This window comes from Hemitrygon akajei, unplaced genomic scaffold (assembly GCF_048418815.1).
Source record: "Hemitrygon akajei unplaced genomic scaffold, sHemAka1.3 Scf000152, whole genome shotgun sequence".
NCBI classification, from domain to species: Eukaryota; Metazoa; Chordata; class Chondrichthyes; order Myliobatiformes; family Dasyatidae; genus Hemitrygon; species Hemitrygon akajei.
In genome coordinates, this window is record NW_027332038.1 from 205,157 (window position 1) to 276,281 (window position 71,125).

A 71,125-nucleotide genomic window follows, 5' to 3' on the forward strand; every position below is an offset into this window, starting at 1 on the left:
ATTGCGGCCAGTTGAGGCTCAGAGACGGTAAATACTTCCCATCTGACGAGACTTTCAATCCTGAAATTATTTTCGTGAAACTCCTTTCAACGTTGACCAGTGCCGTCCGATCATGTTTTAAACAAACTACTCTCAATTCTCCTCACCAGTGTTTTATAAAGCCTCAGTACTGCTTCGCCGTTTGCTTTCCTCACAGAGACTCAAACTGAAAATTGATATTCAAGAAGTCTTACAAGAAGGACTCCTAAGTCCCACTGCACCTGAAAATAGAGAATTTAAAACTTTTTCCATTTAGAAAATAGGTTCACCTTTTATTTTGTCTATTAAAGTGCATGAGCATATCGTCATGAAGCAGGATTTCATTTGAAACTTCGTTGCTCGTTCACTTTAGCCCTTCTCTAGCTTCCCTATTGTGTGGACAGTAAGCAGGGTTTTCCAGGGCTGAAATGGCTCGCATGAGAGGGCGAAGTTTTAAGGTGCTTAGAAGCAGTTATCGAGGATATATATTTTACACAGCGAGTGACGAGTGCGTGGAATGGGCTGCCGGCAAAGTGGTGGAGGCGATAGGGTCTTTTAAGGGGCTCTTGGACAGGTATATGGAGCACAGAAAAATAGAGGGCTATGGGTAATCCGAGGTAATTGATCATGTAAGGACATTGTCGGCACAGCTTTGTGGGCCGAAGTGCTTGTATTGAGTTGTAAGTTTTCTATGTTTCTAACGACTGCCCTTCCACCTATAATCGTAGCGTCCACAAAGTGTGCTATAACGCCATCAATGACATCATCCATCTCAGAGATAGACAGGAAGATATGACACACAGAATCTGTGCACCTGCTGATTACATGAATGGGCCAGGAAAGTTACCCAGTACATGAAACGAGCAGGTACACAAATTGCGTGTGACTGATGAATAGACAGGATATAGGAAATAGGAAGCATTTTGCCAGCTCCAGCACCTCAAAAAATAGCACTAAACCCCTGAATAACGTTCTGGTTAATGGTGGCGCTAACGAAGACGAGCGACAGCAGATTTGTGGTTCGAAAGCAAACATTATTAATAACATCTTTTCTTAAGTAACTTCTGGTAAACTATTATCAGCAAAAAAAAAATCAAGCAGCGATCGAGGGCAAAGCGAACTTGAGAGATGTGTACAGCTCGTGCGCTGCAGGAAGCACTTGCTGTTGGGGACGTGCTGGTTGGAGTGACCGATTTCGAGGGGAGAAGACGGGGCATAGAAGCTCCGAAGTCGTCCAAATTAACCCAGTGCGAGGGTGGATCGCTCTAAGCGCAGACTCGAAATGGTGAGGACGAGAACGAATTCGTCGGCAGAAATATCCAGGTCCTAGTGAATTACTAGTGCGTGTTCTTGGCCCGGAACGATTCACCGCGGCGAAACCCGGGACCTAATGAAAGGTAAAAGCGCTGTTCGCACAATCTAAACGCCGGTCCGGACTGAAAGACGGAGTATCGAGAGTCGGGCGGGATTCGATCGCTAAGTGCTGAGCGCTGTGGATGTGACATAGACAGGACAGCGCGGAGAGCTTGAAAAGGAAGGGGACTTCCAACGGTTGTTTTTTTTGGATTGGGACAAGAAGGGCAGCGTGAGAGCTAAATTCTGAAGGAAGGCAGTTTAAAAAAAAACTTCTTGGAGTGCGAGAAGGGCGAGACCTCGCAGGCGTGTGACGTAACGGGACAGCGCGGAGACTTTAAAAAGAAAACGACCCTCTGCAGCGTGCAGCGAAGTGAGTGGCGGCAGACTGTAGGGCTTTGGATCAACGGGCTTAGGCGCTAACGGGAAGAAGCGAGAGAGAGGCACCAACTCTTTTTTTCCCCTTGGTGAATTGGCCTGGACAGACGAGGAACAGCAGGACTCACACAGCTAAGGGTACGAGCTAACGGTTTACGTGTGTTTGGCGAGGTAAGTGGGTGAACAGACCTATTTCTCCTTGTTTAATTTCTGTAGAATTAGGTAGCATGTCTGCAGGGTTATTGCTTTGTTCAGGGTGTCAGATGTGGGAATCCTGGGAGATCTCCAGCCTCCCTGATAGCCACATCTGCACCAGGTGAACCGAGATGCAGCTTCTCGGAGACCGTGTTAGGGATCTGGAGCTGCAGCATGATGACCTACTGCTTATGAGAGAAAATCAAGAGGTGATAGACAGGAGCTACAGGGAGGTAGTCATCCCTAGGCTACAGGGGTCAGAAAACTGGGTGACTGTCAGGAGAGGGAAGGGAAATGCCCGGATAGTGGAGAGCACCCCTGTGGCTGCCCTCCTCAGCAACAAGTATATCGTTTCGGATGCTGTTGAGGGGGATGACCTGACAGGGGACGGCCACGGTGACCGGGTCTCTGGCACTGAGCCTGGCGCTGTTGTGCAGGAGGGAAGGAGGGAGAAGAGGAATGCGGTAGTCATAGGGGATTCCGTAGTCAGGGGAACAGTCAGGAGATTCTGTGAGCCTGGTAGAGATACCCGCATGGTGTGCTGCCTCCCAGGTGCCAGGGTACGGGATGTCTCGGATCGGGTCCAGAATATCCTGAAGGGAGAGGGCGAGCAGCCAGCTGTCTTGGTACATGTTGGTACCAATGACATAGAGAGGAAAAGGGAGGAGGTCCTGAAGAGAGATTTCCGGGAGTTAGGAATGAAGCGGAGAAGCAGGACCTCCAGGGTAGTAATCTCAGGATTGCTACCTATTCCACGTGCTTGCGAGGGCAAGAATAGTAGGATCAGGCTGATGAATGCGTGGCTGAGTGATTGGTGCAGGTAGCAGGGCTTCAGATTCTTGCATCATTGGGATATCTTCTGGGGGAAATGTGTCCTTTTCAGAAAGGAACGATTACCCCTGAAACCGAAGGGGATCAATATCCTGGCAAGAAGGTTTTATAGAGCTGTTAGGGAGGGTTTAAACTAATTTGGCAGGGGGGTGTGAACCGGAATGATAGAGCGGAGGAGGGGGAAAATAGAAATAAATCTAAGATAGTGAGCAGTAAAGATGTCAGGAAGGAAAGGCAGGTGATGGGGCAAATTTGCAGCCATTGGGATGAGTTGCAGTGCAATCAAAACAAAAAGAATCAAATACTGGACTTAAGGTGTTGTACTTAAATACACACAGCATAAGGAATAAGGTGGATGATCTTGTCGTACAGCTACAGATTGGCAGGTATAATTTTGTGACCGTCACTGAGACGTGGCTAAAGGATGCATGTCTCTGAGAGCTGAACGTCCAAGGGTACACGGTGTATCGGAAGGATCGGCAGGTAGGCAGAGGGGTTGGCGTGGCTTAATTGGTAAGAAATAATATTAACTCATTAGAAAGAGGTGACATAGGATCAGAAGGTGCAGAATCTTTATGGGTTGAGCTAAGAAATCGCAGGGGTAAAAGGACTCTGATGACAGTTACATACAGGTCTCCAAACAGCTGCAGTGAGGTGGACTACAAATTACAACAGGAAATAGAAAAGGCTTGCCAGAAGGGCAGTGTTATGATAATTGTGCGAGATTTTAACATGCGAGTGGATTGGGAATATTAGGTCGTCACTGGATCTCAAGAGAGAGAATTTGTTGAATATCTACGAGATGGCTTTTTAGAACAGCTTGTTGTTGAGCCCACTAGGGTTTCAGAGGTACTGAAGTGGGTATCGTGTAATGAACCAGAGGTGATTGGAGAGATTGAGGTGAAAGAACCCTTAGGAAGCAGTGATCATAACATGATTGAATTTAGAGAAATTAGAGAACGAGAAGCCTAAGTGGAGTAAAGGAACTTACAGTGGCACGAGAGACGAACTGGCTAAATTTGACTGGAAAGGGACACTAGCGGGAGGACGGCAGAGCAGCAGTGGCTGGAGTTTATGCGTGAAGTGAGGAAGGTGCAAGACAGATATATTCCAAAAAAGAAGAAATTTTCGAATGGAAAAAGGATGCACCGTGGCTGACAAGAGAAGTGAAAGCCAAAGTAAAAACAAAGGAGACGGCATACAAGGAAGCAAAAGTTAGCAAGAAGACAAAGGATTTGGAAGTTTTTAAAAGCTTACGAAAGGAAACTAAGAAGGTCATTAAGGGGGAAAAGATAAACAATGAAAGGAAGCTAGCAAATAATATCAGAGAAGATACTAAAAGCGTTTATAAAGATAAAAGACAGGTGAGAGTAGATATATGACCGATAGAAAATGATGCTGGAGAAATTGTAATGCGAGATAAGGAGATGGCGGAGGAACTGAACAAGTATTTTGAATTAGTCTTCACTGAGGAAGATATCAGCAGTATACCGGACACTCAAGGGTGTCAGGGAAGAGAAGTGTGCGCAGTCACAATTACGACAGAGAAAGTACTCAGGAAGCTGAGTCGTCTAAGGGTAGATAAATCTCCAGGACCAGATGGAATGCACCCACGTGTTCTGAAGGAAGTAGCTGTGGAGATCGCGGAGGCATTAGCAATGATCTTTCAAGAGCCAATAGGTTCTGGCATGGCTCCGGAGGACTAGAAGATTGCAAATGTCACTCCGCTATTGAAGAAGGGAGCAAGGAAGCAAAAAAGAAATTCTAGACCTGTCAGCTTGACATCGGTGGTTGTGAAGTTGTTGGAGTCAATTGTCAAGGATGAGGTTACCGAGTACCTGGAGGCATATGACAAGATAGGCCAAACTCAGCATGGTTTCCTTAAAGGAAAATCCTGCCTGACAAACCCATTGAAATTTTTCGAGGAGTTTACAAGTAGGCGAGACAGGGGAGATGCAGTGGATGTTGTGTATTTGGATTTTCAGAAGGCCTTTGACAAGGTGCCGCACATGAGGCCGCCAAACAAAATAAGAGCCCATGGAATTACGGGAAATTTACATATGTGGATAGAGCGTTGGTTGATTGGCACGAAACACAGAGAGGGAATAAAGGGATCCCATTCTGGATGGCTGTCAGTTACCAGTGGTGTTCCACAGGGGTCCATGTTGGGGCCACTTTTTTACGTTGTATATCAACGATTTGGATTATGGAATAGATGGCTTTGTGGCTAAGTTTGCTGATGATACAAAGATAAGTGGAGGGGACGGTAGTGCTGAGGAAACAGAGAGTCCGCAGAGAGACTTGGATAGATTGGGAGAATGGTCAAAGAAGTGGCAAATGAAATAAAATGTTGAAAAGTGTATGGTCATGCACGTTGTTAGAAGAAATAAATGGGCAGACTATTATTTAAATTGAGAGAGAATTCAAAGTTCTGAAATGCAACGGGACTTGGGAGTGCTCGTGCAGGATACCCTTAAGGTTAACCTCCAGGTTGAGTCGGTGGTGAAGAAGGCGAATGCAATGTTGGCATTCATTTCTAGAGGACTAGAGTACAGGAGCAGGGATGTGATGTTGAAGCTCTATAAGGCACTGGTAAGACCTCACTTGGAATACTGTGTGTAGTTTTGGGCTCCTTATTTTAAAAAGGATGATCTGACATTGGAGAGGGTTCAGAGAAGATTCACTAGAATGATTCCGGGAATGAGAGGGTTAAGATATGTGGAACATTTGACCGCTCTTGGACTGTACTCCTTGGAGTTTAGAAGCATGAGGGGGAACCTCACAGAAACATTTCGAATGTTAAAAGGCATGGACAGAGTGGATGTGGCAAAGTTCTTTCCCATGGTGGGGGAGTCTAGTACGAGAGAGCATGACTTAAGGATTGAAGGGCGCCCATTCAGAACGGAGATGCGAAGAAATTTTTTTTAGCCAGAGGGTGGTGAATCTGTGAATTTCTTGCGGCAGTGGAAGTCAAGTCATTGGGTGTATTTAAGACAGAGATTGATAGGTATGTGAGTAGCCAGGGCATCAAAGGTCATAGCGAGAGGGCATGACTTAAGGATTGAAGGGCGCCCATTCAGAACGGGGTTGCAAAGAACTTTTTTCAGTGGAGGTGACAGAGGCAGATACTATAACAAGATTTAGACCTGATTTGCTGGATGGGAACTGTCCAGATCGATATGAGGGGAATGGGACTTGCTCAGATAGATTAAATGATTGGACAGGATGCTAAAGGCCAAAGCATCTGTTTCCGTGCAGTATGGATTTGGGACTTGACGACTGTACCACGCTATATTCTGATCTGGGAATTAACCATCCCTGTGACATATCTAGAAATGGTGCTGTTATGTAAATCCTTCCAATCTCATGTGCTCCACGTCCAACAGTCATACTGTGTACCCCAACACACCATGAAAACTAGGAGACTGAACCTCAATACCGACTGTCTTCGTGCTGTTGCCAGTTTCTTGTCGGATAGGATACCTGCACCCTTCACACCGTGCAAATCACCAGGTCTAAACCTCAATACAACCTACAGTGTGTTGTGTTGTTGGGGAGTACAACTTCAACCTGAGAACAACTGTATCATCGCACTTCCAATCTACTGAACCAACGTATCAGAGTTTCCAGTCAAAATAATAGGAGATTATTACAGTGAAACTGCCGCAGCAACATATTGCATACAACTTGATTGTTGCAGTTCATGGTTCCAAAATTGACTTCATTGTTCAGCTGAAGCCTGATAAGCTAGAGGCAATTATAACACAATGTGACTAAAATGCCTGAATCAGTGTTTGCTGTGATTCCTCAAAATATAGCTATTTTTCAATAGCACTGTGAAGTATCTTGGTCGCCAGGGTAGAGTAGCGATTAGCATGTCTTCCACACAGAATGCATGGGTTTTCCCTTTGTCCAATGATTCCACCCACAGTCCAAATGCATACTAAAGAGGTGAATTGGTCATTGTAAATTGTCATGGATCAGATTAGAGTTAATCCTGTTTGTCTGGGGTTGCTGGGGTGGCATGGCTGGAGGGGCTTTGCATGTATCGTTAAGTAACTAACTAGCTGAAGGAATAACAATAATCCACCTCATTGTGTTCATCTTTAATGTTTCCAAACCGTTTATTTACATTTATTTGAATATACAACTAAAGCCTGAGAACTCAGAGTGAATTGTATTAAGAAATCGTTCAACTTGTCCAACTCAGTTGTATTTCAATAGCACTGCCGTGTAACCTGCTAGAACTGACTTCATTGTATACATTTCATGGCTCAGAATCACTTGTAACACTTACTTGATCGTACAATGTAAGCCTGAGAAGATATTTAATGTGTAACTTTTTAAAATTATGGATTTTTGGGCTCCGACCAATCCAAGATCGGGAGGCCTGAGAAGATGTAGGTCTGCCAGGTTCTCCGATTGAGTGGAAACCGTAGTGATTCCTGACAGTCTGGAGCTCTGAGCAGTGGCAAGCCGGAGATTTGAAGAGGAGCAGGCAGAGTTCTGTCAGGTTCACCGATTGAGTTGATAAATAAGTGATTGGCGGCCGTTTGGTGATTTGTGTAGCGGCCAAAAAGCGGTGCGGATTGACTGGCAAGAACAACATTAAGTAATGGAGGATCATTCAGAGCGGACATCATTGAATTGTCAGAGTTAGAGTGTAAATATTTGGGCGTCAGCTCTTCGACTGTTAAATGAGCAGCGGCTTGAGTGAGAGAAGACAGAAAAACTGTAGGTAGAGGCCTTCCCAATTGTTTCTTGCTCTTTCTGCTTTATACTTTCTCAGTTAAAAGAGTGTAGATGTTGTGTTATTTAGTGGAAAGCTTCACTTGTGGTATAGTTAGCAGGAAGAACTGCCAAGTCCCTGGCAACTACACCTGCGAACAGTGCACCAAGCTGAAGTAGCTGGAGCAGGAACCGGATGAAATCTATGTCATTTGCAACACAGGGTGTGACACATAGGACGTATAGAGCGGGAGTTACAACTAATGTGAAATTCACAGGTAAGTGGGTTACAGCCCAGAAGGGGAAAGGAGATAAACAGGCAATGCAGAAAACCCCTGTGGCCACATCCCCAACAAGAGTAATGGGGGATGGTCTGGCAGAGCTGTCTCTCTGGTACTGAGCCTGACTTTGCGATTCAGAATTGAAAGGGGAAGGAGGTGCTATTTATGGTAATATAAAATTTCTTAGCTAGGGAACAGAAGTGAGGTTCTGTGCGGGAGAAAAGGATTCCCGAATGGTACGATGCCAAGGCCCGCGATATCTTGGGTCGAGTCCTTGGCAAACTTAAGTTAAACAGACACATATCTTAGTCCATGCAGTTACCAGTAACACAGGTAGGGAGAGCGATAATGTTCCGAAAAGTGAGTTCAGGGAGTTCGGTGCTATATTAATGTGCTAGACCTCCAGGCTTGCGATGACAGGATTGCTCCTCATGCCACATGCAAGGCAGGCCAGAAATATCAAAGATATAGAATTTAAAATGTGGCTCAGGAGTTGGTTTAGAAGGAGGATATTTTAGATCATTGGGATCTCTCTGAGGGTAGTACTGCAAGTGGGGATTAAACAAAGCGCAGGATGTGCCCCAGAGTGCAGAAAAACTAGTGGAACGGTTGTGGGGGCAGTTGCAGACAAAACATGTTGTATCAATTGATCAGAATGCCATTAACTTCAATGTAAATATGCAAACATATCTGTCTGGTCCGAGGTTGAGAATATAGTTTGGAGAAAGCCCATTTTTGACGGCATCAGCAAAAAGCTTTCAGGTGTGAATTGGGACGGGCTGTTATCCGGTACAATTGCACTAAATAAGAGCAAGGCCTTCAGAAGTGGAAGTTTGCGAGTACAATGTGTGTATGTGCCTGTCGGAAGAAGAAGAAAAAAATAAAGATAACAAGGACAGACAACCGTGGCTTTCAACAGATATGGAGGCCAAAGTGAAGAAAAAGGGGACAGCACATATAGGCAGGAAGAGACAATGAGGAGCTTACGGATTTTACTGAATGCAATGAAATATTTAAGAGTGAAATCAGGATGGACAAAGGAAGGCATGATGTTTTCTCTGGCAGACATGGTAAATGAGAAGAGCAGGACATAATACAGAAATGCTAAGAGCAAAAGGATTGCAAAGGACAAAACTGGTCATCCAGAAGATCAGAATGGTAATCCATGCGTGGAGTCAAAAGAAATGGAGAATATGATAAATGATTTCCTTCTCTATCGTATTTCCTCAGCGGATGTATACAGAGCCTATATACGTGAGGCAAAGAGGCACCAACTTAATGGACCCGATCCAGATTACAGAGGAGAAGGTTTTTAATATCCTGTGGGAAACAGCTTTCTGGGCCGAAGGGTCTGTATTTTGCTGCAGGCTTTTTATCATTCTACATTAGGGTGTAGAAAACCCCCAGGGTCTGGCAAGGTGCTCCGGCGAACCGAGATGGGCAAGTGCAGAAATTGCCGGACCTTACCAGCGATAACTAAATCATCCTTGGTGACAGATGATTATTGCTGTAAACATAAAGTAAGGAATTGTAACTTGACACCAGTAGTGGTAAAGTTAGTCAATGGCATTCTAAGTATTTCTATCTATTTCAACTGACATGGACTGATTAAGTATAATCAGCATGTTTTCCTGCATAATAGATCATGATTAAACAACCTTACGGATTTTATCGATAACTGTATCCGTGAAACCGATGAAGGCAGGGTTCTGGGTGTTGTATTCTGTGACATTAACAAAGCATTTTCCAATGTCTCCCATAGAATTTTGGGAAAAGAAGGTTCAGGCACTCAGCATTCAATATTAGGTAGTAAATTGAATTTGACACAAGCTTTACGAGGGAAGTCAGAAAGTGGCTGAAAGTAGATGGCTGCATTTCAGACTGGAGTACTATGGCTGGTGAAATGGCGCACGGATTGATGCTGGATCCGTTGTTGTTCGTCATCTATATCAATGATCTGGATGATAATGTGTTTAAATGGTTCAGCACTTATGAGGATAACTCCAAGTTTGAGGGGTGTTGTAGACCGTGCGGAGGTATGGTTACAAGCTGACAGGGTCTGAAAGAAGGCTTTTGGCACATTGACCTTCGTAAATCAAGCTACTCCGTACAGGCGATGCGATGATGTTCATGTTGGGATGTTATATTGAAGTTGCATATGACATTGGTGGTGTGACTCTCTCACCACGTTCAGTACAGGAAAGACGTAAAAGTTTGAAAAAGGTCTGAGAAATGTTACAAGAATGTGTGCAGGTCTGGAGGAATTGAATAAGACGGGAATATTGAATAGGTTATGACTTTATTCATTGGAAAATAAAATATTGAGAGGAATTTTGATAAAATTTTGAGGGGTATAGATAGTTTAAAGCAAGCGTTTTTTCCCACTAAGGCAAGGTGGGACTACAGACAGAGCACACCGGTTAAGGGTCGTGGGATTCTGGCATGAGTTCGGTTTGAACTCTAAGAGAAGTATGAATAGATATATGTTTGGAACTGTTTAAATCATTCGCCACACATTAGATCGGCCGAAGGGCCTGTTTCTGTGCTGTTCTCTGCTATTACTGGATGACTCGATGAGTTGGATGAGGAAGTGGAAGGTAGGGTTGTAAACTTGGAGTTGACAGGCAGATTTACGGACTTGTCGATAGTGTGGAGGGTTGTTGTCAGTTGAAGCAGAAGACGGACACAATGCGGCGCTGGGTGACAAGTGGCAGATTGTGATCGGCGAAGAAGTTTTATCTTTTGGAAGGGATCTTCATATCCACGCCAATAGGTCCAACAAGACCTCTTGAGGAAGTCGTCAGTAGTTTAGAAGGCCTGTGCTGTGTACCCCGAGTGGTGGCAGAAGCAGACGCAATCGGAGTGAATTATAAAAAGAGCAAGTAGGTGATGCTGAGGTTTGATAAGGCATTGGTGAGGCCTCACCTTGAGTATTGTCAACAGTTTTGGCCCACTCATCTGAGAAAGGATGTGCTGGCATTGGAAATTATCGAGAGAATGTTCACAAGGATGACTCCAGGAATGAAAGGGTGATCATACGAGGAATGTTTGATGGCTCTGGGTCTGTATTTGCTGGAATTCAGAAGGATGAGGGGGGACATCATTGAAAACTTTCGAATGCTGAAAGGCCGAGACAGAGATGTATGAAAAGGATGTTTCCCATGGTGCGAGAGTCTAGGACAAGAGGGCACAGCCTCAGAATAGAGGGGCGCCCTTTCAAAACAGAGATGCAAAGAAATTTCTTTAGGCAAAGGGTGGTGAAGTTGTGGAATTTGTTGCCACATGAAGCTGTGGAGGCCAGGTCACTGGGTGTATTTAACACAGAAATTGACAGCTTCTTGTTTGGACATGACATCAAAGGTTACGGGGAGAAGGCCGGGATCTGGGGTTGAGGAGTAGATTTTAAAAAAGGGATCAGTCATAATGGATGGTGTAGTAGACTCGATGGGCCAGATGGCCTCATTCTACTCTTATGTCTGATGGTTCTTCTGGTTTTATGGACTATTTACAAAAAGGACAGAAAATTCTAAAGCTGAGATGCAGAGGGATTTGGGAGTCCTTGTGCAGGATTCCCTAAAGGTTAATTTGCAGGCGTCTGTGGTGAGGAAGGCATATGCGATGTCACCATTCATTTGAAGAGGACAAGACTATAAACGCAAAGATGTTGAGTCTTTATAAAGCACTGGCGAGGCCTCACTTGGAGTATTGAGAGCAGTTTTGTGCCCCTTATCTTGGAAAGGGTGTGCTGAAACTGGAAAGGATTCAAATGTTGTTCATGAAAATGATTTTCAGGATTAAACAGCTTGCCACGTGAAGATCATTTGATGGCTCTCGGCCTATGTTCACTGGAATTCAGAAGAATGTGGAGTGACCTTATTGAAACCTATAGAATGGTAGAAGTGCTGGATAGATTGAACGTGAAGAGGATGTTTCCTCTGCTGAGCATGTCAAAGACTAGAAGACATAGCCTCAAAATAGAGCAGTGTCCTTTTGGAATGGAGATGAGGAGGAATTTCTGTAGCAGAGAGAACTGAATCTGAAGAAATCTTTGCAGCTTATGTACAGTGGCAGGCAAAAGTTTGAGCACCCTGGTCAAAATTTCTGTTACTGTGAATAGTTAATTTAATAGAAGATGAACTAATCTCCAAAAGTCATGAAGTTAAAGATGAAACTTCTTTTCGACATTTTAAGCAAGATTAGTGTATTAGTTTTGAGTTATACAATTTTAGAGTGGAAAAAAACGGAAGGAGCACCATGCAAAAGTTTGGGCACCCCAAGAGATTTGAGCTCTCAGATAACTTTTACCAAGGTCTCAGACCTTAATTAACTTATTAGTGTGATGGCCTGTTCACAGTCAAAGTTAGGAAAGGCCAGGTGATGCAAATTTCAAAGTTTTATAAATACCCTGAATCCTCAAACCCAACGGCTGGGCTGTGGCGCCAGAGCTTGGTGTGGGTGTGGTAATCATATGGCAGTTAACTTGTGACTTTGTATCAGACCTGGGGTGTGGCTGGGGTGTTGTGGAGGACATTCTGTGGGAATATTGACCGATGGCCTATATAGGCCCGGAATGATATTCGTACACGGTTCCTTGCAAACTCCGATAGGATGGCAGGGAGGGAGACTGATGGTGACAGCAGCAGCACGGAGTTTGAGTGGGGAGAAGCGGGGAGAGGGACTAGGAATAGGAAGGTGATGGGTCGGAAGAGAAAGAAAGGAGGTGGGTCTAGTGTAGGTGGATTGGAAAATGAGGGAAAAGACATTGAGGAAAAGGGCCTGAGGGCAAAAAATACTAAATGTAGTGGCAAGATTTGAGGGGGAAGGGGAGTTTAGAAAATCAATCCGTTTAATCTAACAAAAATCATCAGAGGGCAAGTAGGGGAAGTGAGCCATGTGAGAATTATTTTAGGAAATGGAAACCTGCTGATAGGACATAAAACTGAAGAGCAGATGGAGAAGGCTATGAAGGTGACTAATGCTGGGAAAGTCAAAGCACCCAAGGTTGTAAGAGTTGGAACAATGGTCAATGGTTGCAAGGGGGTGATACCTCAGTGTTAATATGAAGGAGCTTGTGGAGAATGTAAGGGTGAGGAATAGTTCAGTGAAGAGTGTGAAAAGAATGACAAGGGGAGCAGAGAAAAGGGAGACTGAAACTGTTCTGGTAGAATTTGAGGATAAGGTGCCTCCAAAGGAGTTATATTTTGGATTTTTGAGATACAATGTAAGAGAATATATAGATACCAAAACGTATGAGGTGTTTCAATTGCCCGGAGCTTGGGTATGTGGCCAAAGTGTGCAAAGGAAAGAGAAGATGTCCAAGGTGTGGTGGGGAACATGAATACGGAAAAAGTAGAGAGGGAGTGGGACCAAAGTGCTGTAATTGTGGAGGTAACCATAGTGTAACGTAATGGGGATGTGAAGTGGCGAAAAAAGAGGTGGAGGTGCAGCAGATAAGGGTGAAGCAAAAAAGTCTCATATGCTGAGGCAGTCAAGTTAGCAGGACAGAAGAAGATGAATGAAGGAGGATGTAGCAAAGAACAAGTGGCAGCTAAAGAAAGGCAAGATAAGAAGAATGCATGGATAGAGAAGAAGAAATTGGTGATCTTTATAGCAGGAGTGGTAAATGCAACTTGTGAGATCAAATCTAAAACTGAAAGGATTCAGGTTATTGTGAAAGCTGCAGAACGCCATTTGGGTATGATAGGATTAAAATGGGAGGAGGTAAGTCAAGTCAAGAGACAGTATGTGTGGGTTGATATTACTAATAATGCTACTACTTCAATGGAATGCAAGAAGCCTGATTGGCAATGGACAAGATTTCAAGCAGTTTATAGCTAGTAGGAGAGAAAAGACAGAAGTTGTGTGTATCCAGGAGACCTGGTTAAAACCTAAGTTAGATTTTGTTTTATATGGTGAGACAGGAGAAGGGGGGAGGAGGAGGATGTGCAACTTATGTAAAGCAAGGTGTTCCTTGTAGAATACTAGGTTTAGGAAGTGAACAAGAGTATATGGTAATAAAAGTATGGGCTGAAAGGAAAGAGTTGGTGATTGTGAATTACTATAATCCAAGCAAAAGACTAGAGTTAAACAAGCTTGAGGAGATAAAAGGGCAGAATTGTAGTAAAGTTGTTTGGTGTGGTGATTTTAATGGACATACTGTATTATGGGAGAGTGACAGAACAGACATCAATGGTCAAGTAATACAGTTGCTAGAAGAGAAGTACCTAGTGTGCCTAAATAATGGCAGTAGTACTGGAATTGATGTTAATATAGGTAAAGAATCTGTGCTTGATCTTACATTAGTATCAAACTCTATTGCATCAGTATGTGAGTGGTTAGTGTACCAGGAAGGAACTGTAGGGAGTGATCACTACCCAATCTGGTGCAAAATAAATATTTCTGCTTCATTGGTCACAGAAAATATAGGTGGGACATGGATCCTTGAGAAAGCCAATTGGGAGAAGTTTCTGGAAAATAGTGATAGATATCTAAGTCAGGTCAGTGATGAGATGGACATAGAAGCACTTGATAGCATATTAAAACAAGGTCTCATATCAGCTGCATTAGAATCCATTCCTAAAAGTAAAGCAGGAACAAATTATCATACCTTGGTGGGATGATAATTGTAAGGAAGCAGTGAGAAATAGAAATAAGGCTTTTAAATTGGTTAAAACTTCCAACATATGATTCAGTGCAAACAAGCTCAGGCAGTAGTAAGGAGGACAATAAGACATGCTAAAAGGACGCACTGGAAAAACTGTTGTAATTCAATCGGAAACACAACTCAAGAAGGAGAGGTGCGGGGGATAATTAAAAGGATGAGAGGGGACAGGAGAGAGTGGAGGTACCCAGTTCTGGTGGATGGAAATGTGACTGCAGTAACAAATAAGGAAAAGGCAGAGTTGTTGGCAAGTACTTTTGTTATGGTACATAGTTCTGATAATTTGTCTGAGAAGGGAAGAAGAGTTAGAGAGAGAAGAAAAGCTGAAAGTATGGAGGCTTTATGTAGGGAAACTATCCTTGATGGTGTGCAAGAAGTCCCTTTCAGCATGGGAGAATTAAGAAAGGCACTAGATAGAACAGGAAAGACTGCACCAGGTAAAGATGAAATATGCTATAGTATGATAAAACACCTGAATGAAGGAAGTCTGGAGAAACTACTGCTTCTGTATAACAAAGGCTGGGATGAAGGGAGAATACCAGGGAGCTGGAAACAGGCAATAATTATTCCAATAAGGAAACCTGGAAAAGATGCCAGCAGGCCAGGAAATTACAGGCCAATTGCCTTGACGTCTCATATATGTAAACTTATGGAAAGTATGATAAATGAGAGGTTAGTGTACTTTCTGGAAAGTAGAGGTATGGTGGCTACGTATCAATGCGGGTTCAGGAAAGGAAGGAATACTATGGATCCACTGGTGTGTCTACTGGATGAAATAAGAAACGCACAAGTAAATAAAGAGACAGTGGTTGCAGATTTTTTTTGGTGTTGAGAAAGCTTATGATATGTTATGGAAGGAGGGGGCCTAATCAAACTGCATTTAATGGGAATCGGGGAGGGCAATTTTCAATTGGGATAAGGGCTTTTTAAACGGGAGAACTATTCAGATAAAGATAGGATCAGAGCTATCAAGCCAGTATGTTGTAGAAAATGGGACGCCTCATGGGAGTGTAGTGAGTCCAACTTTATTCTCCATTTTTATAAATGATATATTCGTAAATATACCAACAGAATTGGGGAGGTCATTGTTTGCAGATGACGGGGCTTTGTGGAAAAGAGAGAGAAATATTGAACATATAGTTATGAAAATGCAAGATGGAATTAATCAAGTTGAAGAGTGGGGTACAAAGTGGGGTGTTAAATTTTCAGTGGAGAAGACAAAAACCATGTTCTTTACAAGGAAAAAGCTCAGGGGTCTTAATCTGACTCTGTATGGAAGTAACCTGGAGAGTGTTGACAGTTTTCGGTTTTTGGAAGTGCACTTTGACTTGAGATTAACATGGAGAGAACATGTTAGATATGTAGTTGCTCAATATAAAAATGTGATAAATGTCATGAGGTGTCTTGCTGGTTTGGAATGGGGTGCTGATTTTACATCACTGAAGTATATTTATGTAGCATTAGTAAGATCAAGATTAGATTATGGAAGTGTTGTATACGGGTCAGCAGCAAAATCTGTGTTAGCAGAACTGGATATCATGCAAGCTCGGGCTCTAAGGGTGTGCTTGGGAGTGGTTAGAACTGCCCCAAAGTGTGCACTCCAAGTTGAAACAAATAAAATCCCATTGGGGCTGCGACGTAAACTGCTGGTGGCCAATTACTGGATTAACTTAAGGGGGCATGGTGATAGCCATCCTACAAAAAGGGTGTTGGAGACATGCTGGGAAAAGGAAAGGACACAAAAGGAAAGTTTTGGCTGGAAAGGAGAGCAAACAGCAAAAGATAGGGGTATATATGATAAAGAGTTTAGTCCAAGTGTAGTGTGGCCTGTCAGACCTTTCTGGGTATTAGAAAATCCCTCTGTAGATTTGGATTTGCTTAAGATTAAAGGCAGTAATAAAACGGCTGAAATACTCAATGAATATCATAGGTATAGGGAATGTAAATATAAAGACATACAGATTTTTACGGATGGATCAAAGGATCCAGAAACGGGTGCAACAGGGTCTGCAATTGTTGTGCCAAGTTATCAAGTGGAAATTAGCAAGAGAACACCAGATTGCTTGAGTGTTTATGCAGTTGAAATGTTTGCCATATTGTTAGCACTAGAATGGAGTGAGCAGATTGATTGTAATAATATTGTGATATGCAGCGATTCTGTATCAGCCCTTGCAAGCATCAAGGCGGGTACAGGTACAGAACACCAGGATCTGCTTTATAAAATCCTGTTTGCAAATTCAAGACTGGCTAGACAAGGCAAAAATATTGCATTTATGTGGATTCCAACACATTTGTGTATTATGGGAAATGGGACAGCAGATAAGCTGGCAAAAACAGCAGTCAAAAAAGGATCTGTAGAGGCCAGTATCGAACTATCAAAATTAGAGGGGAAGAGCATAGTGTGGAGAAGGATAAATCAACAGTGGCAGCAGCATTGGGATAGAGCAATAAAAGGAAGACATTTACATTCAATTCCGAACAGAGTAGATATGGGAAGGAGTAGGGGAGTAAAGTGGAAGGAGTATGTCATTATAAGTAGACTGAGAAGTGGGCATGGCAACCCTAATGGTACTCTGGCTGTCATAAATAAACATCTGACAGGTTTTAGCGATCTGTGTCAGGAGACTGAAACAGTAGAGCATATCCTTATTTCATGCAGGAAATTTGCACAGTAAGGACCACAAATGCTACAACAATTATGCAAAATAGGACTGGTAGAGAACAGTGTTAAAGGTTTATTGGAATGTGGGGAGAGTGATCGGGGAGGATCTGGTTGTTTAGATTTTAAGGGCAATGGGACTGGAAAGACAGCTTTAGGCAGTCAAGTGAATGGACAATGAGGAACAATAAATCCTGAAGATGGCAATAATGCAACAGTGTGGATGCCAACTGCCGTAAAAACTCAAGGAAGAAGAAGAAGAAACCTTGTCCAAACAATCAGCACCATGGGCTCCTCTAAGCAGCTGCCTCGCACACCGAAAATTAAAATCAATATTGCCCACAAAGCTGCAGAAGGCTAGGCGAAGATAGCAAAGCATTTTCAGATAGCTGTTTCGTCAGTTCGTAATGTAATTAAGAAATGGCATTTAACAGGAAACAGGAAGCATTCAACAGGAGGTCAAGTTGAGGTCTGGAAGACCAAGAACACTTTCTGAGAGAACTGCTCATAGAATTGCTAGAAAGGCAAGGCAAAAACCCCGTTTGACTGAAAAAGACCTTCAGGAAGATTTAGCAGACTCCGGAATGGTGTGCACTGTTCTACTGTGCGGTGACACCTGCACACATATGACCTTCATGGAAGAGTCATCAGAAGAAAAACTTTCCTGTATCCTCACCACAAAATTCAGCATCAGAAGTTTACAAAGCAACATCGAAACAAGCCTGTTGCATTTTGGAAACAAGTCCTGTGGGCTGATGAAGTTAATATTCAAATTTTTGGCCACAATGAGCAAAGGTATCTTTGGAGAAAAAAGGGTTCGGAATTTCATGAAAAGGACACTCTCCAACTGTTAAGCACCGGGGGATCAATCATGCTTTGGGCTTGTGTTGCAACCAGTGCCATGGGGAACATTTCACTGGTAGAGGGAATAATTACTTCAATTAAATACCAGCAAATTCTGGAATCAACATCACACCGTCTGTTAAAAGCCTGAAGACGAAAAGAGGATATCTTCTACAACAGGTTAATGATCCTAAACGCATCTCAAAATCCACAATGTACTACCTCAAGAGGTGCAAGCTGAAGGTTTTGCCATGGCCCTGACAATCCCCTGACAGAAACATCATCGAAAGTCTGTGGATAGACCTCAAAAGGGGTGGGGGGTTGCGGCAGGAGATGGCTGCAGAGAGGGAAAATGGATCAGCCATGAGAGGGAAAATGATCTTGTGGTCTAATACAAGAATAAAAATCGCCCCCGAAGTTATTTGTGTTCCTGGTGAGACATGCTATGGGATAAAGGGAACGAGGAATGTTCCCAGATTGATTTTGGGGTTGTGGTAGTGTCCTCAGAGAGATTACAATGACTGGGCCTGTCTCACAACTAGAAAAATCACATGTGGTCTGACTGAAAAAGACACAGTTTCACAAGGTATTGACAGGCTGGTGGCAGGAATGATGTTTCCCCTGGCTGGGGGTGGACCAGGGTTCACAGACTCGAAATCCAAGGTCACCTCAGCAGGGCTGAGATCCGGATAAATTCCCTCACCCAGATTGTGGTGAATATTTGGAATTTTCTCCACAAGTTTTCTAAATTCAGAAGTCAAATTTAGGGTCTCAGCGATGATGGGAACGTTGCAGGAATGTGGCGTTGATGTCAAAGATCGGGTATTCTGAGGAAAGAGTAGAACAGGCGCAAAGGGCCGAGTGGCCATGCCTGTTCCTGTTTCTTATTTTCTAAAGCACGAGTTTACCTTTGCTTCTCCATATAGATGCTGCCTGACCTGCTGTGTTTCACCAGCATTTTGTCTGTGTTCCCAGCAGTAAGGGACGGGTCTGGGAGACAGCTGCAGACAACAGGCCCCGATCCTCGGTGGGGAAAGGCCGGGCGCCCTCCGTGTAGCTGAAACATCTCACGGAATCTCCGCCAGTCTCTTCAGCTCTGCCTTCGAAAGGATTCACGACCCGCCGGTGGTGCAGCCGAAACCCGAGGCGCTGCTCCCGGTCTCCGGCCTCACTCGGTCCCGGTTCCAAACTCCAGCCCGGCCGTGCACTCAGCGTCCCGCCCACTGACACCCCTCAGCCAATGAGAGCATCCCTCTCCCAGCGGTGATCGCTGATTGGCTGTGAGTGCGTGAGGACGGGCTGCTGCTGGGAGCTGGAGATGTCAGTCACAGTTTGTTCTCAGAATGAAAGGAAGTTCCCTGAAACTCAAATTTAAAAGTAAATTTTATTATCCGAATAGATATAAACCACAACGTTTTTTCCATTGACACAAAAAATGAACTTTATTTTATTCCATACTGCATACTTGCTATTCCAATAAATACAAGCTGTTTATCATCCAGCTGATCACCGAAACAAAATGATGGCACGATCACTGAAATATATTTTTTCCCAAGAACTACTTGTAGTTATCAGTTGGTGCATGAAGTGCAATATTTGTACCCAAAACCACAAAAGTATCTCCCATCATGAGAACGTATTTAACAATCTGAACTTTGCTGGAAATAGTACCCCCAATTTGGTCTACTATTATCTACTGCAGAAAATAAGGAGGAGGCCAATTTTAGTCTATTTTGGCTGAAGTCAGGGCGTTGTACTTTGGCTCTTGGTGGGGTCAAGCACAAAAAACAGGTCAAAGGGTAGAGGCCAGGTTAAGAGTGGTCCAGTGGCACTACAAGTTTGGAGAGCTCAGCTCAGGGCTAGCAATATTAACTGGTAAAAAAAATTGTTACAGAAACAGCAATGAAAATTCCTTCTATGTGGCCAAGGTAAAGCAGATGGAGGATCTCCATTGCTGCCCTGAACAGCAGCAGCATAACAGGCAATTAATACAACTTCAGTCAAAAGCCACAGGATAACGTAATTCAGGTGTGAGCTCAGGAAATTGCTTTCTGCTTTAATAATATTTTGGGGGGGAAATTTTGAGGAAAACTAAAACAAACTTCCTCTATGATTCTTGCAGATTATGAAAAAAATTAATTTTACAGTGGGCATACTCCACATTCTCTAAACTGTTCTTGTAATTACACAAACATTTGGGAAATACTCAATAGAAAATACTGTCAATGAATTAGAGCAGAGATGAATAAAATTTAACATTTGAAAATTGCTTGTTTTTAATGTTTATGTATCAATATTTGTTCAAAAAGAGCAATGAAATAATTTTTCAGAAGCTTTTTGTTAAATCTGTGACTTCAGCATAGTTCACAGCTTGATTCTCAAAAGCACGCCCGCCAGTTATTTTTCCAGAATGCAGCCATTCGGGTGCATGGAGGAATTTGTGAAGAGGAATGCTGTTAGGCAATCAACAACAATTCTAAACCGGAAGAAATGGCATGAGAAGTCTTACAAAGTTAATTGATCATAAATCAGAAGCACTCAAGATTTTTTATCCCCACTCTCCAAAATGTTTTCCATGTAAAAATGATTAAGTTTATGTTACTTTGCCAGCTGCTTGTTTTTATAATCCACAATAGACCAAAATAAACACTTTTCTCCTTTATTTCCACTCTAATCCAGCAGAATTTCTACTTTAAATCAGGCTGCAAAATTGGTAAGCATTCTATTTGCATGATTTAGCATTAGGAGAGCTGCTACAAATAACAAAAAAAACCCAGGATAACCAAATCACCCCGTGACTGCAAACATATGCATAACAGCACAAATATGTAATTTTACAAAAGCAAAATAAAAACTAATACAAATAGCAGTCATCTAAAGTCGTTTAAACTTCACATCATCCTCAGGTGTTAACTTCAGTTTGATTCATCCTTTAAAGCCTCGACAAAGTTCTCAACAAGATCTGGAACTTCCTCATCATCATCATCCTCATCAGAAGCAAGTGGTGCTTTGCTGTCCACAGGTTGTTTAGGTAGAGACTCTGCCAGCCGCCTCAAGAGAGTCAGTTTGAAATACTGGGCAGCATCTCAGTCTCTGCATATCCTTTGATGGTTTGCAGCAAGTGAAGCCTGAACTTTAGGATTATTGCAATGGATGACGGTTCCCTGATTTGTGAACATATTCACCTCTTCAATACCACAAATATTATTCACACAAAGCTTCTTGCATGTGTGCGGAGCCTTTCACGCTTGCTACCGCCACGGCCCTGGGAACTGGACACCACGCAAGACCAAAGAAATAATAATGAAACAAGAAAAAAACTAGCTAAACTGCAACCCCAAGTACGCATTTGTGGAAAGAAGAAGGTGGTAAATCACAACGTACAACCCAGAGAAGCATTTTCCTGCGGACATACTTAGAAAAAGTATAGAATAATAACCATAACAGAAGCAGGCAGTGAAAAATCAGCCAGAGTGCTGAAGGTAACAAACTGTGCAAATGCAAATATGGAGAAACAGGATAAATAACAAGAGGATGAAATAACCGCAGCGGCAGCTGATGGATCTCCGGAGCACTCACCGCTCCCCTGTGAAATCCGACAGGCTGAAGGCCAAGGGAGAACAAGGCGCAAAAGTAAACTCGTGATTGAGAAAAGAAGAAACAGGAGTAGGCGTTGCCATTCGGCCCGTTGCGCTGTTCTGCCCCTCACTCAGAACATGGCTGATCTTTGACCTCAACGCCACTTTCCTTCAAAGTTCCCATCCATTATCGCCGAGCCCCTAAATATGTCCGTTTAATTTAGAAAACTTGTGGAGAAAACTCCAAATATTAACCACACTGTGTTGGGGAAATTTCTCCTCATCTCAGTCCAGCTGAGGTGATCTCGGATTTTGAGTCTGTGATCCCTGGTTCCACTGCCCAGCCAGGAAAAACATGATTCCTGCCCCTACCCTGTAAATACCCTGTGAGACTGTGTTTGTCTCAATCAGGAAGCTTCTCCATGTGAACCTTGTGTTAATGAAATTGGTGACAGTTCTTTCAGACTAGCAGCTTTGACCACAATAACACCAGACAGTGGTCAGCACGGAATGTCCTGCAGTTACTGCAGGAGAAGGACTGGATGGACACAGTGGAGTGGTTCCCTGATCAGACAGTCCAGGCCATCTGACAGAATGCCTCATCACCAGGTCTTACCACCTGCCGGCGAGAGGGTCCCTCCCAGTCTGGTCTTTGCTGCATGCCCGGAGATCACTCCCACAGCGCGCTGCCCCGAGATTACTGCAGTGGAGACGAGACGGTCCCTCCCAGTCTCATCCTTGCTGCATGCCGGAGATCACTCCCACAGCGCGCTGCCCCGAGATTACTGCAGTGGAGACGAGGGGGCCCCTCCCAGTCTGATCCTTGCTGCATGCCCGGAGATCACTCCCACAGCGCGCTTCCCCGAGATTACTGTCGTGGAGACGAGACGGTCACTCGCCTCTTTGCGGACTTTGGGCTGGCGAAGATCTGTGGAGAAAGATGCAAGAGCCTGTGCCACAGCAGCTGCGTGACAGAAGGCTCACTGATCCTCGGGCTGTTCCCAGGACGCGCAGGAAAACGGACAGCGAGTGCTGCTGGAATATCATCAACTCGGGGAAAGACGCTAGAAACTTGTTGGCCTGCCATCACATCGAGATGTCCGGAGAGCAGCGGTTGCCAACCTGGGGTCCACGGTTGCTGGTACTGGTCTTTGGCAAAGAAAATGTTTGGGAACCCCTGTCATACAGGAATGCTGCCGACTGGCACATTCCAGACTACAGGGACACCATTGGAACTACAGGGATCCTCTACACTAGACAGGGAGTGGCCGGGTTGGCTGAGGAAGCCTCACAGTTATTGTAGTAGTGAACCACCCCAGGGGGACAGATGGCTTCTCCTTTCAGAGGAGGATTTCAATCGTCTTCCAGGGGAAGGTCCTTCCGACCGCAGGGATGAGGCCTTTTGAGATTCAGCTGACGTTTTTGTCGCTCTAGGTTTTTACGGGATGGTTTGCCAGCCATATGGCCATCCTTCCTCCGCTCGTAGCCGGGCTGATTTATCCCTCTGTGTAGTAGCCTGCGCCGTGTGAGCATTTATACCTGTGCGCAGGTGTGTCTGCGTCGCTCTGCAATTCACAGCCAAAGCGCTAGTTGGCGCTGGGGCTTCTAATGGCGACTGAGCACATCATGTTGGATTTGGCGCTAATAAATGTTGAACAAGGGTTAATTTTAGTGACATTACTGCAACGCAGAAAAGAGAGAAGACGTAGGAGGAGATGGTATGTACGACCATTGAACGGATTGAGGCAGAAGGAGGGTGAATTTTCTGTGCTTGTTCGGCCACTGAGAGACATGGACGAGGACATGCATTTCAAGTATTTTCGGATGTCTGGAGCAAGATTTGACGATTTGGTTCATCGTCCCCAACCATTTATTTCACATCAGTATAAGGATAGTATGCCTATAGACAGGAGGAAATGCGATGTTACCAAGCGGACCAATCACAGTTGTTGCGGTCTGCGTTGCCGCGACGCGCAGTTACATGAAACAGCAGCAGAATGTTCATTCCCTGAGTCTGCAGCGCGCGTAGTGGACAATCGCGGTTCTGCAGGGGATCAGCAGCTCCCCGAAAGTGAAAGCATTCTGAATCAGGAAGTGCTGGGAGTTAACATGGCTTCGAACGGACAGGCCGAGAGTTTGAGCGAGGAGTCAATTTGTTCCATTTGCCTGGATTTCTTCATCGATCCGGTTATTCTGGAGTGTGGACACAACTTCTGTCGCTCTTGTATCACACGGTATTGGGAAAGGGAGCAGAGAAACTCCTGCCCGGAATGTAGAGAGGTGTTTGCTGACCGCACCCTCAGGGTGAATCGGGCCTTAGCAAATCTTGCAGAAAAAGCTCGAAATATAAACCTGAATCCCAAAGGGAAGGAAAGTAAACGTCACTGCGAGGAACATGAGGAAGAACTGAAGCTGTTTTGTGAAACGGACAAGACACTGATCTGTGTGATCTGTGCAGCTGCGCAGGAACACAGAGAGCACCGCTTCAAGCCGATTAAAGAAGCTGTTAAACTCTACAAGGTAAAAACGAACGTTAATTAAATACTTAACACATTTCCTTTGCCCTACATACCTTCACACGAGCCTCCATAACCAACACATTATTCTTTCCAACTTCCGCCATTTTCAACGGGATTCCAGCATCTTATCCGTCCCACAGCCCACCTCCGCACCCCGAACACTCCGCTCTCTATTCGGATCGCGGTCCACGTGCTGTATCGCCCTGATCCACTCGCTCCTCCCCACTGATCTCTCTCTTGGCACCGACACCTGCAAGCGGGACAAGTGCTACACCTGACTCCTAACCTCCTCCCTCGTCACCATTTAGGGCCGCAAACAGCACAGTTCCTCCCGTTTCTTCCATGGTCGATTGTCCTCTCGTATTACATTCCTTCTTTTCCAGCCAAATACCTCTTCCGCCTGTCCCCTCTCAGCTTCTCACTTCATCACCCGCCCCCACGTTCCCCCTCACGTTGTCTCACCCGTCACCTGTCAGCTGGTTCTCATCCCCAACCTTTTTATTCTGGATTCTGTCCCATTCCTTCCCAGTCCGAATGAAGGGTCTCATCCCGAAACACCGACTGTTTATTTCCCCTGAATAGATGCTGCCTGACTCACTGAGTTCCTCCGGCATTTTGTGTGATAATCGGGTTTGATCACCGGTTTCTTTTGATGCATCTTTGTTTCTATTTGCTTCACTCTCTGACTTCCAGGATCAACTAAAATCTTCCTTAGACTCTCTCACAAAAATGAAATCAGACTTCCAGGAAAAGGAGCAGCAACAGAAAGAGAAGATTTCCGGAGTTCGGGTGAGGCTTCCTGAGCGGAAGTTCTGATATTACTGTCGAGTTTTGCTCCATCTAATGCAGAATAGCAAAGTATCGCAGCTCCAGTGACCTGGGTTCGATCCTGATCTCTGGTGCTGTCTTTGTGGAGTTTGCATGCTCTCGCTGTGACCACGAGAGACTCGGACACATCCCAAGGACATGCTGGATGAACGGTTAATTACAATTAACCCTGTGAAGGTGGGGAGGGTGTGCGTGAATCAGATGGGATTTTATGGGTCAATAAGTGAGAATAGGTTTCAGGAAAACGTGAGGGAATGGTGTTGACGGGAATGCACTCAGAAGTAGCATGGACTCTAATAGACCGAACTTAACGACAAAAGGAAACAGAGCACAGCAATGCAGTATATTAATCTTCACCTTTCCTTCAACAGGAACAGTCACACAGCCTTCAGTCCCACGTCACATCCCAGTTTGCTGAACTGCGCCAGATTATCACTGAGAAAGAGCAGAGCTTACTCAGGGATCTCAGGGAAGAAGAGAAGAGGATTCTCAACCCAATGGAGAAAAATCTTCTAGCTCTTCAAGAGAATATAAGGATTATTCAGGAGGAAATCACTAGGTTAAAGGAACAGATGGATCAAAAAGACAGTGTGATGTTTCTCAAGGTGAGGAATTATATTTCAATTTGTTTCTGTCAAAGGGCACTGGGTTTCAGCACTTAAGTTACAGAGAAAGGTTGAACAAGTTAGGTCTCTATTCATTGGAGCGTAGAAGGTTGAGGAGGGATTTGATCGAGGTATTTAAAATGTTGAGAGGGATAGATAGAGTTGACGTGAATAGGCTGTTTCCATTGAGAGTAGGGGAGATTCAAACGAGAGGACATGATTTGAGAGTTAGGGGGCAAAAGTTTAAGGGAAACACGAGGGGGTATTTCTTTACTCAGAGAGTGATAGCTGTGTGGAATGAGCTTCCTGTAGAAGTAGTAGAGGCCAGTTCAGTTGTGTCATTTAAGGTAAAATTGGATAGGTATATGGATAGGAAAGGAGTGGAGGGTTATGGGCTGAGTGCGGGTAGGTGGGACTAGGTGAGATTAAGAGTTCGGCACGGACTAGGAGGGCCGGAATGGCCTGTTTCCGTGCTGTGATTGTTATATGGTTATATGGTTATATGGCACTAAATGAACAGTGGTATATTTGAGATAAACACAGCACAGCGGCCAATTCTAACAAATCAATTGCCTCTGCTGGCGACCTCGCACAAGTTGTTATACCTGCATGATGCGCCCTCCCATCACTCCAATAATGACATTTCAAAATGTCCAAGATACGCTTTCAGTCCTTCATTAGCAAAATACAATCTTGAAGCGATGAAACTTCAGGATAATTCATTGTAAGGTAAGCTGCAACACAGCGGTCAAGAGCAGAATGACATCCGCCCGTCCCCAGCTCAAAATTGCCCAGAACAAAGTACAGATACGTAACTTTTTCCCTTCGCTTTTACCACGTCCCCAATCACGTGACGAATTACCATAATAAACACGTAACACGGGATACAATGCAGACGGAAAACAGACGTGTTGCTCCTACACACAGCATTTACAAATGGCAGTAAACTGTTTCTCACCAGACAATTGATGCATCTATTCAGGGTTGTTGTTGTCCCATAATAATAAGATTATTAAGGGATTGGACACGCTGGAGGCAGGAAGCATGTTCCCACTGATGGGTGAGTCCTGAACTAGAGGCCACAGTTTAAGAATAAAGGGTAGGCCATTTAGAACAGTGATGCGGGAAAACTTTTTCACCCAGAGAGTGGTGGATATGTGGAATGCTCTGCCCCAGAAGGCAGTGGAGGCCAAGTCTCTGGATGCATTCAAGAGAGAGTTAGATAGAGCTCTTATAGATAGCGGGGTTAAGGGGTATGGGGAGAGGGCAGGAACGGGGTACTGATTGTGTATGATCAGCCATGATCACAGTGAATGGCGGTACTGGCTAGAAGGGCCGAATGGCCTACTCCTGTACCTATTGTCTATTATCCCAAAACTGGACTTCCACAACTTCTGTACATCCCAGTAGAGAATGCAAATCTCCCTGAAATTATTTACTCCGATCATAACACAGAGCTGCTGACTGTTTCCTTAATTATCGCATTAATTATCCTCTAAAACTCCCATGAACACCTACACATCAGACTTACCCTCCATATCCGGTTTCCATCAGATGGGAATCTTCCACTGTCTCTTTATTTTTTGGATATATTTCACATGGGATTATATCCCATTCTCTATCATAAACAGGCCATTCGGTCCATCTTCTATCAGTTTCCCTGCTTCACAATCCTCCTGCCCCCTACTCACCGCACCCAGCAACAGTGCCCCGAACTCCCTGGTCCCTCATGTGTTTATCCAGCCTCCCCATTACAGTCAGCCTCTGCTGATCCATTTCAGCCAATCCTGTGGCACTGAGTTCCACATTCTCCTCACTAAATTTCTAGTGGAATTTATTAAAATCCATCTGGAATTTCGTCTACCCACAAGTCTCCCCATAAATAGAGGTACTTTCGCCACCCGCACACAATCAAATACATCACTGATCTTAAATTCCTCCATCCTATCACACTGACGACATATCCAGATGATAATGCACAGCTTGTCCTGTCTTCTCTGTAAGTTTCATCCTCTCAGTAATGGTCTGACATTCAGAAACTTTCCCTGTAATTTACCCCGTAGTTTTATTCAATATTCAGGAGGTATAGGCAGGAAAGAAAAGGAGGTGGGGTCGCATTGCTGGTTAGAGAGGAGATTAACGCAATAGAAAGGAAGGACATTAGCCTGGAGGATGTGGAATCGATATTGGTAGAGCTGCATAACACTATGGGGCAGAAAACGCTGGTGGGAGTTGTGTACAGGCTACCTAACAGCAGTAGTGAGGTTGGGGATGGCATTAAACAGGAAATTAAAAATGCGTGCAATAAAGGAACAGTAGTTATAATGGGTGACTTCAATCTACAAACCCCATTTCCAGAAAAGTTGGGATATTTTCCAAAATGCAATGAAAACAAAAATCTGTGATATGTTAATTCACGTGAACCTTTATTTAACTGACAAAAGTACAAAGAAAACATTTTCAATAGTTTTACTGGCAAACTTAATTGTATTTTGTAAATATATACAAATTTAGAATTTGATGGCTGCAACACACTCAAAAAGAGTTGGGACAGAGGCATTTTTACCATTGTGTTACATCACCTTTCCTTTTAATAACACTTTTTAATCGTTTTGGAACTGAGGATACTAATTGTAGTAGATTTGCACCTGAAAATTTTGTCCATTCTTGCTTGATATAAGACTTCAGCTGCTCAACAGTCCGTGGTGTCCGTTGTCTGATTCTCCTCATCATGATGCGCCATACCTTTTCAGTAGGAGATAGATCTGTACTGGCAGCAGGCACTCTGTGTCTACAAAGCTACGCTGTTGTAGCCCATGCAGAATGTGGTCTGGCATTGTCCTGCTGAAATAAGCATGGACGTCCCGGGAACAGATGTCGCCTTGATGGCAACATATGCCTCTCTAAAATCCTAATATACGCCGCAGAGTCAATGGTACCTTCACATACATGCAACTCACTCAGCTGTGGGCACTGATGCACCCCCATACCATCACAGATGCTGGCTTTTGCTGATAACAATCAGGATGGTCATTTTCATTTTTGGCACGGAGAGCTCGACACCCGTTTTTTCCAAAAACTAGCTGAAATGTGGACTCATCTGACCACAGCACATGGTTCTACAGTCTTTCGATCCATCTGAGATGAGCTCGGGACCAGAGAACTCGCCGGCGTTTCTGCATAGAGTTGATGTATTGCTTCCTCCTTGCGTAATACAGTTTCAAGTTGCATTTCTGGATGCAGCGATGGACTATGTTAAATGACAATGGTTTTCCGAAGTACTCCCGAGCCCAGGTGGCTATAATTGTTACAGTAGCATGACAGTTTCTTAGGCAGTGCCGCCTGACGGCTCGAAGATCACGCACATTCAACAGTGGTTTCCGACCTTGCCCTTTACGCACTGAGATGTCTCTGAATTCTCCGATTCTTTTCACAATATTATGTACTGTAGATGTTGAAAGACCTAAATTCTCTGTAATCTTGCATTGGGAGATGCTCCTTTTGAACTGACTAACAATTCTCTCACGAATTTTGGCACAAAAGGGGTGAGCCACGACCCATTCTTGCTTGCAAAGACTGAGCCTTTGAATTACGCTACTTTTATACCCAGTCATGATACCTCACCTGCTACCAATTATCCTGCTTAATGTGAAGTCTTCCAAACCGGTGTTACTTGAATATTCTGTGCACGTTTCAATCTTATTTTAACTCTGTCCCAACTTTTGTTGAGTGTATTGCAGCCATCAAATTATAAATTTGTGCATAATTACAAAATACAAATAAGTTGGTCAGTAAAACTATTGAGAATCTTTTCTTTGTACTTTTGTCAGTTAAAGAAGGGTTCACGTGAATTAACATATCATAGATTTTTGTTTTTATTGCATTTTGGAAAATATCCCAACTTTTTTGGAAATGGGGTTTGTACATATAGATTGGGTGAACCAAATTGGTAAGGGTGCTGAGGAAGAGGATTTCTTGGAATGTATGCGGGATGGTTTTCTGAACCAACATGACGAGGAACCAACTAGAGAGCAGGCCATTCTAGATTGGGTGTTGAGCAATGAGGAAGAGTTAGTTAGCAATCTTGTCGTGCGAAGCCCCTTGGGTAAGAGTGACCATAATATGGTGGAATTCTTCATTAAGATGGAGAGTGGCATAGTTAATTCAGAAACAAAGGTTCTGAATTTAAAGAAGGGTAACTTTGAAGGTATGAGATGTGAATTAGCTAAGATAGACTGGTAAATGATACTTAAAGGGTTGACGGTCGATATGCAATGGCAAGCATTTAAAAATCGCATGGATGAACTACAACAATTGTTCATCCCAGTTTGGCAAAAGAAAAAACCACGGAAGGTAGTGCACCCGTGGCTGACAAGGGAAATTAGGGATAGTATCAAGTCCAAAGAAGAAACATATAAATTAGCAAAAAAAAAAGCAGCACACCTGAGGACTGGGAGAAATTCAGGGACCAGCAGAGGAGGACAAAGGGCTTAATTAGGAATTAGGAAAGGGAAAAAAGATTATGAGAGAAAGCTGGCAGGGAACATAAAAGCTGACTGTAAAAGCTTTTATAGATACGCGAAAAGAAAAAGATTGGACAAGACAAATGTAGGTCCTTTACAGTCAGAAACAGGTGAATTGATCATAGGGAACAAAGACATTGCAGACCAATTGATTAACTACTTTGGTTCTGTCTTCACTAAGGAGGACATAAATAATCTTCCGGAAATAGTAAGGGACCGTGGGTTTAGTGAGATGGAGGAACTGAGGGAAATACATGTTAGTAGGGAAGTGGTGTTAGGTAAATTGAAGGGATTAAAGGCAGATAAATCCCCAGGGCCAGACGGTCTGCATCCCAGAGTGCTTAAGGAAGTAGCCCAAGAAATAGTGGATGCATTGGTGATAATTTTTCAAAACTCCTTAGATTCTGGATTAGTTCCTGAGGATTGGAGGATGGCTAATGTAACCCTACTTTTTAAAAAAAGGAGGGAGAGAGAAACCGTAGAATTATGGGGAAAATGCTAGAGTCGTTTATCAAAGATGTGATAACAGCACATTTGGAAAGAGGTGAAATCATCGTACAAAGTCAGCATGGATTTGTGCAAGGAAAATCATGTCTGACGGATCTTATAGAATTTTTTGAAGATATAACTAGTGAGTGGATAGGGTAGAGCCAGTGGATGTGGTATATTTGGATTTTCAAAAGGCTTTTGACAGGAGATTAGTGTGCAAACTTAAAGCACACGATTTTGGGGGTATGTATTGATGCGGATAGAGAATTGGTTGGCAGACAGGAAGCAAAGAGTGGGAGTAAACAGGACCTTTAGTGACTAGCGGGGTACAGCAAGGTTCAGTGCTGGGACCCCAGTTGTTTACAATATATATTAATGATTTAGACGAGGGAATTAAATGCAACATCTCCAAGTTTGCAGATGACACGAAGCTGGGCGCCGGTGTTAGCTGTGAGGAGGATGCTAAGAGGATGCAGGGTGACTTGGATAGTTTAGGTGAGTGGGCAAATTTATGGCAGATGCAATTTAATGTGGATGAATGTGAGGTTATCCACTTTGGTTGCAAGAACAGGAAAACAGATCATTATCTGAACGGTGGCCGATTAGGAAAAGGGGAGATGCAACGGGACCTAGGTGTCAATGTACACCAGTCATTGAAGGTGGGCATGCAGGTACAGCAGGCGGTGAGAAAGGTAAATGGTATGTTGGTATTCATAGCAAAAGGATTTGAGTACAGGAGCAGGGAGATTCTACTGCAGTTGTACAAGGCCTTGATGAGACCGCACCCTAGAGTATTATGTGCAGTTGTGGTCCCCTAATCTGAGGAAATACATTCTTGCCACAGAGGGAGTACAGAGAAGGTTCACCAGATTGATTCCTGGGATGGCAGGACTTTCATATGAGGAAAGACTGGATCGACTAGGCTTATACTCACTGGAATTTAGAAGATTGAGGGAGGATCTTATTGAAACGTATAACATTCTAAAGGGATTGGACAAGCTTGGTGCAGGAAGATTGTTTCCGATGTTAAGGAAGTCCAGAACGACGGGTCACAGTTTAAGGATAAAGGGAAAGCCTTTTAGGACCAAGATGAGGAAAAACTTCTTCACACAGAGTGTTGAACCCGTGGAATTCTCTGCCACAGGAAACAGTTGAGGCCGGTTCATTGGCCATATTTAAGAGGAAGTTAGATATGGCCCTTGTGGCTAAAGGGATCTGGGGGTATGGAGAGAAAGCAGGTACAGGGTTCTGAGTTGGATGATCAGCCATGATCATACTGAATGGCGGTGCAGGCTCGAAGGGCCAAATGGCCTACTCCTGCACATATTTTCTATGTTTCTATGTTTCTGTGTTGTCCGTGTGTGTGAGTGACTGTGGGAGTGGGAATTTTCAGCAACTTGTAATAATTTGGATGAAATTCAGGAAGTCCAAGTCTAAACAGATTTGTGTTTTATTTATTTCAGGAGGAAGCTCGTCGGAACAGGAGGTAGGTCAGGCTCTTTACTGAAACCGTGAATGGATTTGTAAAATAGTTCAGAATAGCAATTTATAACCAGCAGTTTAATATTTACAGGATTAATGACGATTTCCAGGAATTGCCCGTGACAGATGGGACCCTACCGGTTGAAAAATTCGATCACCCCTATTTGTTGAACACAGTGCTGAGAGGAACGCGTGATGCTATTAATCGAGGTAAAACTTATAAAGATTCATTTCTCCTTGTTTATGAAGCTCAATTTAGTTCCAATTTGAGGCAAAGATTGTCTGTAATACTGGGCTGAAGGGGTACTGAAGTATATTTCACATCAACACCACCGACTGGGAGGCATCACTGTCACATGGTCAGCTGGAGATGTCAGACCCCTGAACACACCAGCACAGGGTCACAATACAACCAATACACGGGACTGGCAGATGAACCATTGTGTCCTGATCCCAGGAACACTACACTAACACACCAGGACATGAGTTTGGATCTACCAGAGGAGCTGGGAATTTAATACTGATGATAATATTGTAGGGAATAAAAGCAGGTATCGGTGTGGTGACAGGGATTGTCAGGAAAATACACAAGTCCTTCATGTGCGCTGTGAGTGCAGAGTCTGAATGACACAGGTCTTCACCCTCCCGGATCAGCATCTCTCACTGTTGTAGAGGCAGAAGAGGGGAGTGGTCGTGATCGGGGACTGAATTGTCAGGGGAACAGACAGGAAGATCTATTGATGTGAACGGGACACCCGAATGGTTTGTTGCCTCCTGGGTGCCAGGGTCAGGAATGCCTCGAATTGTGTCTGCAGCATTTTAGAAAGAAAGGGAAAAGAGCCAGATATTTTGGTAAATTTTGTGACAATGACATTGGAAGTAAAAGCAAAGAGGTCCTGAAAATAGAATTTGGAGAGCTTGGTAGAAAGTTCAGAAGCCGTATCTCCAGGGTTGTAATTTCTGGATTGCTGCCTGTGCCACGTGCTGGTGAGGGTAGAAACAGGATAATTTGGCAGATAAACATGGCTGAGAAGATGGTGCAGGGGACAGGGATTCAGGTTCTCGGATCAATGAGATCTCTTCCGGAGGAGGAATGACCTGCTCGAAAGCGATGGGTTGCACCTGGACCCGAGGGAGAACAATATTCTCACAGAGAGGTTTGATAGAGCTGTTGGGGAGGGTTTAAACTAATTTGGTGGGGTGAGGGGTTGGAAGTGGAGTGAAGCGATAGAACTGATGGTAAAATGCAAAGATAGCGTGCAGTCAGACTATCAGATATGGCGGACAGATGAGAGGAGAAAATTGCAGCCAGCAAGGTGAGTATCAGTGCATTAGAGACGCAGAATTAAAAAGGGTAGCAGATACAGTACACAAAGTCTTATATCTCAATGCATGGAGTATGAGAAGTAAGGTGGATGATTTTGTTGCACTATTACAGATTGTCAGGTATGATGTTGTGGCCATCACGGAATCGTGGCTGAAGTATGTTTGGTGTTGAGATCTGAATGTCCAAGGTTACACAATGTATCGGTGGTATAGAAAGGTCGGGTGAGGGGGTGGCGTGGCTCTGCTGGAAAATCAGCAGCAAGATGTGACATAGGATTGGAAGACGCTGAATCTTGTGGATTGAGGTAAGGAACTGCAAAAGTAAAAATGACACTGACAGCAGTCATATACAGGCCTCCCAACAGTCAGTGGGTTGAGGCTCACAGATTACAACTGGAAATAGAAAAGGCTGATGAAACGGACAATGTTATGATAATCATGTGAGATTTCAACATGCAGGTCAATTGGGAAAATCAGGTTGGTAAATGATCTCAAGAGAGTGAGTTTGTTGAATGCAATGCGATGGCTTTCTAGAGCAGTTTGTCGTTGAGCCGACTCGGGGAACAGCTCTACCTGATTGGGTGTTATGTATTGAACCATAGGTGAGTAGTTAAAAGAAACCTTAGGAAGCAGTGCTCACAACATGACTGAGTTCAACTTGAGATCTGATAAGGAGAAAGTGTTGTCTGACATTGTACTATTTCAGAGAAGTAAACGAAATTACAGTGGTCTGACAGAGGAGTTGGCGAAAGCAAATTGGAAGGAGATGCTGGCAGGGATGAGAGCAGAGCAGAAATGGTGTCAGTTTCTGGGAAAATGAGAAAGGTGAAGGATAGATGTACTCCAAAAATAAATAAATACTAAAATGGCAAAATAGTAAAACCGTGGCTGACAAGGGAAGACAAGTTATTGTAAAGGCAAAAGAGAGGGCATACAACTAAACAAAAATTAGTAGGAAGACAAAGGATTGGGAAGCTTTTAAATATCTACAGAGAGGAACTAAAAGGATGATTGGGTGGGAAAAATAAACAAGAAATTGATTTGAAATGAATTGACTTTATTACTTACATCCTTCATATACATGAGGATTAAAAATCTTTACGTTATGTCTCCGTCTGAATGTGCAATGTACAATTTATAGTAATTTATGATGAATTATATGTATAACATGCTAGTCAATACAACATAGAAATTCAGTTGGGTCCACATGAGTTAATCAGTCTGCTGGCCTGGTTGAAGAAGCTGTCCCGGAGCCTGTTGCTCCTGGCTTTTCTGCTGCGGTACCGTATCCCGGATGGTAGCAACTGGTACAGATTGTGGTTGGGGTGACTCTGGTCTCCAATGATCCTTCAGGCCCCTTTTACACACCTGTCTTTGTAAAGCAAGTTAGCAAACAACATCAAATTGTTTTTCAAATATTGTAAAAAAATAAAACAGAGATGAGAGTGGATATAGGGCCGCTAGAAAATGAGGCCGGATAAATAATAACGCAGGATAAAGAGATGGCAGATAAACCAAATATTTTGCATCAGTCGTCACCGTGGAAGACACTAGCACTGTGCCCGGTGTTGAAGAGTGCGAGGGGAGAGAAGTGAGTGCAGTTACTGTTACAAGGGAGAAGGTGCTCAAAAAGCTGAAAGACCTAAAGGTACATAAGTCACCAGGACCAGATGAACTGCACCTTAGTGTTCTGAAAGAGGTCGCAGTAGAAATTATGGAGGCATTTGAAATGATCTTTCAAAAATCACTGGACCCTGGCATGGTGCCAGAGGACTGGAAAATGGCAAATGTCACTTAGCTCTTTAAGTAAGGAGGAAGGCAGCAGAAAGGAAATTATAGACCAGTTAGCCTCACCTCTGTGGTTGGGAAGAAATTGGAGTCAATTATTAAGTATGAGGCCATGGAATACTTGGTGACACTGGACAAAATAGGACAAGTCAGCATGGCTTCGTTAAGGGAATATCCTGCCTGACAAACCTGTTGGGATTCCTTGATGAGATTACAAGCAGGATCGATAAAGGGGATGCAGTGGATGTTGTATATTTGGAATCTCGGAAGGCCTTTGACAAGGTGCCACACATGAAGGTGGTAACCAGGTTAAGAGGCCATGGTATTACAGAAAAGTTACAGGCATGGTTAGAACATTGGCTGATTGGTAGGAAACAGCGAATGAGAGTAAAGGGATCCTTTTCTGGTTGGCTGCCAGTGACTCGTGTTCCACAGGGTTCAGTGCTAGGACACCTTCATTTTATGCTGGAAATCAAGATTTAGCTGATGGAATAGACCATAAGATATAGGTGCAGCAGTAGGCCATTCGGCCCATCGAGTCTTCTCCACCATTCAGTCATGGGCAGATCCAATTCTTCAGTCATCGCCACTCCCCTGCTTTCACCCCAGACCCTTTGATGCCCTGGCTAATCAATAACCTGATCAAGGATGGGGGAACAGCAGGGCACATTAGCTAACGGTTTAAAAAGTTCGTGTGTTTGGCGAAATAAGGGGGTGAGTAGACCTAACTTTCTTTGTTTCATTCCTGTAGAATTAGGTAGCATATCTGCAGGGTTAGTGCTTTGTTCAGGGTGTCAGATGTGGGAATCCTGGGAGACCTCCAACCTCCCTGATAGCCACATCTGCACCAGGTGAACCGAGATTCAGCTCCTCGGAGACGTGTTAGGGATCTGGAGCTGCAGCTTGATGACCGACTGCTTATTAGAGAAAATGAAGAGGTGATAGACAGGAGCTACAGGGGTCTAGGCTACAGGGGTCATCCCTAGGCTACAGGGGTCAGAATGCTGTGTGACTGTCAGGAGAGGCAGGAAAATGCCCGGATAGGTGAGAGCACCCCTGTGGCTGCCCCCCTCAGCAACAAATATATCGTTTCGGATGCTGTTGAGGGGGTTGACCTGACATGGGACGGCCACGGTGACCGGGTCTCTGGCACTGAGCCTGGCGCTGTTGTGCAGGAGGGAAGGAGGGAGAAGAGGAATGCGGTAGTCAGAGAGGATTCCATAGTCAGGGGAACAGACAGGAGATTCTGTGAGCCTGATAGAGATTCCCGCATGGTGTGCTGCCTCCCAGCTGCCAGGGTACGGGTTACACCTGAACCCGAAGGGAATCAATATCATAGCGGGAATGTTTAATAGAGCTGTTAGGGAGGATTTAAACTAATTTGGCAGGGGGATGGGAAACCGGAATGATAGAGCGGAGGAGGGGGAAAACAGAAATAAATCTAAGATAGTGAGCAGTAAAGATGTCAGGAAGGACAGGCAGGTGATGGGGCAAATTTGTAGCCAATGGGATGAGTTGCAGTGCCATCAATGCAAAATGTACCAAATACTGGACTTAAGATGTTATGCCTAAATACACACAGCATAAGGAATAAGGCGGATGATCTTGTCGTACAGCTACAGATTGGCAGGTATAATTTTGTGGCCATCACTGAGACGTGGCTAAAGGATGCATGTCTCCGAGAACTGAACGTCCAAGGATACACGGTGTATCGGAAGGATAGGCAGGTAGGCAGACGGGGTGGCGTGGCTTTATTGGTAAGAAATGATATTAAATCATTAGAAAGAGGTGACATAGGATCGGAAGTGCAGAAACTTTTTGGGTTGAGCTAAGAAATCGCAGGGGTAAATGGACCCTGATGGCAGTTATCTACAGGTCTCCTAACAGCTGCAGTGAGGTGGACTACAAACTACAACAGGAAATAGAAAAGGCTTGGCAGAAGGGCAGTGTTATGATAATTGCGGGGGATTTTAACATGCGAGTAGATTGGGAAAATCAGGTCGACCCTCGATCTCAAGAGAGAGAATTTGTAGAATATCTACGAGATGGCTTTTCAGAACAGCTTGTTGTTGAGCCCACTAGGGGATCAGAGGTACTGGATTGGATATTGTGTAATGACCCAGAGGTGATTAGAGAGATTGAGGTGAAGGAACAGTTAGGAGGCAGTGATTGTAACATGATTGAGTTCACTGTGAAATTTGAGAAAGAGAAGCCGAAATCCGATGTGTCGGTATTTCAGTGGAGGAAAGGAAATTACAGTGGCACGAGAGAGGAACAGGCCACATTTGACTGCAAAGGGACACTAGCGGGAGGACGGCAGAGCAGCAGTGGCTGGAGTTTATGCGAGAAGTAAGGAAGGTGCAAGACAGATATATTCCAAAAAAGGAGAAGTTTTCGAATGGAAAAACGATGCGACCGTGGCTTAGAAGAGAAGTGAAAGCCAAAGTAAAAGCAAAGGAGAGGGCATTCAAGGAAACAAAAATTAGTGGGAAGACAGAGGATTGGGAAGTTTTTAAAAGCTTACAAAAGGAAACAAAGAAGGCCATTAAGAGGGAATAGATGAACTATGAAAGGAAGCTAGCAAATAATATCAAAGAAGATACTAAAGACTAAAGATTCAAGTATATAAAGATTAAAAAACAGGTGAAAGTGGATTTAGGACCGAAAGAAAATGATGCTGGAGAAATTGTAATGGGAGCTAAGGAGATGGCTGAGGAACTGAACGAGTATTTGCATCAGTCCTCACTGAGGAAGATATCAGCAGTATACAGGACACTCACGGGTGTCAGGGAAGAGAAGTGTGCGCAGTCACAATTACGACAGAGTAAGTACTCAGGAAGCTGAATAGTCTAAGGGTAGATAAATCTCCAGGACCAGATAGAATGCACCCTTGTGTTTTGAAGGAAGTAGCTGTGGAGATCGCGGAGGCATTAGCAATGATCTTTCAAAAGTCAATAGATTCCGGCATGGTTCCGGAGGAGTGGAAGATTGCAAATGCCACTCTGGTATTTAAGAAGGAGGCAAGGAAGCAAAAAGTGAATTATAGACCTGTTAGCTTGAAAAATGGTTGGGAAGTTTCCGGAGTCAATTGACAAGGATGAGGTTACGGAGTACCTGGAGACATATGACAAGATAGGCCAAACTCAGCATGGTTTCCTTAAAGGAAAATCCTGCCTGACAAACCCATTGAAATTTCTTGAGGAGATTACAAGTAGGCTAGACAGGGGAGATGCAGTGGATGTTGTGTATTTGGATTTTCAGAAGGCCTTTGACAAGGTGCCGCACATGAGGCCGCCAAACAAAATAAAAGCCCATGGAATTACGGGAAATTTACATATGTGGATAGAGCGTTGGTTGATTGGCACGAAACAGAGAGTGGGAATAAAGGGATCCCATTCTGGATGGCTGCCAGTTACCAGTGGTGTTCCACAGGGGTCCATGTTGGGGCCACTTTTTTACGTTGTATATCAACGATTTGGATTATGGAATAGATGGCTTTGTGGCTAAGTTTGCTGATGATACAAAGATAAGTGGAGGGGATGGTAGTGCTGAGGAAACAGAGAGTCCGCAGAGAGACTTGGATAGATTGGGAGAATGGTCAAAGAAGTGGCAAATGAAATACAATGTTGAAAATTGTATGGTCAATCACGTTGGTAGAAGAAATAAATGGGCTGACTATTATTTAAATGGTGAGAGATTTCAATGTTCTGAGATGCAATGGGACTTGGGAGTTCTCATGCAGGATACCCTTAAGGTTAACCTCCAGGTTGAGTCGGTGGTGAAGAAGGCGAATGCAATGTTGGCATTCATTACTAGAGGACTAGAGTACAGGAGCAGGGATGTGATGTTGAAGCTCTATAAGGCACTGGTAAGACCTCACTTGGAATACTGTGTGAACTTTTGGGCTCCTTATTTTAAAAAGGATGATCTGACATTGGAGAGGGTTCAGAGAAGATTCACTAGAATGATTCCGGGAATGAGAGGGTTAAGATATGTGGAACATTTGACCGCTCTTGGACTGTACTCCTTGGAGTTTAGAAGCATGAGGGGGAACCTCACAGAAACATTTCGAATGTTAAAAGGCATGGACAGAGTGGATGTGGCAAAGTTCTTTCCCATGGTGGGGGAGTCTAGTACGAGAGAGCATGACTTAAGGATTGAGGGGCGCCCATTCAGAACGGAGATGCGAAGAAATTTTTTTTAGCCAGAGGGTGGTGAATCTGTGAATTTCTTGCGGCAGTGGAAGTCAAGTCATTGGGTGTATTTAAGACAGAGATTGATATGTATGTGAGTAGCCAGGGCATCAAAGGTCATGGTGAGACGGTGGGGGAGTGGGACTAAATGGGAGAATGGATCAGCTCATGATAAAATGGTGGAGCAGATTCAAAGGAACGAATGGCCGGCTTCTGCTACTTTGTCTTATTGTCTTATTTGAAAGAACCAGTATACGGAATAAGGATCTTGTAGCACAGGTAGAGTTTGGCAGGTACAAACTTCGGCAGGTGTGACTTTGGTCGAAGGAATAAAGGCATAGACAATTTTGTAATCAGGGCGAAAATTCAAAAATCAGAGGTGCAAAGGGACTTGGGTGTCGTTGTGCAGGATTCCCTGAAAGTTAACTTTCAGTTTGTGTCAGTGGTAAGATTGGCAAACTCAATGTTTGCTTTCACTTCGAGAGGATTAGAGTACAAGAGCAAGGATGTAATTCCGAGGTTTTATAAGGCATTGGTCAGACCACACTTGGAGTATTGTGAGCAGTTTTGGGTCCCTTCTATTGGAAAACATGTACTGGCATTGGAGGGGGTCCAGAAGATTCACAAGAATGATTCCGGGAATGAAAGTGTTAACATATGAGTAGTGTTTGATGGTTCTGGGCCTGTACTCACCGGAGTTTAGAAGAATGGCTGATTTATTATCCCTCTCAACTCTATTCGCCTGCCTCCTCCCCATAACTTTTGAGACTCTGACTGATCAAGAAGTTTACTTATTAACTTCCGCTTTAAAAATCAAACAAGAGAAAATCTGTGGATGGTGGTAATCAAAGCTACACAGGTCCTGATGAAGGTTCTCGCCAGATATCTCTGACACCTGTCTGGAGAGAGTTGATGTTGGGAGGATGTGGGTGGGTCGAGAACGGTAAGCACAGCCTCCGACTATAGGGATGTCCATTTAGGACAGAGATGAGGAGGAATTCCTTTATCCACAGGATAGTGAATCTGCCACAGGCAGCTGTGGAGGCCAAATAATTGAGTATATTTAAAGCAGAGTAACACACACAAATTGTTGGGGGAACAGCAGGCCGGGAAGTTTCTATGGAAACGAGTCAACAGTCGACGGTTCAGACTTAAACACTTCATCAAGACCTGTGTTGCTTAAGGGTTCCTGCAAATTCATCCCCTGTCCTAATGAGGGGCTGCGAGGGATGGGGTTGTGGGAAAGGGGACAAAGTCATCCTCATCTGCCATCATTGCCACCTGTAGCTTCTCATTACGTCTTCACACACAGTTCACCCAGGGGCTTTCCACCCCTCCCCCTCCTGGTTCAATCTGCCATTCATCTCTCCCCTACTGGTTCCCATTATCACCTCCTTTACTGTCTCAAACCATCACACTGCCCCACTTCACACTCACAAATTAATGTGAACATTGTATGACGGGCCTGTTCCTGTGCTGTACTGCTCTATGTTCTCTGTTCCCAGTTTCGAAGACTGAGAGGAGATCTCATGGAATCACAAAATTCTTTCAGGGGTCAACAGGCAGGAGTGAGGGAGGATGTTTCCCCTGTCTGAGGAGTCAAGGGCCAGGGGTCTCTCTGCACTCTGTCCAGCGGAAAACCTTTGGGGAGACAGTTGTCCACCCGCTTTTGTCGGGTCAAATCAAAGGCCCCAGAGGCCTTTCCCCCGATCCCCGGGGCCGCGCTGCCCGAGTCTCCCCCCCCCCCCCCCGATCTCCAGGGCCGCGCTGCCCGAGTCTCCCCCCCCCCGATCCCCGGGGACTCTCTAATTCTCTGCTTCTCCCCCCAGTCTCTGTCACCTTGGATGTGGAAACGGCAGGTCCGGATCAAGAGGTGTCTGAGGATCGGAAGAGTCTGAGATGGAACCCGAACAGGAGGTATCTCCCTGACACCAGGAAGAGATTCACACACTGCCGTTGTGTGCTGGGATCGGAGGGATTCACATCGGGGAGACATTACTGGGAGGTGGAAGTGACGGGGATTCGGGGCTGGAGTCTGGGAGTCGCCGCAGAGTCTGTGGAGAGGAAGGAACCGGTCAGTCTGAGACCGGAGACTGGATTCTGGTTCATCAGGCGGGAGTCTTGTGACATGATACGTCGGGATGGTACCGTGTCCCGTGGTCTCATCTCCTCTGAGTCCCGTCTCGTTGCCGGTCCCATCCCCGGGAGGGTGGGAGTTTATCTCAGTTACGAGTCCGGGACAATTTCATTTTACAACGCGGAGACCAAGTCCCATCTCCACACCTTCACTGGGAATAAATTCACGGGGAAACTTTATCCTTTCTTCACGTCCGGGGATGTCAACCAGTGGCTGAGAATCTGCTCCGGTTCCGCTGCGGGTCTGTAAATGGGTCGGGTCCCGGGACCGGCGTCAGGAGTAAAGTCCCTGTAAATATAAATGTGCGGAGAGTGCAGCTAAATACGCGGCTAAGGAGATGGTGCAGGAGGGAGGGCTTCATGTTTCTGGACAATTGGGCTTTGTTCCCGGGAAGGTGGGTCCTGTTCCGACGGGACGGTTTGCCCCTGAACTGGAGGGGGACCAACATCCTTGCGGGTAGATTTGCCAGTGCTGCTCCGGGGGATTCAATCTAGATTTGCAGAGGGAGGGGTACCAGAGTGTTAGAGCAGATAGTGAGGTGGAGGAGGATAAGGAACATGAGAGGACTGCATGTATAGACGGAAATGAAAAAGAAGCTTTATGCATGATATAAATATTCTCAGGTGCATGATATTGGGGCATGGGTTGACACGTGGGATTACGACATTGCTGCTATCAGTGAGACTTGGTGGCAGGAGGGGCAGAACTGGCAGCTTAATGTTCCGGTAAAATTGGAGAAGGGCCCATTTTGTGGAAATGAAAAAGTAACAAGGAAGAGTGGATTGGGAAACGTTTTTTTTCTGGCAAAGATGTGTTCAGTAAGTTCAAAGGCGAAATTCTGAGGGTGCAGAGTTTGCACGTTCCTGCCAGGATTAAAGGCAAAATTAACAGGCATAGGGAACCCTTGGTTTTCAAGGGGTATTGGCGATCTGGTTAAGAAAAAGGGAGAAGTGTATAGCAGGTATAGGCAACAAAGAATAAATGAGGTACTTGAAGAGTATAGAAAATGTAAGAAAATACTATAAAGGATTTTTACAATTATATTGAGAGTAAGTGGATAGTTAGGGACAGAATTGTTCCCTAGAAGATCAGAGTGTGGAGCCTCACGAGATGGGGGAGATCTTAAACAGTTTTTTTGCATCGGCATTTACTCAGGAAACTGGCATAGTGTATATGGAATGAAGGGAAACAAGCAGTAGTGTCATGGAACATTTGTAGATTAAAGAGGAGGAGGTGCTTGTTGCCTTACAGCGAATAAAGGTAGATAAATCCCCCGGGCCTGACTTGTTATTTTTTCGGACCTTGAGAGAGACGAGTGTACAAAAAGGCAGGGGACCTGACACAAATATTTAAAATGTCCTCAGCCAAGGGTGCAGTGCCGGAGGATTGGAGGGTAATTCAAGTTATTCCATTGTTTAAAAAAAGCTCCAATAGTAAACCAGGTAACTACAGGCCAGTGAGCCTGACATCAGTAGTAGGTAAATTATTGGAAGGTGTTCTGAGAGATCGGATATACAAGTATTTGGACAGCCAAGGGCTGATTAAGGATAGTCAGTATGGCTTTCTGCTTGGTAGATCGTGTTTAATGAATGTTGCAGAGTTTATCGAGGAGGTGACCAAGAAAGTAGGTGAAGGAAAGGCTTTGGATTTTGTCTGCATGAACTTTAGTAAGGCCTTTGACAAGGTCCCACATGGGAGGTTAGTTCAGAAGGTTCAGACACTAGGTATCCATAGAGAGGTTGGAAACTGGATTCGAAATTGGCTGTGTGGGAGAAGACAGACAGTGGTAGTGGATGATTGCTTCTCAGACTGGAGGCCTGTGAATAGTGGTGTGTCTCAGGGATCTGTGCTGGGACTATTGTTGTTTGTTGTCGATATCAATGATATAGATGTGGTCAATTGGATCAGCAATTTTGCCGATGACAACAAGATTGGAGATTTAAGAATAAATTGGATAGATACATGGATGGGAGAGGTTTGGAGGGTTACGGACTGGGTGCAGGTCAATGGGACGAGCGGAATAAAGTTTCCGCACAGACTAGAAGCGCCAAATGGCCTGTTTTCTGTGCTGTAGTGTTCTATGGTTCTATGGAGTGAAATAAACACGAGATAAGAATTATCGATCGATTAATTTTAACTCGTTCACCGCATCCGTCAACCGAACAGATACACCGGGGATTTAGCAGCAGCTGCGGGCGGCGGGTCTTGAGCTCCCCCGGGTCCTAAAGTCCACTCGGAATGAGACAGGTTAAATGGGACAAGTGGGGTCGATGCTGACTGGAAAAGACAGTGAAGATTGTTCATTAAGTTCATCTGCCATTTCTTTGTCCCCCATTACCACTTCACCAGCATCATTTTCCTGTGGTCCAGTATCAACTCTCATCTCCCTTTCACTCTTCAGGTAACAGAAAACTAAACTTTTAGTATCCTGATTTATATTATTTGCCAGTTTGCCCTCATATTTTGTCTTGTCCATTCTTATGGCTTTTTTCGTTGCCTTTTGTTGGATTTTAAGGGCATCCCAATAATCCATCATCCCACTCAACTTTGCTGCCTTATATGCCATTTCCTTAGGTTTAACACAATTATTACATGCCTTTTCCAGCTCAAACTGTGAATTAAATTAAAGTCAGTCCCACAATTTAATAAAGTTTTTATCTGAAAACTATCTACCCTCGCAAAGATTGTATTGAAGACTGCATTTGTTTTTTCTTCAGCCTTGTACGCTTCACATTGAAATAGTATGTGTTCCGACAGTTTCATAATGACAAAATGTACACGACACAGAATGAAGTTTTCCAATTAGATACAAGGCATAAATTAAGCATTGTGTGGGCTTTTCAACGTCATTCCCTTTCCTTCCCTTGTTTTAAGCCCTTCTTCTATAAACCCAACAGGTTTATGTATTCTGTAAAGGTGTCTGTCCTTATGTCCATTATCATAAGTCTTGCCATAAGCCCCTATTTCTTAACACTACAACTCTTTAGCTTCTAATTTGCTAAGTGGAAGGTCTATATCCACAGCTTAACATTTAACAGCTTTTGGTGCAAAACAGTCAACCCCATCATTTCCCTCAACAGTGTGTTGTGCAGGGCCCATAATGTGCAGACATATAAATCAAACTTTATATATGAAATACCGTTTGACAAGTTTCCAACAGTCAATCTGACCTACTGCCAGAATGACCTGTTTAAGACACATCAAAACCGAAATGCATTCTGAGCAAATTATAGGGACCAATTTCCTCCACCCACTGTAAGCCTAAACTGTTGCCAAAGAATTCTGCTTTCTATGCTGATAAATGACTATAAGTCATTTCTTTATCATTACCTGCAATTCAGGCATACAAAAACAGCCACACCAACATCCCCAGTTAAATTATCTTTTGATTCATCAATAAAAAGGATTACTGTATGATAATAACTTTCATTAATATACTGATGAACCAACAGACTCTCAGGCAGAACCGAATCCGATTGTGTAACATAAAGTCAACTGAAGTCATTGGAAAAAACAAGGTGTGGTTACAGTGAAAGCTACAGTGGGACATATTGTATCATCAAATACACCCGTATTCCCAGCGTGGTAAGAAACCAGCCACCCAAAACAAAATGCACTCTTCTTGTGATGTCCCCAACCATCCTCTAGCACACCTTTAACAGGATGATCATTTCCTTGCCCCGCAAATTAATCCAGTATGTTGACAGCAACTTGAACCTCTGTTACATTGAGGGCAATTGTCCCATTGCAATCAGTAAAGCCAAAACAGGAGGCAACATTACTGCACCAGAACATAATCTGAAAGTCTGTAATTGTATCACATACAAACATTTTTAATTTGAAGATGAGGCTGATCCATAAGCCACACAGACATAATCAAGAACAGATCAAATTAAACAAATCTAATTGGTCAGCAAAGATTTTCATGTTGCACCCAAGAATACCCACATAGATGTCTAAGGAGATTTAAAGCTCCTTTACATTTATCAATTATTTTACTGATAGGTGCTTCCATGTCAGCTTATTATCCATCCACATACTGAGAAATCTTACCACTGACACTTCCTCAAGACATTAATCATGTAATTTATAATCAAGTGCATGTCTATTAATGCTGTCTGTAAACCACGTAATGTGTTTTAACGACTGAAAGCTTAAAATCCTCATCAATCTGCCCACTGTTTGACCAATTAATTGTAAATTGCAATTAATACCTCTAATCTATAAAGCTACGTCATCTGTATATTGTGATTTACCCAGGGTATCCCATTTTCCCATCTGCGAAAATATCAATAATCATAATATTAAATAATGAAGGGCTACAAATACTACCTTGTGGGATCCCATTCTCTATCTCATAGAAACACAAACATAACATGCCGACCGGTACTTGGACAGTCCATCCAAAAAAAACTCAAAAAAATTATACAATGTCCCCCTCACTCCTAATTTAATCAAAAGTCCTTCCTTCGATATCATTTCCCTTTTCAGGATCAAGAAATACTGCTAGTACAACATCTTTATTTAATTGTTCTAACCGAATATAATCTTCCAAACCTAAAACTGAATCTAATGTCATTTCACCCTTCCAAAATCCACTCTAATAAAATACTTTATCACCACTCTTTCCAAAATATAACTCAAGCGCTTGATTACCATACATTCCATATGTTTACATAAATAAGACATTCACGATATCGACGCTTAACTAGAAGGATCAAATGGGGATCTGCCAGGTTTTAGAATAGGCACTACTATTTCCATTTTCCATGAGGAAAGTAGATGCACAATTCAAACATTCAATATTTTCACAAAAGAGAATTCTACACAATTACAATTTCAAATATCACTCTTTCCTGGGGACACCTGACCAGCATTATTAATAGACTTCTTAAATTCATACAAAGAAATCTCTCCATATGTGATACTATCATTGCCACAGCTGACTTCCAGCACATCAGGGCATTCACTGAAAAACATATCCCTACATTGTTTAACTTCTTCACTTAAATTATCCTGATTATGAATCTCAGCAAATGACCCAGCCAGTAACACAACCTTCCCTGTTTCAGTAGCAATCATTTTGCCCTCATTAAACAACACTGGAAATATTATGATCCCCACAAATCCCCCCATTTTCTAAATCATAACTCAAACAATTCCAAGTTTGATATCCCTTCCAATATTATCTCCATATAACCTCCAGTAAATAACCTCACCACGGCCTTTGACCTTTCATTGTTAATAATGTAACTCGGAGACTGATGCACCATCACATAAAAACTCACATTTCTCCCAATTTTCTTCCTGTCCCGTTAGAAATCCAAATCCAAACTCATAAAGACAGGAAGACTGACTGACGTTCACATAAACTAATTACCCTTTGAGTTCCCATTTGAGCGACAGGCAGTATAGCCAATGACAGCAGAGGTCAGTGTTAAGCCTGAGCTACGATAGGCTGGATGAAATCAGTCCATGACCAGCCCCTCCTCTTCCGCTCCATCGCCATGGCGGAGTTCAGCTTATCGCTTCTGTCTGTGTCGCCGGCCTCGTCGCCCACAAGGACGAGTGTGATTCCCCTTCGCGCCTCGGTGGGTCTGTTTCGGTGACGTCTGTGGTGGCTGACGAAACATGCTTTGACCGGGAGAGAGCGAGGAATATGACTACAACTCCCAGAAGGCCCCACTGATGAAATTGTGGTGTTGTTTAGGGGTAAGGTATAAAAGCAAAATGGAGGAAAATGTAATGCATTGCGGTTTCTGTACTGTGTCGTGCCTTCAATAAAAAATTAAATTAAAAGAGAGATTCCAGCGAGAAATAGATAGAACATAGGCACAGTACAGGCCCTTCGGCCCACAATACTTAAATTCCTCCATAAACCTGTTAAATAGTCTCTTAAACTTCACTAGTGTATCTGCCTCCACCACTGACTCGAGCAGTGCATTCCACGCACCAACCACTCTCTGAGTACAAAATCTTCCTCTAATATCCCCGTTGAACTTCTCTCCCCTTACCTTAAAGCCATGTCTTCTTATATTGAGCAGTGGTGCCCGCGGCAAGAGGCGCTGGCTGTCCACTCTATCTATTCCCCTTAATATCAACTATACCTCTATCATTTCACCTCTCATCATCCTCCTTTCCAGAGAGTAAAGCCCTAGCTCCCTTAATCTCTGATCATAATCCATACACTCTAAACCAGGCAGCATTCTGTTGAATCTCCTCTGTACCCTTTCCAATGCTTCCACATCCTTCTTATAGTGAGATGACCAGAATTGGACATAGTACCAATTGTGGCCCAACCAGAGTTTTATAGAGCTGCATCATTACATCGCGACTCTTAAACTCTATCCCTCGACTTATGAAAGCTAACACCCCATAAGCTTTCTTAACTACTCTGTTTACCAGTGAGGTAACTTTCAGGGATCTGTGGACGTGTAGCACACGATCCCTCTGCTCCTCCACACTTCCAAGTATCCTGCCATTTACTTTGTACTCTGCCTTGGAGTTTGTCCTTCTAAAGTGTACCACCTCACACTTCTCCAGGTTGAACTCTATCTGCCACTTCTCAACCCACTCCTGCATCCTATCAATCTCTCTCTGCAATCTTTGACAATCCTCTGCACTATCCACAACACCACCAACCTTTGTGTCTTCTGCAAACTTGCCAACCCATCCTTCTACCCCCACATCCAGGTCGTTAATAAAATTCACGAAAAGTAGGGATCCCAGAATTGATCCTTGTGGGACAGCACTAATCACAACCCTCCAATCCGAATGTACTCCCTCCACCACAACTCTCTGCTTTCTGCAGGCAAGCCAATTCTGAATCCACCTGGTCAAACATCCCTGGATCCCATGCCTTCTGACTTTCTGAATTAGCCTACCGTGTGGAATCTTATCAAATGCATTTCTAAATTACATGTAGATCACATCCACTGCTCTACCCTCATGTATATCCCTGATCACCTCTTAAAAGAACTCCATCAGGCTTGTTAGATACGATCTGCCCTTCAGAAAGCCATGCTGACTGTCACTGATCAGACCATGATTCTCCAAATGCCAATAGATCCTATCTTTGTGAATCTTTTCCAACAGCTTTCCCACCACAGATGTAAGGTTCAATGGTCTATCATTATCCGGACTATCCCTACTACCCTTTTTGAACAAGGGGACAACATTCGCCTCCCTCCAATCCTCCGGTACCATTCCCGTGGACAATGAGGACATAATGATCCTAGCTAGAGGCTCAGTAATCTATTTCCTCGCCTCGGATGCAGAACTGGGAAGTCGCAGATGGAGTTCAACACAGATGAAGAGGTTCATTTCTGCAGTTCAAATGTGAACACAATATAATATTAATGGTAAGACTCTTGGTAGTGTGGAGGGTCGGAGAGATCTTGGGGTCCATGTCCATACGACACTCAAAGCTGCTGTGGAAGTTGGTAGTGTTGTTAGGAAGGCGTCTGGTGTGATGGCCTTCATCAACCGTGGGATTGAGTTCAAGAGCTGTGAGGTGATGTTGAAGCTATATTTCTCCTAACCTGTACATAAGTAGTTGTACCCCAACACGGCAGGGCTGTGGGGTTAGTTGGACCCCACTTGGGAGTCCTGTGTTCAGTTCTCGTGGCCTCACTGCACGAAGGATGTGGATACTATAGAGAGTGTAGAGTAGATTTACAAGGATGTTGCTCTTGGATTGGAGACCATGCCTTATGAGAATAGATTGAGTAAACGGCCTTTCCGTCTTGGAGCGTCGGAGGATGAGAGGTGACCTGACAGAGGTGTATAAGATGATGAGAGGCTTTGACCATGTGGATAGCCAGAGGCATTTTCCCAGGCTTGAAGTGACTAACCCGAGGGGACGTAGTTTTAAGCTGCTTGGAAGTCGGTACTGAGGGAATGTCAGGGTAAGTTTCTTACACAGAGAGTGGTGGGTGCATGGAATGGGCTGCTGGCAACGATGGTGGAGGTGGATACAGTAGGATATTTTAAGGAATTCTTAGATAGGTTCATGGAGCTTAGAAACATAGAGGGATATACGATCAGGAAATCCTAGGCAGTCTCTAGAGTAGGTTACATGGTCGGTACAACATTGTGGGCTGAAGAGCCTGTAATGTGCTGTAGATTTCTGTGTTCTGTGTCGAAGACAGGCAGAGGGATTAGTTTAAATGGACTGGAGGACAGCATGGAAAGGTTGGGACGAAGGGCCTGTGTTAGTGCCGGAAGGGAGGGGTTCTGTCCCAACCATCGATTCTATTCCCCTCAACAGATGCTGCCTGACTTGACAACGTTCTTGAAAAGTTGCATTCAGTTCCGCTTAGCATTCTGTACAAAGGATGTTTTGTGCTGGAAGAGTGCAGAGGAGATTCATCATGATTGAGGGGGCTTCTGTTCATAAGTCCTTAAGACATAGGAACAGAATTAGACCATTCAGTCCATTGAGTCAGCCACCTTTCCATCAAGGCTGATCCCAGATCGCACTCAATTCCAGATATCTGACCTCCGGCCATATCCTTTGATGCCCTGACCGATCAGGAAACGATCAACTTCCGCCTTGAATATACCCACACACTCGGCCTCCACCGCAGTCTGTGGCAGAGCATTCCACAGATCCAGTACACCTTGGCTAATAAAAAAATAAGCTGCTTACCTCTGTTTGAAAAGGTGGCCCCTCGACTTTGTGGCTGTGCCCCACCACAGGAAATACCTTCTCCACATCCACCTTATCCAGTCCTTTCAACATTCGGTAGGTTTCAATGAGATGCCCCCGCATTTTCCTGAGTTCCAGTGAGCACAGGGTCTAAGCTGCCAAGTGCTCCTCATATTTTAACCCCTTCCTTCCCAAAATCATCCCAGTGAACGTCCTCTGGACTCTCTCCAAAGACAACACATCCTGCCTGACTGAGATGTGGGACCCAACACTGTTGACAATACTCCAAGTGCGGCCTGACTAGTGTCTTATAAAGCCTCAGCATTATCTCGTTGCTGTTATATTCATGGGGTGAGATTGGACTGTGTTGACCTACAGGGAGATCTTGGAATCCGAGTTCATAACACCCAGATAGTGGTTCCATTGTCAGGCAGTTATGTTGCAGTTGTATAAATCTCTAGTTTAACCACATCTGGAGAATTGCATTCGAAGACAGGAATAATAAGGAGGTTTTGGGTGGTGAGTGGAAGAGGCTTAACAGGATGCTGCCTGGATAAAGTGAGACTGGACAATCTCGGGTAATTTTCTCCGGAGTGGCAGAGGCTGAGGGAGGTCTGACAGACGTTTACAGGAATGTGAGAGACACAGACAGAGTGGACAGCCGGGATTTTTTCTCTAAGGAGGAAATGTCCAATGCCAGTGGGCATGCACTATAGGAGAAAGGGGGAACACATCCTCATTGGTCCTTTCTGCACTATCGCAGTATTTTGTAATTTAGTGTAATTTTGTATTTTTTCCCTGCATAGCTGCTGTTGGAAAAAACAATTAGAAAAAACAATGTTGTTAAAAACTTGACTCAGAATGTTTAAAGAAGATTTGCGTTTCAGGTTTTGTTTTTCATTCCCATAGTGGTGCGTGTCTGGAGTGAATGTCAGGGGTGGTGGGGGAGGCAGATGTGATAGAGGCTATTAGATACCACGTAAATGTGAGGAGAATTGAGGGATGTAGGAAGAAGGGATTGATTTAGTAAGGCATGAGGTGACCAGTTCAATTGGTTCAAAACAACACAGTGAGCAGAAGTGCCTGTTCAAGGACAAGTACAGCAAGCAGAGCAGGTAAACTGGATAAAGTGATCCCACTCAGAGAACAGACTGTGACGTCAGTGGATATATGCCGGCATCACAGTTCTCTCACCAAAGATACTTCACTGCTGGATAAAACGAAGTTTGTGATGTTTATAACCGATGTGGTGAATTGTACTGCTCAGACATCTCATCCTACTGAGGAAATTAAAATTATTGTGAAAGCTGCAGAAAGGTATTTTGGTGTAACTGGTGTTTTGTGGGAAGCTTTAAATGAAGTTTTGTTGGGTGGGGTACCTGTATCCCAGTCTACTTGTGAATATACATAATAGTATTAAAATATATCAATGAAATGCAAGAAATCTGATTTATAATGGTCAAGATTTTAAGAAGTTTATTTCTGATTTGTCAGACTCTTCCGATGATATACCTGTTCAGGAAACCTGCACATTTTAAGTTTTTATTCCTGTGCAGGAATATATTGTCGTTTGGCTTGACAGATTAGTTGGTAGAGGGGAGATTTTGGCAGTTTTATAAGGAAAGCGGCAGGGTATAGGGTTGTGAATGGGAATAAAATGTATGACGCACTTGTAGTAGAAATTCTTGATTCAGCAGGTATGTATATAATTTTCTTGTGTGCGAATATTAACTTTTTGTATCGTATTTGGAGGTTTGGCCATCCACTTTCCTCATGGAAAATGGTTGTTGTAATAGTGTCCATTCTAAAACCTGCAGCTCCCCGTCTGATCCTCCTTGTTATAGGCCAATATCGTGAATGTCTCATTTATGAAAACTTGTGGAATGTGTGGTAATCGAGGGGTTGATTTTATATTTTTGATAGAAGAGTTGATTTCACGTTTTATCAGACGGGAATTCGGAAAACTTTCGAATCAGTTTTGGGTTTGGAAGAGTATATTAGGAAACACAGTTAAATAAAGATCAACAGGTACAGCGTCCGTGGAAACGAGCAGTCAACGTTTCGGGCCGAGGCCCTTCGTCAGGACAGAAGAAGGAGGGGGCAGGTGCACTACAAAGATGGTGGCAGAGGGTGGGGAGGAGAAGGCTGGTAGGCGCCAGGTGAAGAACCAATCAGAGGAAAGATCGAAGGGTGGGGGAGGCGAAGCACGGAGGGGATAGGCAGGAAAGGTGAAGAAGGAATGTAAGGGGAAAGCACTATGGGTAGTAGAAGAAGGCAGAATCATGAGAGAGGTGATAGGCAGCTGAAAGACCAGGCAGAGTGAAAGTGGGATGGGGGAAGGGAGGGGGAGGTAATTACTGGAAGTTGGAGAATTTGGTGTTTACGCCAAGGGGCTGGAGACTAACCAGACGGTAGATAAGGTGTTGCTCCTCCAACCTGGGTTTAGCCTCATCATGGCAGTAAAGGAGGCCATGTATGACATATCCGAATGGGAATGGGAAGCAGAGTTGAAGCGGGATGCAACCTGGAGATCCTGTCTGTTGTGGCGGACGGAGCAGAGGGGCTCGACGAAGCGGTCCCCCAATCTGCGTCGGGTATCGCCGATGTAGAGGAGGCCGCACCGGGAGCACCGGATGCAATAGATGCCCCGACAGACTCACAAGTGAAGTGTTACCTCACCTGGAAGGACTGTCTGGGGCCCTGAATGGTGGTAAGAGAGGAGGTGTAGGGACAGGTGTAGCACTTACACTTGCAGGGATAAGTACCAGGTGGGAGATCTGTGGGGAGGGACGTGTGGACCAGGCAGTCGCGGAGGGAACGATCCCTGCGAAAAGCAGAGAGGGGTAGACAGGGAAAGATATGCTTAGTGGTGGGGTCCTGTTGAAGGTGGCGGAGGATAACATGCTGGATCCGGAGGCTGGTGGGGTGGTAGGTGAGGACGAGGGGAACACGGTCCCTGTTGTGGTGACGGGAGGATGGGGTGAGGGCCGGAATGTATCCGGTGCTCCCGGTGTGGCCATCCACAGCGCAATGCCATTAGCCCAGGAGTCAGTGTAGATGTGGATTGGTCCGGTGGTGTTTTGGAGGGGGAGGGCTACTGCTGCCAGCTCGGCAAGTTGACTGGACCCCCCCTCCCTCTCTGTGGTTAAATTTTGCCCGTGGCGGGATGAAGTGTTGCCGCTGTCCACAATGGTTTCCCCCTTTCCAGCAGCTGGAGCCGTCTGTGAACCAGGCGTGCAGTTTGTCGTCGGGATGGAGGGAATCGAGGGGTTGACCCCAACACGCTGGAGGGTTGTACCTTGGGGATGTCCGGGGCAGGGTTCTGGGACTGGGGGAAAGCCATGACTTGTTCATGGAGGCGGCTGACCCCTTCAGGACCGGGTTCAGCCCGCTCCGCAATGTAGCTTCCACTGGACAATGGAGGACGGCCCTCTCTGTGGGAGGAATCAGGGGACTTGACCCATCGCATTATGGGGAGGTGGGGGCGGAGGACGACAGGGTCGGGGCCTGTTTGGTGTTCTGTGTCGATGAACGCCAGGTAACAGGCTAGTAGCTGCCGCTCGAAGGGGCTGTAGCGCGCTGTGCGGCGGGGTTGCCTGGGAGGATGGTGTGCTGGGCACCTGCATCGACAAGTGCCATCCACCTCTGCGTGTTTCCCTTTCCCCAGTGTACTACGACAGGTATATGTGGCCTCAGGTCCCCCGGGCGGGAGAGGGCGAGAGAGCAAATGCACCGGGGGCCCTGGCCTTCATCCTATGGGGGGGGGGGGAGAGGGGGGAGAAGGTCTGCCACCCCTGTGGGGAGGCGCCTTGGTGGCTGAGGTGGGACATTTCCTGTCTCAGGAAATCTCTGAGTTCTGTCCTCAGGCAGTTTCAGGTAAGGGAGGTGCAGAGGGTGGGTTGGTGTGGGCATGGCCTAGCTGGGCGGGGCGGGGCGGTCTGGGTGGTCTTGTTGTAGCTAGATTTGCCCCTGTAATGCAGAGAACGAAGTGAGATTTGGGAGAAAGACGGGGGAAAGGAATGAAGGGGGAGTGGGTGCTGGGAGAGAGATTAAGGAGAGAGGGCAATAGAAGAGAGAAGGAAGTGTGGGGTCCGGGAGAGAGACGGGGAGTGGGTATGAAGAGACGGGGTAGTAAAAGAGAAAAGGGAGTGTAGGGGGAAGGGGAGGGAGGGAGGGAGGGAGGGAGGGAGGGAGAGAGAGAGAGAGAGAGAGAGAGAGAGAGAGAGAGAGAGAGAGAGAGAGAGAGAGAGAGAGAGAGAGAGAGAGAGAGAGAGAGAGAGAGAGAGAGAGAGAGAGAGAGAGAGAGAGAGAGAGAGAGAGAGAGAGAGAAAAAAGAGTGGGGATTGAAAGAGGGAGAAGACCGAGTGGGGAGATGAAGAGAGATAAGGAAGAATAGGGAAAAGGTGAAGAGTAAGGACCGGTGTGGTGTGGAAGAGGAATTCCGGCGGAAGGGGAGTACAACAGTGTCACTTCACTCTTCAGGAAGCGAGAGAGGCAGAGGGAAGGAAACTGAAGGCCAGCTGGTCTGACCTCAGTGTTTGGGAAGATGTTAGATTCGATTATTAAGGATGATGTCTCAGGGAACTTTGGGCAAATGATAAAAAGGGACGGAGTCAGCATAGTTTCCTGACAAATGTGTTGAAATTCATTGAAGAAATAACAAGCGGGATAGACAAAGGACAATCGGTTGATGTTGTATACTTTGAATTTCAGGCCTTTGAAAAGGTGGCAGACATGAGGCTGTTTAACAAGCTACGAGCCCATGATATTACAGAAAGAGTCCAGCACAGATAAAGCAGTGGTTGATTGACAGGAGGCAGAACGTGTGAATAAATGGAGCGTTTTCTGTCTGGCTGCAGATGTCCAATGGCATTCCACAGGGGTCTGTGATGGGACCGATTATTCTCTGCTATATGGCGATGACTTGGATGATGTCTTTGATGGCTTTGTTGCAAAATCTGCAGAGGACATGAACAGAGATGGGGGGAAAGGTAGTTCTGAGGACGTAGAGAGGCCACAGAAGGAGCTGGACAGATTAGGATTGGAAACGGCGGATGGAATACAGAGCATTCATTTCATGAGGACTAAAAGGTAAAAGCAAGGACGAAATGCTGGAACATTAAAAAGCTCTGGTGAGGCCTCACTTGTAGTATTTTGAGCAGGTTTGAGCTCCTTGTCTTAGAAAGGATGTGCTGAATCTCCAGGGGGTTCAGAGGAGGTGCACGAAAATGGTTCCAGTATTGAATAGTTTGTCATATCACCATTGATGTCTCTGGGCCAGAATTCAGAAAAATAAGGGGTGAACTCGTTGAAGGAGGAGCCTTGATTGAGTGGATGTGGGCAGGATTTTTCCTGTGATTGGTGGGTCTAAGACCGGAGAAGCCATAACAGAGGGCATCCTGTTAGAACGGAAATGAGGAGGAATTTCTTTAGCCAGAGTGGAGAATCTATGGGATTCTTTGCCACAGGCAACGGTGGAGGCCGAGTCTCTCTGTACATGTACTACAGAAGGTCATATATTACTGATTGTTCAGGGTGTGAAAGGATACGGGGAGAAGACAGGAGATTGGGTCTGGGACGAAATTGGATCAACCAGGATGATATGGTGATATGTTAAAGCAGAGTCGATGGGCCGAATGTCCTAATCTGCTCCTGCACCTTATGGTCTTATGGACTATCTGCCTTTTGAACACTTCTGTCTCTTCGGAATGTGTATATCCTGCGCTTTCTGAATTGCTTCCCGAAATTCCACCCAGTCTTGCTTTGACGTTATCGGTGCCAAAGGTCTTTTCCAATCACTTTTGGCCAGCTCCTCTCTCACGCCTCTGCAGTTTCCTTCATTCCACTGCAACACTGCATCTACGTTGTGCTTCCCCTTCTCAAACTGCAAATTCAATCCCAGTTCATTGCATCACACCCTACCCGGAATAGCAGATCCCTTAGTGCAGTGGTCCCCAGCCACCGGGCCGCGAGGGAACGATATGATTTGGCGATAGTGGGTTTAACCACGAGCTGCTCTCTGAAGCCACCTCGCAGGCATTCTAGAAATTCTCCCTCGGGGCATCCAGCACCAACAGGGTTTTCCCAATCTATTTGTGAACTGAAATCCCACATGACTATTGTAACGTTGACCTGCTGACTTGCATTTTCTATCTCCTGTTGTAGTTTGTAGACTACATCCTTACTACTGTTTGGGGGTCTGCACATACCTTCCACCAGGGTTTTCTTTGCACTTGCAGTTCCTTAGCTCTACCCACAACGACTCAGCACCTTCCGACCCTATGCCAGCTCTTTCTGATGGTTTGATTTTATTATGTTTACCAACAGGGCCACGCTTTCAGTGATGCCCACAACCTCATGTATGCCAGTCTGTAGCTCTTCCTCCACGTCAGTCTGTACAATGCGCGCATTCAAATGTAATACCTTCAGTCCTGTGTTCAGCCTTTTAGATTCTGTGCGTCTTTTCCATTGCAACTCATCCTGTCGACTGCCAGGTTGCCCTATCAGCAGCCTCTCATTGCCGGCAGTCTCACAACATACTGTCTCTGTCTACAAACCAACTACCTCATCCTCGGTAGTGGCACATCGGTTCCCAAATCCCTTACCTAACTCACAAAATTTCTTTTCAGGGCCTGCTAACATTTTCTACCTGTCATTGGTACCAATATTTACCAACAAGTCTGGTTGCTCGCCCTCCCCCTTTAGAATGCCAGGGACCTGATCGGAGTCATCCCTGTCCCTGGCACCTGGACACATCTCACCATCCGGGTGACTCTATCGCCACCACGGAACCGCTGGTCGTTGGTTGACAACAGGAGGAACTCTAACCCTGTTACGGCGGAGGGAGGATCGGGTGAGAGTTAATGTTCTGGAAATGGAGGGTTTGCCTCATGGATCAGAAGGAATGAAAGGTTGGAGAGGCTTCAGTTGTTTCCTCTGTAGCGATGGGGGCTGAGGGGAGACCAGAGGCAGACTGAGGCTGATTAGAGATCTGAGAGAAGAGAACCGACATCGTTTGTTCACCAGGTGAATATCTCAATTACCAGAGGACGTGATTTCAAGGTGAGTGTGGGACAGTTCAAAGATGATGTTTACCTGTGCCCCGGTACTCCACTCTGCTCCACAGTCCTCTCTCTCTCTCTCTCTCTTTCTCCCTCTCTCTCTCCCCCTTAACTCTCTTATCTCTCCGTCTCTCTCTCTCACTCTCTCTCTATACATATACAATTCCTCAATTTCCCTATCTCATCTTTTCCTCATCCGTACTCTTTTGCACCCTCCCACTTTCCTCCAAACATTCTTCCCTACACAGTCACTCACCTGCATCTATCCCTTATTGTCTCTTCCTCCGTTTATGCCTAACCTTTCGCTTGCCTCTCGTTTTCCTCCCCAATTCCCCCTTTCCTGTAGCTTGCTGTCTCTGCCACCCACCCGTCCAGACCAGCACCCCTCCCCCACCCCACACTGTGATGACAGTTTTACACACTCAGTGGATTACAGATGCTGTATAATTTCTCGTCGGTTGGAAAGATTCAATGTTCTCACAGAAGATAAAGGCTTGTGGTTTCCGGGAGAGGCCTGTTAGTTTCCGTTTAGTGTGCTACAGAATGAGAGAGAGAGAGAGAGTGACAGGCAGAGAGAATGAGAGAGGGGGGAGAGAGAGAGAGAAGAGGGAAAGGAGATGGTGAGCGTAAATTGGGACATTCGCTTATCAATGTGGGGGACCGAGAAGAGGAGAGGAGAGGTGAGCGTAAATTGGGACAGTGATAACTTTTGATTCGCATCCCCGTCCATAAAGATCAATTCATCCACCTCGAGACTGGGAGTGCGGGGTTGCGAAATGTGAGGGACAATTAAATTAAATTGAACGAATCATACAGACCAATTATCACAACACTGCATTAGGGAGATTGTGAAGTTAGTGGTCCACTCTCTCCAGGAAGTCAGAATGTTCGACGTGTGTGGGGTCTTTCGATAATGCGGACTGTTTTATTGAAGACAGAGAGATGTGTAAACAGTGTCCACAGTTTCCATGATGTGCTGAACTTGTTCACAGCTCTCTGCAGTGTTTCCGGTGGTGGCCAGTGCTGTTGCCGTGACAACCACGACTAGTTTCGGCACAGGATGTGTTCTGTAAAAATAGAACAGGCTGACTTATCCTAGTTGTCAGTAACCAGCTCTATTGTGTCTGGTGAAATGGAGGCGGGTGGGGACGGAGGTCGGCTAAGGGATGATTAGATGTGGGGAGAGTAAGTGTGTAGCAAGGAGGAGAGCATAGAACAGAGAAGAACTCGGGAGGAAGTGCAGAAGCAGGAGATACCGGGAAGATGGAGAAACAAGACTACAATGGAAACAGACAGGAGAGGAATTTCACTCTCACCCTCTCCATCTCCCTCTCCCTATCCGTCCCCCTCTCTCACTCCCCCTCCTCTCTCCCTCTCTCTCTCCCTCTCCTCCCTCTCACGCTCTCTCCATCACTCTCTCTGCCTCTCTCTCACTCTCTCTCTCTCTCTCTCTCTCTCTCTGTCTGTCTCTCACTCTCTTCACATCCCTCTCTCTCTTCCCCTCTCTGTCTGTCGTCCCTCTCTCACTCTCTCACTCCCTCCCTCTCCCTCTCCCTCTCTCTGTCTCCCTCTCTCTCTCACACTCTCTTGTCTGTCTTCTCCCTGTCTCTCTCTGTCCCTCTGTCGCTCACTCTCTCTCCCCCACCCTCTGTGCATCTCTCTCTTTCTTCTTTGTCTCTGTCTCTTTCCCTCTCTCTATCCTCTCCCTCTGTCTGTCTCTCTCTCACTCTGCTTGTCTCTCTTTCTCTGTCCTCTGTCTCTCTCCCTCTGTCTGCCCTCTCTCTCTCTCTGTCTCCCTCTCTCTCTTGTAACCCCCCTCACTCTTCCCCACCCTCTGTCTCTCTCCCTCTCTCTCTCCCTCTCTGTTCTCTCTCTCTGCCTGTCTCCCTCTCCATCACTCCCTCTATGTCTGTCCCTCTCTCTCTCTGTCTCTCTCCCTCTCCCTCTCTCTGCCTCCCTCTCCTCTCTCTGCCTCCCTCTCTCTCTCCCTCTCTGTTCCTCTCTCACTCTCTGCTCCTCTCTCTCCGTCTCTCTGTCTGTCTCTCTCTCCCTCTCCCTGTCTCACTCTCTCCCACCCTCTCTGTCTCTCTCTCTGCCTGTCTCTCTGTCTCTTTTCCTCTCTCCCTTTGCCTGTCTCTCTGTCTCTCTCTCTTTCGCTCTCCCTCCCTCTCTTTCTGTCTCTCTGTCCTCTCTCCCTCTATCTCTCTCACTCTCCCCTCGTCTATCACTTTACTCTCACTCTCCCTCTGTCTCACTCTTTCTGTCTCTCTCCCCTTTCCTCTCACCACTCTCCCTTCTCACTCTCTCCCCACCCTCTCTCTCTGCCTGTCTCTGTCTCTCTCCTTCTCTCTCTCTGTATCTCGTTCTCCCCTCTCTCTGTTCCTCTCTCTCTCTGCCTGTCTCGCTGTCTCTCACTCTCTCCCAACCCTCTCTCTCTCTCTCTGTCTCTCTCCCTCTCAGTCTCCCTCTCTTATCTCTATGCCTTTCTCTCCTCTTTCTGTCTCTCTGACTCTCTCCCTCTCTCTCTCTCTCCCCACCCTCTCCACTCTCTCTCTTCTCGTCTCCTCTCTCTCTGTTCCTCTCTGCCTGTCTCTCTGTCTCTCACTCTCCTCTCTTGCCCTCCCTCTCTCTCTCTGTCTCTCTCACCTCCATGTTCCTCTCTTTCTCTCACTCTCTCTCCTTCTCTCTGTCCCCCTCTCTCAATGTCTCCTGTCTCCCTCTCCCTCTCTGTCAATCTCTCACTATCCCACTCCCTCTGTCTTCATCGGTCTCTCCCTCTCTCTCCTCTCTCCTTCTCACCTCTCTTCCTCTCTCACTCTCTCTCTCTGTCTCTCTCTGTTCCTCTCTCTGTCTCCCTCTCTCTCTGTCTCTCCCTCTCTCTCTCATCCTCTCTCCTTCTCTCTCTTCCTCTCTCATCTGTCTCTCTCCCACTGTTCTCTCTCGCTGCCTCTCCCCCCTCTCTCTGTGGTCTCTCTTTCTATCAATCACTCTCTTCCCCACGCGCTCTCTCTGTCTCCTCACCCTCTCTGTCTCTCTCCCTCTCATCTGTCTCCTCCTCTCTTTCTCTGTCTCTGTCTCGCTCTCTCCTACTCTCCCCACACCTCTCTCTCTCTGCGTGTCTCTACTTCCCTCTATGTATCTTGCTCTCCTTCTCTCCCTGTCTCTCACCCTCTCTCTCATTGTTCCTCTCTCTCCCTCTCTGTCTCTCTCACTCTCTCTGTGTTCCTCTCTCTGTCTCCCTCTCTCTCTGTCTCTCCCTCTCTCTCTCCCTCTCTCCTTCTCTCTCTTCCTCTCTCTGTCTCTCTCCCACTGTTCCTCTCTCGCTGCCTCTCCCCCCCTCTCTCTGTCTCTCTTTCTATCAATCACTCTCTCCCCACGCGCTCTCTCTGTCTCGCTCTCTCCTACTCTCCCCACCCTCTCTCTCTCTGCGTGTCTCTCCTTCTCTCTCTGTATCTTGCTCTCCTTCTCTCCCTGATCTCTCACCCTCTCTCCTCACTGTTCCTCTCTCTCACTCTCTTCCTCTCTCACTCTCTCTCTGTCTCTCTCTGTTCCTCTCTCTGTCTCCCTCTCACGCTCATCTCCATCACTCTCTCTGCCTCTCTCTCACTCTCTCTCTCTCTCTGTCTGTCTCTCACTCTCTCCACACCCTCTCTCTCTTCCCTCTCTGTCTGTCTCCCTCTCTCACTCTCTCACTCCCTCCCTCTCCCTCTCTCTCACTCTCTCTTTCTCTCTGTCTGTCTCTCCCTGTCTCTCTCTGTCCCTCTGTCGCTCACTCTCTCTCCCCACCCCTCTCTGTGCATCTCTCTCTCTCTTTCTCTTTGTCTCTGTCTCTTTCCCTCTCTCTATCTCTCCCTCTGTCTGTCTCTCTCTCACTCTGCTTGTCTCTCTCTTTCTCTGTCTCTGTCTCTCTCCCTCTGTCTGCTCTCTCTCTCTGTCTCCCTCTCTCTCTGTAACCCCCCTCACTCTTCCCCACCCTCTGTCTCTCTCCCTCTCTCTCTCCCTCTCTGTTCCTCTCTCTCTGCCTGTCTCTCTCCATCTCTCCCTCTGTCTGTCCCACTCTCTCTCTGTCTCTCTCCCTCTCCCTCTCTCTCTGCCTCCCCCTCTCTCTCCCTCTCTGTTCCTCTCTCACTCTCTGCTCCTCTCTCTCCGTCTCTCTGTCTGTCTCTCTCTCCCTCTCCCTGTCTCACTCTCTCCCACCCTCTCTGTCTCTCTCTCTGCCTGTCTCTCTGTCTCTTTCCCTCTCTCCCTCTGCCTGTCTCTCTGTCTCTCTCTCTTGTTCGCTCTCCCTCCCACTCTTTCTGTCTCTCTGTCTCTCTCCCTCTATCTCTCTCACTCTCCCTCTCTCTACCACATTTCCTCTCTCTCTCCCTCTCTCTGTCTCACGCTTTCTGTCTCTCTCCCTTTCTCTCTTTCCCCCTCTCTGTCTCTCTCTCCCTCTCCCTCTCACTCTCTCCCCACCCTCTCTCTCTTCCTGTCTCTGTCTCTCTTCTTCTCTTTCTCTGTATCTCGCTCTCCCTCTCTCTCTGTTCCTCTCTCTCTCTGCCTGTCTCGCTGTCTCTCACTCCTCTCCCAACCCTCTCTCTCTCTCTGTCTCTCTCCCTCTCAGGCTCCCTCTCTTTCTCTATGCCTTTCTCTCTCTCTTTCTGTCTCTCTGACTCTCGCCCTCTCTCTCTCTCCTCTCTCTCTCACTCTCTCCCACCCTCTCTCTCTGTCTCTACTCCTCACTCTCTCTGTTCCTCTCTGCCTGTCTCTCTGTCTCTCACTGTCTCTCTTGCCCTCCCTCTCTCTCTGTCTCTCTCACTCTCCTGTTTCCTCTCTTTCTCTCACTCTCTCTCCTTCTCTCTGTCCCCCTCTCTCAATTCTCTCTGTCTCCCTCTCCCTCTCTGTCAATCTCTCACTCCCACTCCCTCTGTCTTCATCGGTCTCTCCCTCTCTCTCCCTCTCCTTCTCACTCTCTTCCTCTCTCCCTCTCTCTCTGTCTCTCCCTCTCTCTCTCTCTCCCTCTTTCCTTCTCTGCCTCCTCTCTCTCTCTGTCTCTCCCTCTCTCTCTCTCCCTCTCTCCCTTCTCTCTCTTCCTCTCTCTCTGTCTCTCTCCCACTGTTCCTCTCTCGCTGCCTCTCCCCCCTCTCTCTCTGTCTCTCTTTCTATCAATCACTCTCTCCCCACGCGCTCTCTCTGTCTCTCACCCTCTCTCTCTCCCTCTCTCTGTCTCCCTCTCTTTCTCTGTCTCTCTCTCTCGCTCTCTCCTACTCTCCCCACCCTCTCTCTCTCTGCGTGTCTCTCCTTCCCTCTCTGTATCTTGCTCTCTTTCTCTCCCTGTCTCTCACCCTCTCTCTCACTGTTCCTCTCTCTCACTCTCTTCCTCTCTCACTCTCTCTCTGTCTCTCTCTGTCCTCTCTCTGTCTCCCTCTCTCTCTCCCTCTCTCCTTCTCTCTTCTCTCTTCCTCTCATCTGTCTCTCTCCCACTGTTCCTCTCTCGCTGCCTCTCCCCCCTCTCTCTCTGTCTCTCTTTCTATCAATCACTCTCTCCCCACGCGCTCTCTCTGTCTCTCACCCTCTCTGTCTCTCTCCCTCTCTCTGTCTCCCTCTCTTTCTCTGTCTCTCTCTCGCTCTCTCCTACTCCTCCCCACCCTCTCTCTCTCTGCGTGTCTCTCCTTCTCTCTGTATCTTGCTCTCCTTCTCTCCCTGTCTCTTACCCTCTCTCTCACTGTTCCTCCTCTCCTTCTCTGTCTCTCTCCCTCCCTCTCCCTCTCTCCCGCATCCTCTCTCTCTCTTTGTCTCTTCCTCTCTCTGCCCCTCTCTCTCCGTCTCACTCTCTCTCCAACCTCTCTCTCTCTTTGTCTCTTCCTCTCTCTGCCCCTCTCTCTCTGTCTCACTCTCTCTCCAACACCCTCTCTGTCTCTCTCCCTCTCTCAACGCCCCACTCTCTCTCTCTCTCACACACTCCCTGTTCCTCTCTCTCTGTCAATCTCTGTCCTTCTCTCTCTCTGTCTCTCTCTCTCACTTTTCCTCCCTCTCTGCCTCTCTCCCCTCTCTCTCTCTTCTGTCTCATCCCTTCCTCTCTCTCCACCCCCTCTCTGTCTCCTCTCTCCCTCTCACTCAATCTCTCACTCCCTCTCCCTCTGTCTTCACCTGTCTCTCCCTCTCTCTCTGACTCCCTCTCTCTCACTCTCTCCCCACCCTGTCTCTCTCCCTCTGTCTCCCTCTCTTTCTCTCTGCCTCTGTCTCTCTCTCTCACTGTTTCTCTCTCCCTCTCACTGTCTCTCTCTTTCTGTCTCTCTGTCTTCCCTCTCTCTCTCTATGTCTCCCTCCCTCTCTCTCCCTCTGTCTCTGTCTCTCTCATTCTGTTCCTCTCTCACCCTCTCTCTAACTCTCTCCCTCTGTTTCTCTCTATCTCTCTCTGTCTCTCTCCCACTCACTCTCCCTCTCTCTCTCCCTCTCTCTCACTCTCACCCCAACCCTCTCTCTGTCTCTCTCCCTCTCTCTCTGTTCCTCTCTCTTGCCTGCCTCTTCCTCTCTCTCTGTCTCTCTCTTCCACTTTTCCTCTCTCTCTGCCTCTCCCCCCCCTCTCTCTTTCTGTCTCTCCTCCCTTTCACTCTCTCCCCACCCTCTCTCTCTACGTGTCTGTCTCTCCTCTCTCTGTGCATCTCGCTCTCGCGCCTCTCCTCCTCTCTCTCTCTCTCTGTTCCGCTCTTTCTCTCTGCCTGTTTCTCTGTCTCTCTCACTCTCTCCTTGCTCTCCTCACTCTCTCTGTCTCTCCCACTCCCTGTTCATCTCTCTCTCACTCGGTTCCTCTCTCTCTGTCTCTCTCCCTCTCTCTGCCTCTCCCACTCCCCCTCTCTCTCCTTCTCTCTCTCTGCCTCTCTCCCCTCTCTATCTCACTCTTTCTCTCTCCCTTTCTCTCTCTCCCCCTCTCTGTCTCTCTCTCCCCTCCCTCCTCACTCTCTCCCCACCCTCTCTCTCTACCTGTCTCTGACTCTCTCCTTCTCTCTCTCTCTGTATCTCGCTCCTTCTCTCTCTCCCTCTCTCTCTGTTCCTCTCTCTGCTGCCTCTGTCTCTCTCTCACTCTCTCCCCCTCCCTCTCTGTCTGTCTGTCTCACTCCCTGTTCCTCTCTCTCTCACTCTCTGTCCCTCTCTCTCTGTCTCTCTCACTCTCTGTTCATCTTTCTCACTCTCTCCCCCTCTGTCTCTCCCTCTCCTCTCCCTTTCACTATCTCCCCACCCCTCTCTCTCTCTACGTGTCTCTCTGTCTCTCTCTCCCTCTCTCTCTGTTCCTCGCACTCTGCCTGTTTCTCTGTCTCTCTCCTTCTCTCTCTCTTGCTCTCCCACTCTATCTGTCTCTCTCACTCCCTGTTCCTTTCTCTCTCTCTCATTCTGATTCCTCTCTCTCTGTCTCTCTCCCTCTCTCTGTCTCTCCCACTCTCCCTCTCTCTCTCCCTCTGTCCTTCTCTCTCTCTGCCTCTCTCTCTGTCTCACTCTCTCTCCAAAACCCTCTGTCCCTCTCTCCTCTCTCGCCCCTCTCTCTCTCCACTCCCCTGTTCCTCTCTCTCTCAATCTCTGTCCCTCTCTCTCTCTCTCTCTTTCCTCTCGTCTCTGTCTCTCCCTCTCTCTCTCCCTCTTTTCCTCTCTCTCTGCCTCTCTCCCCCTCTGTCTCACTCTCACTCTCTTTCTGTCTCACTCCCTTTCTCTCTCTCCCCTCTCTCTCTCTCTCTGTCTCTCTCCCTCTCCCTCTCACTCTCTCCCCACCCTCTCTGTCTCTGCTGTCTCTCTGTCGCCCCCTCTCTCTCTTTCTCTCTGTGATCTCGCTCTCCCTCTCTCCTTCTCTCTCTCTTCCTCTCTCCCTCTGCCTCTCTCTCTCCCACGTTTCCTCTCTTCCCCCTCTCTATCTGTCTGTCTCTTACTCTCTTTCTGTCTCACTCCCTTTCTCTCTCCCCCCACCTCTCTGTCTCTCCCTCTCTCTCTGTCTCTCTTTCCCTCTCCCTCTCACTCTCTCCCCACCCTCTCTCTCTCTGCCTGTCTCTCTCCTTCTCTCTCTCTATGTATCTCGCTCTCCCTGTGTCCCTCTCTCTCTGTTCCTCGCTCTCTGCCTGTTTCTCTGTCTCTCTCACTCTCTCTCTCTTACTCTCCCACTATCCTCTGTCTCTCTCACTCCCTGTTCCTCTCTCTCTCATTCTGTTCCTCTCTCTCTGTCTCTCCCACTCTCCCCTCTCTCTCTCTCTCTGCCTCTGTCTCACTCTCTCTCCAACACCCTCTCTGACTCTCTCCCTCTCTCCGCCCCTCTCTCTCTCACTCCCTGTTCCTCTCTCTCTCAATCTCTCTCTCTCTCTCTGTCTCCCTCACTCTCTGTTCCTCTCCTCCTTCTCTCTCTTCCTCTCTATCTGTCTCTCTCTCCCTCTTTTCTCCTCTCTCTCTCTGCCTCTCTCCCCCTCTCTCTGTCTCTCTCTCACTCTCTTTCTGTCTCAATCCCTTCTCTCTCTCCCCCTCTCTCTCTCCCTCTCTGTCTCTCTCCCTCTCCCTCTCACTCTCTCCCACCCTCTCTGTCTCTGCCTGTCTCTCTGTCTCTCCCTCTCTCTCTTTCTCTCTGTATCTCGCTCTCCCTCTCTCTCCCTCTCTCCTTCTCTCTCTCTTCCTCTCTCCCTCTGCCTCTCTCTCCCACGTTTCCTCTCTGCCTCTCTTCCCCCTCTCTGTCTCTCTCTCTCCCTCTCCCTCTCACTCTCTCCCCACCCTCTCTCTCTCTGCCTGTACCTCTCCTTCTCTCTCTCTATGTATCTCGCTCTCCCTGTGTCTCTCCCTCTCTCTGTGTCTCTCTCACTCTCTCTCTTGCTTTCCCTCTCTGTCTGTCTCTCTCACTCCCTGCTCCTCTCTCACTCTCTGTTCCGCTCTCTCTGTCTCTCTCCCTCGCTTTCTGTCTCTCCCTCTCTCTCACGCTCTCTCCATCACTCTCGCTGCCTCTCTCTCACTCACTCACTCACTCTCTCTTTCTCTCTCTCTGTCTCTCTCACTCTCTCTCATCCCTCCCTCTCTCTCTTCCCCTCTCTGTCTCCCTCTCTCACTCTCTCTCAATCTCTCTCTCTTTCTCTCTCTCTTTCTCTCTGTCTGTCTCTCACTCTCTCCACACCCTCTCTCTCTTCCCCTCTCTGTCTGTCTCCCTCTCTCACTCTCTCACTCCCTCCCTCTCCCTCTCTCTGTCCTTCTCCCTCTCTCTCACTCTCTCTTTCTCTCTGTCTGTCTCTCCCTGTCTCTCTCTGTCCCTCTGTCGCTCACTCTCTCTCCCCACCCTCTCTGTGCATCTCTCTCTCTTTCTCTTTGTCTCTGTCTCTTTCCCTCTCTCTATCTCTCCCTCTGTCTGTCTCTCTCCTCACTCTGCTTGTCTCTCTCTTTCTCTGTCTCTGTCTCTCTCCCTCTGTCTGCCTCTCTCTCTCTGTCTCCCTCTCTCTCTGTAACCCCCCTCACTCTTCCCCACCCTCTGTTTTTCTCCTCTCTCTCTCTCCCTCTCTGTTCCTCTCTCTCTGCCTGTCTCTCTCCATCTCTCCCTCTGTCTGGTCCCCACTCTCTCTCTGTCTCTCTCCCTCTCCCTCTCTCTGCCTCCCCCTCTCTCTCCCTCTCTGTTCCTCTCTCACTCTCTGCTCCTCTCTCTCCGTCTCTCTGTCTGTCTCTCTCTCCCTCTCCCTGTCTCACTCTCTCCCACCCTCTCTGTCTCTCTCTCTGCCTGTCTCTCTGTCTCTTTCCCTCTCTCCCTCTGCCTGTCTCTCTGTCTCTCTCTCTTTCGCTCTCCCCTCCCACTCTTTCTGTCTCTCTGTCTCTCTCCCTCTATCTCTCTCACTCTCCCTCTCTCTACACATTTCCTCTCTCTCTCCCTCTCTCTGTCTCACGCTTTCTGTCTCTCTCCCTTTCTCTCTTTCCCCTCTCTGTCTCTCTCTCCCTCTCCCTCTCACTCTCTCCCCACCCTCTCTCTCTTCCTGTCTCTGTCTCTCTTCTTCTCTTTCTCTGTATCTCGCTCTCCCCTCTCTCTCTGTTCTCTCTCTCTCTGCCCTGTCTCGCTGTCTCTCACTCTCTCCCAACCCTCTCTCTCTCTCTGTCTCTCTCCCTCTCAGGCTCCCTCTCTTTCTCTATGCCTTTCTCTCTCTTTCTGTCTCTCTGACTCTCGCCCTCTCTCTCTCTCCCTCTCTCTCTCACTCTCGCCCACCCTCTCTCTCTGTCTCTACTCCTCACTCTCTCTGTTCCTCTCTGCCTGTCTCTCTGTCTTCTCACTGTCTCTCTTGCCCTCCCTCTCTCTCTGTCTCTCTCACTCCCTGTTCCTCTCTTTCTCTCACTCTCTCTCCTTCTCTCTGTCCCCCTCTCTCAATTCTCTCTGTCTCCCTCTCCCTCTCTGTCAATCTCTCACTCCCACTCCCTCTGTCTTCATCGGTCTCTCCCTCTCTCTCCCTCTCCTTCTCACTCTCTTCCTCTCTCCCTCTCTCTCTGTCTCTCCCTCTCTCTCTCTCCCTCTTTCCTTCTTCTGCCTCCCTCTCTCTCTGTCTCTCTCCCTTCTCTCTCTCTCCCTCTCTCTTTTCTCTCTCTTCCTCTCTCTCTGTCTCTCTCCCACTGTTCCTCTCTCGCTGCCTCTCCCCCTCTCTCTGTCTCTCTTTCTATCAATCACTCTCTCCCCACGCGCTCTCTCTGTCCTCTCACCCTCTCTCTCTCCCTCTCTCTGTCTCCCTCTCTTTTCTCTGTCTCTCTCTCTCGCTCTCTCCTACTCTCCCCACCCTCTCTCTCTCTGCGTGTCTCTCCTTCCCTCTCTGTATCTTGCTCTCCTTCTCTCCCTGTCTCTCACCCTCTCTCTCACTGTTCCTCTCTCTCACTCTCTTCCTCTCTCACTCTCTCTCTGTCTCTCTCTGTTCCTCTCTCTGTCTCCCTCTCTCTCTCCCTCTCTCCTTCTCTCTCTTCCCTCTCTCTGTCTCTCTCCCACTGTTCCTCTCTCGCTGCCTCTCCCCCCTCTCTCTCTGTCTCTCTTTCTATCAATCACTCTCTCCCCACGCGCTCTCTCTGTCTCTCACCCTCTCTGTCTCTCTCCCTCTCTCTGTCTCCCTCTCTTTCTCTGTCTCTCTCTCGCTCTCTCCTACTCTCCCCACCCTCTCTCTCTCTGCGTGTCTCTCCTTCTCTCTGTATCTTGCTCTCCTTCTCTCCCTGTCTCTTACCCTCTCTCTCACTGTTCCTCCTCTCCTTCTCTGTCTCTCTCCCTCCCTCTCCCTCTCTCCCCATCCTCTCTCTCTCTTTGTCTCTTCCTCTCTCTGCCCCTCTCTCTCCGTCTCACTCTCTCTCCAACCTCTCTCTCTTCTTTGTCTCTTCCTCTCTCTGCCCCTCTCTCTCTGTCTCACTCTCTCTCCAACACCCTCTCTGTCTCTCTCCCTCTCTCCGCCCCACTCTCTCTCTCTCTCACACACTCCCTGTTCCTCTCTCTGTCAATCTCTGTCCTTCTCTCTCTCTGTCTCTCTCTCTCACTTTTCCTCCCTCTCTGCCTCTCTCCCCCTCTCTCTTTCTGTCTCACTCCCTTCCTCTCTCTCCCCCCTCTCTGTCTCTCTCTCCCTCTCACTCAATCTCTCACTCCCTCCTCCCTCTGTCTTCAACCTGTCTCTCCCTCTCTCTCTGACTCCCTCTCTCTCACTCTCTCCCCACCCTGTCTCTCTCCCTCTGTCTCCCTCTCTTTCTCTCTGCCTCTGTCTCTCTCTCTCACTGTTTCTCTCTCCCTCTCACTGTCTCTCTCTTTCTGTCTCTCTGTCTTCCCTCTCTCTCTCTATGTCTCCCTCCCTCTCTCTCCCTCTGTCTCTGTCTCTCTCATTCTGTTCCTCTCTCACCCTCTCTCTAACTCTCTCCCTCTGTTTCTCTCTATCTCTCTCTCTGTCTCTCTCCCACTCACTCTCCCTCTCTCTCTCCCTCTCTCTCTCACTCTCACCCCACCTCTCTCTGTCTCTCTCCCTCTCTCTCTGTTCCTCTCTCTCTGCTGCCTCTTCCTCTCTCTCTGTCTCTCTCTTCCACTTTTCCTCTCTCTCTGCCTCTCCCCCCCCCTCTCTCTTTCTGTCTCTCTCCCTTTCACTCTCTCCCCACCCTCTCTCTCTACGTGTCTGTCTCTCCTCTCTCTGTGCATCTCGCTCTCGCGCTCCTCCCTCTCTCTCTCTCTGTTCCGCTCTTTCTCTCTGCCTGTTTCTCTGTCTCTCTCACTCTCTCTTGCTCTCCCACTCTCTCTGTCTCTCCCACTCCCTGTTCATCTCTCTCTCACTCGGTTCCTCTCTCTCTGTCTCTCTCCCTCTCTCTGCCTCTCCCACTCCCCCTCTCTCTCCTTCTCTCTCTCTGCCTCTCTCCCCTCTCTATCTCACTCTTTCTCTCTCCCTTTCTCTCTCTCTCCCCCTCTCTGTCTCTCTCTCCCTCTCCCTCACTCTCTCCCACCCTCTCTCTCTACCTGTCTCTGACTCTCTCCTTCTCTCTCTCTCTGTATCTCGCTCCTTCTCTCTCTCCCTCTCTCTCTGTTCCTCTCTCTGCCTGCCTCTGTCTCTCACTCACTCTCTCCCCCTCCCTCTCTGTCTGTCGTCTCACTCCCTGTTCCTCTCTCTCTCACTCTCTGTCCCTCTCTCTCTGTCTCTTCTCACTCTCTGTTCATCTTTCTCACTCTCTCCCCCTCTGTCTCTCCCTCTCCCTCTCCCTTTCACTATCTCCCCACCCTCTCTCTCTCTACGTGTCTCTCTGTCTCTCTCTCCCTCTCTCTCTGTTCCTCGCACTCTGCCTGTTTCTCTGTCTCTCTCCTTCTCTCTCTCTTGCTCTCCCACTCTATCTGTCTCTCTCACTCCCTGTTCCTTTCTCTCTCTCTCATTCTGTTCCTCTCTCTCTGTCTCTCTCCCTCTCTCTGTCTCTCCCACTCTCCCTCTCTCTCTCCCTCTCTCCTTCTCTCTCTCTGCCTCTCTCTCTGCTCTCACTCTCTCTCCAAAAACCCTCTCTGTCTCTCTCCCTCTCTTCCGCCCCTCTCTCTCTCACTCCCTGTTCCTCTCTCTCTCAATCTCTGTCCCTCTCTCTCTGTCTCTCTCACTCTCTGTTCCTCTCTCTCTGTCTCTCCCTCTCTCTCTCCCTCTTTTCCTCTCTCTCTGCCTCTCTCCCCCTCTGTCTCACTCTCACTCTCTTTCTGTCTCACTCCCTTTCTCTCTGCTCCCCTCTCTCTCTCTCTCTGTCTCTCTCCCTCTCCCTCTCACTCTCTCCCCACCCTCTCTGTCTCTGCCTGTCTCTCTGTCGCCCCCTCTCTCTCTTTCTCTCTGTATCTCGCTCTCCCCTCTCTCCTTCTCTCTCTCTTCCTCTCTCCTCTGCCTCTCGCTCTCCCACGTTTCCTCTTCCCCCTCTATCTGTCTGTCTCTTACTCTCTTTCTGTCTCACTCCCTTTCTCTCTCCCTCCCCCACCTCTCTGTCTCTCCCTCTCTCTCTGTCTCTCTTTTCCCTCTCCCTCTCACTCTCTCCCCACCCTCTCTCTCTCTGCCTGTCTCTCTCCTTCTCTCTCTCTATGTATCTCGCTCTCCCTGTGTCCCTCTCTCTCTGTTCCTCGCTCTCTGCCTGTTTCTCTGTCTCTCTCACTCTCTCTCTCTTACTCTCCCACTATCTCTGTCTCTCTCACTCCCTGTTCCTCTCTCTCTCATTCTGTTCCTCTCTCTCTGTCTCTCCCACTCTCCCTCTCTCCTCTCTCTCTGCCTCTGTCTCACTCTCTTCTCTCCAACACCCTCTCTGACTCTCTCCCTCTCTCTCCGCCTCCTCTCTCTCTCACTCCTGTTCCTCTCTCTCTCAATCTCTCTCTCTCTCTGTCTCCCTCACTCTCTGTTCCTCTCTCCTTCTCTCTCTTCCTCTCTATCTGTCTCTCTCTCCCTCTTTTCCTCTCTCTCTCTGCCTCTCTCCCCCCTCTCTCTGTCTCTCTCTCCACTCTCTTTCTGTCTCAATCCCTTTCTCTCTCTCCCCCTCTCTCTCTCCCTCTGTCTCTCTCCCTCTCCTC

General features: G+C 46.5%; 1 protein-coding gene and 1 pseudogene across 1 annotated transcript; one reads left to right on the top strand and one right to left on the bottom strand.

Annotated features, from left to right (window-relative positions):
• Positions 1 to 20,862: 20,862 nt before the first annotated feature.
• Positions 20,863 to 21,154, bottom strand: LOC140724009 (transcription factor BTF3 pseudogene; annotated as a pseudogene).
• A 4,248-nt stretch (positions 21,155 to 25,402) lies between these two features.
• LOC140724020 (E3 ubiquitin-protein ligase TRIM39-like) lies at positions 25,403 to 43,862 on the top strand. The gene is made up of 4 exons (XM_073038510.1): positions 25,403 to 25,477; positions 31,953 to 31,975; positions 32,063 to 32,181; positions 41,108 to 43,862. The coding sequence occupies exons 1-4, from the start codon at positions 25,445 to 25,447 to the stop codon at positions 41,662 to 41,664; spliced, it is 732 nt and encodes a 243-aa protein (XP_072894611.1). The 5' UTR covers positions 25,403 to 25,444; the 3' UTR covers positions 41,665 to 43,862.
• The last annotated feature ends 27,263 nt before the right edge of the window (positions 43,863 to 71,125 follow it).

What these genes read in the sequence shown, in the direction of transcription:
- LOC140724020 (XM_073038510.1), top strand. Translation starts at nt 25,445, where the DNA reads ATGGATCAAAAAGACAGTGTGATGTTTCTCAAG. An exon ending in ACAGTGTGATGTTTCTCAAG is followed by an intron (nt 25,478 to 31,952) that starts GTGAGGAATTAT and finishes TATTTATTTCAG; the next exon opens with GAGGAAGCTCGTCGGAACAG. An exon ending in GCGTGATGCTATTAATCGAG is followed by an intron (nt 32,182 to 41,107) that starts GTAAAACTTATA and finishes TTCTCCCCCCAG; the next exon opens with TCTCTGTCACCTTGGATGTG.